The 72089-nt window shown below is 41.4% G+C and overlaps 5 protein-coding genes across 5 annotated transcripts in view; all 5 read right to left on the bottom strand.

The window, feature by feature from the left end:
- The window catches only part of LOC124159677 (neurogenic locus notch homolog protein 1-like), a 12991-nt gene extending 4635 nt beyond the window's left edge, over nucleotides 1-8356 (bottom strand). The window contains exons 1-10 of the mRNA XM_046535585.1: nucleotides 8245-8356; nucleotides 7015-7320; nucleotides 6157-6474; nucleotides 5286-5621; nucleotides 4832-5146; nucleotides 4038-4370; nucleotides 3168-3470; nucleotides 2655-2960; nucleotides 1935-2255; nucleotides 1141-1467 (exon numbers count right to left, since the gene is read on the bottom strand). Of these exons, the coding sequence (XP_046391541.1) occupies nucleotides 1141-1467; nucleotides 1935-2255; nucleotides 2655-2960; nucleotides 3168-3470; nucleotides 4038-4370; nucleotides 4832-5146; nucleotides 5286-5621; nucleotides 6157-6474; nucleotides 7015-7320; nucleotides 8245-8356 (2977 nt within the window). The remainder of the gene's footprint in view (nucleotides 1-1140; nucleotides 1468-1934; nucleotides 2256-2654; nucleotides 2961-3167; nucleotides 3471-4037; nucleotides 4371-4831; nucleotides 5147-5285; nucleotides 5622-6156; nucleotides 6475-7014; nucleotides 7321-8244) is intronic.
- Nucleotides 8357-10924: 2568 nt separating this feature from the next.
- LOC124159676 (neurogenic locus notch homolog protein 4-like) lies at nucleotides 10925-13356 on the bottom strand. Its single transcript, XM_046535584.1, has 3 exons — nucleotides 13245-13356; nucleotides 12015-12320; nucleotides 10925-10992 (listed from the first exon to the last, which is right to left on the bottom strand). Exons 1-3 carry the CDS (start codon nucleotides 13354-13356, stop codon nucleotides 10925-10927), a joined length of 486 nt encoding a protein of 161 aa, XP_046391540.1.
- A 2568-nt stretch (nucleotides 13357-15924) lies between these two features.
- LOC124159675 (neurogenic locus notch homolog protein 1-like) lies at nucleotides 15925-25654 on the bottom strand. The gene is made up of 6 exons (XM_046535583.1): nucleotides 25645-25654; nucleotides 25398-25592; nucleotides 24963-25292; nucleotides 24352-24657; nucleotides 17015-17320; nucleotides 15925-15992 (listed from the first exon to the last, which is right to left on the bottom strand). The coding sequence occupies exons 1-6, from the start codon at nucleotides 25652-25654 to the stop codon at nucleotides 15925-15927; spliced, it is 1215 nt and encodes a 404-aa protein (XP_046391539.1).
- Nucleotides 25655-26390: 736 nt separating this feature from the next.
- Nucleotides 26391-63258, bottom strand: LOC124159674 (adhesive plaque matrix protein 2-like). Its single transcript, XM_046535582.1, has 10 exons — nucleotides 63215-63258; nucleotides 62846-63101; nucleotides 61782-61788; nucleotides 61382-61696; nucleotides 53080-53097; nucleotides 46566-46880; nucleotides 41261-41587; nucleotides 27579-27890; nucleotides 26925-27230; nucleotides 26391-26536 (listed from the first exon to the last, which is right to left on the bottom strand). Exons 1-10 carry the CDS (start codon nucleotides 63256-63258, stop codon nucleotides 26391-26393), a joined length of 2046 nt encoding a protein of 681 aa, XP_046391538.1.
- A 67-nt stretch (nucleotides 63259-63325) lies between these two features.
- Nucleotides 63326-64534, bottom strand: LOC124159673 (MFS-type transporter clz9-like). The gene has a single exon (XM_046535581.1). It carries the CDS (start codon nucleotides 64532-64534, stop codon nucleotides 63326-63328), a length of 1209 nt encoding a protein of 402 aa, XP_046391537.1.
- Nucleotides 64535-72089: the final 7555 nt, after the last annotated feature.

Raw genomic sequence — 72089 nt, 5'->3', positions numbered from 1 at the left:
GGGAAGAATTATTTATTTTGATAGGTTCACGTTGATTAGCGCTTTTTAATTCAACACTCAACGACCGACTGTGGTTAAAACACATTTTGCGTCATTTTCACAATGTGTTGAAACCATGGTCGGCCGTTAAGTGTTGAATTAAAAAGTGTGGACATTACCATTTGTGTTTTTTTCATGGATATTGCGAGCTTCCACAAAATCCAGCCTGAAACGATTTTATACGTTGATTAGCGAGTCAGAAAGAGAGTCACTGATTATAGTGTTTGCATTAGACAAGTGTTTGGAGGATTGTGGCATGAGGATTAATCACAAAAAGACCGAGATTATGCGGTTTCGCAAAGTATCGCGTAGTAGTTCAAGATAAAAGTAGGTGGTCACAAACCTGTGCTAGGGGAGCAGTTCCACTATTTGAGCACCTAGCATAGAGAATTCCAATGCATCATGAACAAAATCAGGAAGTTAATTGTGTCAAAAAATTAGGCTTTTAAGAGAAGAAAAAACCGAGTCTAGAGGTTCTAAGGGGGTATTGGAGCCAGCAGAAGAGGGGAAAATGGTAGCATTTGATGACGGGATATTGTTGAAACCTGCTGAATTTTAGGACTTTCATTATGTTTCTATTATTTTAAAATTTGCACATGTGCAATATGTCACTTGTAACTGCCACCTGCTGAATTTTAGGACTTCTATTATTTTAAAATTGTAAATTTGTATCATGTCACTTGTAACTGCCATATGTAATTACCATTGGTATCAGGGATTGGAATTCTGTATGTAACTTGGGGAAGGGATGAAGTGTATTTAAATGTGTGTGTGTGTGTCTATTGCTTTGTAGATGTCACCACTGGTCGAGAGTGTTTGAGATGTATGCAACTTCTCTAGCGTGAGGGAGTGGGCGCCATGTGGTAACGGTACTGTGTTGGTTGTGAGTGTTACGTACGATACAAGAGCAATAAAGCTTTCATCTAAATGGACTACGTGCTTGTTAATTCGGACCTCCTCTCCTCGGGAACACTTCAGGGGGGAACTATATTCAAACACATTTTTTTAACTTTTCCTGAAACTGAAGCCTAAAAATTAGGGAGGGGGGACTACATTCAGAGGGGGACTATATTCGGAGAAATACGGTAACTACGTCCTTACCTGCCTCAGGTATGACGTTGCAATATCTGAATGGATCTCCAGTATGGCCTGGATGGCAGTAACATAATGGTAAGTGATTGATTACTTGGCAGGCTGCATTCTGGCCACATGTTCCAGGGCATGGATCCTTGCATTTGCCTTGCAAGCAAGCAAGGTGTGAGGGGCAATCGGTGTTTATCACACACTCAGGGCGACAGCCTTCGTATGGATTTCCAATGTGGTCGGGCAGACAAGTGCAGGACCCTGCATTGTTCTGCTCCCTACACACAGCATTGACCCCACACGGAGATGGTGAGCATGGTCTTTCCAAGGGCCGTGCCTCAGGAACTGAAAGACATACGCCATGTTCTCAACTATTGACACAAATTACATATATCTACACAAGATATAAAACTACCACCACCATACACAAATTTTCTCGACAGTAAATATAGATAAAATTTTAAAATTAAAAACATAAATGTTATGATATCCATTATTTTTCATTAAAAAATGGTATTACGACCATTCACGGAGTAAATAAATCAAAATATAATAAAAAGAAAATAAAAACTCCAACAGCTAAAGCAAAGCTTTGCAAACTACATATTTCAGTCAGTCGTAATGTATACTTATGCATGATGGTATAGTATGATGTCCTTACTCCATATCAATGAAGAGAGACATTTTTATCAGAAGTCATGAGAGAATTATAAATAAAATAGTTCCACTTGTACCTACATGAGACTAACATTTTCCAGCATAATACATAGAATAATTTAGGCTATAACAGAGCGATATTCAAAGTTAATTACCTTGAGGAGCAATACACTGAGAGAAGGGATCTCCAGTGTAGCCCGGCAAACAGACACAGTTGGGTGTGTGACTGACCACCGTACATTCTGCATTGGTTCCACACATGCCAGGGCATGGATCTCGGCACTTCTGGTTGATACAAGCCAAATGACTGGCACATTCTCCATTGCTCACACATTCTGGCCTGCAGTTAGGAGGAGAGCCAAAATAATCTGGTAAACATGAACAAGATGGTCCCTCTCCAAAGACTTTGCATTCTGCATAAGGACCACAAGGGGCTGGCTGGCATGGGTTGCTGGGTGTCACAACAGGCTGCTCCACTGGAAGTTCAAAACGTGAAATTGATATTCAAAATTAAGAATAAAAATCAGAGATTAGAAATAAAAAAATCAACTGCAAACTTGTGACTGTAACCAGCAGGTGGTTTTCTCGATACATATATTCGATTCTATTATAAAATCAGTATCATTTTGGTAAAAATGCACATTAATGTCTGGCATTAAAATATCCCCGATACTAAAGTAAAAAATTACAAATTTTTGATTTATATTTAAAATTTTGTTGATGTTCTTTCATTGGATTATAATCGAAAAATTCACAATAATGGATAAAAGAAAGTATTTAGAACTTTCCAAAGTAATCTTAAGAGCCATCAATGAAACAATTTTGACGTAGCATTACATGAATAAATTTGATGGAGGTGAAAAAATGGAAATTACCAATGATGTAGCATCTTGTGAATGGATTTCCAGTGTATCGAGCAGGACAGCTACAGATTGGACTGTGATTGATCACTTGGCATTTCGCTTCAATGCCACAAGTTCCTCGGCATGGGTCAATGCACTTCTGGTTGCTGCAAGCCTCATTCAAAGCACAGTCAGAATTGACAACACACTCTGGTCGGCATGTTGGTGGGCTGCCTATGTATCCAACGACACATGAGCATACAGCCTGGCCATTGATTTCCCTGCACTGGCTGTTTGGACCACAAGGTGATGGATTGCAAGGATTTGTTTTGACTGGAGCTGTGAAATATAAATCAGATAAATTGAAATAAAAACGACTAAAAAGACAGTAATATCACACACATTCAAATGCACACCTGCCAAATATTTTCTACTATCAAGTAAAAATAATTAATTTTTAATAAAAAAATACCAATTTATAAGTAAATTCACATCCAGCCAATGAGTATCTTGGTACTACTAATGAACTGGGAAATAAATATTCACCTGGAACAGGATGGCAGGCCACAAAAGCATTTCCAGATAACCCATTAGGGCACGAGCAGAAAGGAATATGGTTGATGACATCACAGCGAGCCCCTTGTCCACAGGTTCCTGGGCAAGGGTCTGAGCAGTGACTTCGTATACAAGCCTTGTCTCTTGGGCAGTCATCATTGAGGACACATTCTGGTCGACATCCGGCATATGGATCACCCCTGAAATCCTCTATGCAAGTGCAGACTCCATCTAGACACTTGGCATTCGGTCCACATGGTGATGGGTTGCAAGGATCTACGAGCACTGGTTCCTCTGTTTGAAAAGATTTATGAAGTTTTATTGATTACATTCAAAGAGGTGGGCAAAAAAATCATTCCTTAGATTACAAAATCAGAGATTTCTAGAAAAGCGACCACTAAAGCAATATGTCTCCTTAAAATTCAAACACATCCTATACAAAATTAAATTTACTTATATAAAAAACTTCTATAGCTTAGCTACATTCAACAGCCATGCTATCACAGGCTATAAAACAATGACTGTGGATTATGCACACAAGAGCAGAAAAGATATCTGCTTTCTAAGAGCTCGTAATGCATCTTTATTAGAGCAACTTAAAATATTTTTGTAACTGAAGGACTTCATTGAATACTGTACTGCAATGAAAGTGTTACGATGAGGCATGTTTAAAATTTCAAGGGAGACTTAATCACTACTCAAACCCGTTCAAGGGCTATGTATTCAGTAAACACCTTCTTATTTTCACCTTAACAATTCATTAAAATTTTCCCAGGTTCCGAATGACCACATTCAAAAAGAATTGCATGTCCTCATAGAAACTTTCAAAGTAAAACTCCACGAGAAGAAATCTAGACTTACGTTTAGGTCGCTCGGGATAACAGAAGGTGAATGGATCACCAGTATATCCACGTGGGCAGGTACACACTGGAGTATGATTTATCACAGAGCACTCAGCGCCTTGACCACAAGAGCCTGGGCATGGGTCGCGACATTTCTCACGGATGCATGCAAGGTTTGCACTACATTCTGAACTGATAACACACTCAGGTCGACAATTTGGTGGACTGCCAAGGTAACCATAATTGCAGGAGCAAGATGGGAAGTCACCCACAGCTTGGCAGACAGCATTTGGTCCACAGGGTGATGGAACACATGGATTGACAGGTACTGGTACTTTAACTGGCTCTGAAGCTGTATTGGAAGAATAGGGGGTAAATGTAACTAGACCTAAACTGACATAACATGGAATAAATATGAATGCAATTAAAATGAGGGCAAGCCAACAGAGTTTTTCATGATTGAAAACAAACATATGTGATACCACAGTCAGTGGGGTCAAAGGGTGAAATAACCTCGTCAACATTTTTGGGAAATGAAGTGAAGGTAGAAAGTTTAGTAATCACTCCCAAAATGAACTGCCGTAAAATTCACCTCCCCACCAAATGAACCACCCCAAAATTTTGCTGGCTGTGGCCTCGATCACATCCTCTTCAAATATTGAAAAGTTATGAGCCTTTAAAACAAAATATAAATAAAAAAAATGAAATTTGCTCAACCATGATTTATTCCCATTAGCTATCTTAAATCATATTTTGTTCCATTAACTTGCTTGCCTTCTCATTCGATACTTTGATGAAATGTTGTCAACTTACATGGTATAGGGTAACATCTTGAGAAGGGATCACCAGTATGCCCTTTACGACAGCTGCAAATAGGACTGTGGTTTATGACCTTGCAGCGAGTGAATTGGCCACATGCACCTGGACAAGGATCCACGCACTTTCTGTTTACGCAAGCTCTGTTTTGTGGGCATTCTGAGCTCACCACACATTCTGGCCTGCAGCCTGGTGGACTTCCAATGTATTCTGGCAGACATGAGCATACTGCCTGCTCATTAACTTCTTTGCACACAGAATTTGGCCCACATGGTGATGGAGTGCAAGGTGTCAACGGCTGAGAAACTACAGCTGAAGAGGGAGAGAGAGAATAATAGAATGTATACACTAACAATGAATTACATAATTTTATTTACAAAATATGTATCTCCCAAAAGCTGAATATCATTCACTTTTTGATTGTAACAGAGAGTCAATCAGGATTACTTACGTTCTGGAGGAATGATGGAACAGTAGCGGAATGGATCTCCAGTATGCCCAGGCAGGCATGTACATGATGATAAGTGATTAATAACTCGGCATTCTGCCCTCTGTCCACAGGTGCCAGGGCATGGATCTTTGCATTTGTTTCGTATGCAAGCCAAAGATGAAGGACAATCACTGTTGAGCGTACACTCAGGGCGACAGCCTTCATAAGGATTGCCCAGGTAATCTGGCAAGCACGTGCAGGAACCTGCTTTATTCTGTTCCCTACAGATAGCATTGGCTCCACAAGGTGATGGAACGCAAGGGTTCATCTGCTCAAATGGCCTTCCAACAGGTTCGACTGAAATAAATAAAGTCATAAATAGAAATATTTTTATATTCACTGTTGAAATATTCATGCACAATTATGCAAATATGAAATATTCAATCTGCAAAAGTATTTTATGAAATGATACATTCACAAATAAACATTGTTGTATTCCACACAGTATTCATTGAAAACTCTGCCGGTTTTGACCTTATCAGGTCATTATCAAGAGGTAAATGTTACTCCTTGATGATGACCTGAAAAGGTCGAAACTGGCAGAGATTTTAGTAAATACTTACAAAACATAACAACGTTATGTTTTAATCTATTCCACGACTGAACTCGTGAAACATTACTTTGATACTTAATGAAAGACTATTGGCATTAATGAGCAAAGACAATAATGGTAATATCTATTAATTTTACTCAAATGCCATCCTTTTATTGAATTGTTTCAGCTACGTTTCCGAAGTTCTTGAAATATTCTTCAATACTTACAAAAATTGAATATAAATATTACAGCATAGTTGACAAACTTCAACCAAGTGAAAGAGAGGAATGTACAGACCTGGTTGAGGTCTGCAATGCACAAATGGGTCGCCGAAGAAACCAGCAGGGCAGAAGCAATTGGGTGTATGGCTTATCACTCGGCACTCAGCACCAGCCCCACAAGTTCCCGGGCATGGATCCTTACATTTCTGATTGATACATGCCAGGTGACTTGGGCACTCGCTGTTACTAACACATTCAGGGCGGCAATTGGGAGGAGAACCACGGTACTCAGGCAGACATGAGCATGATGGACTGTCCCCAATCACCCTACATTCGGCATACGGACCGCATGGTGATGGCTGGCATGGGTTTATTGGTGGTGCTTCCACTGGAGCTACAATGATAAAAAGACAGATGTCAAAGAATACAGTCAATATGCACAAGTAGGAGCAATAGAAATTACAGAATAAGAAGTCTAAACTGCCATCTCATATTGTACCCACCAAAAATACTTCAAAGACCGAGTGTATGGCAAAGCGATACAGGGGAAAAGAGAGATAAATCAAAAGAAATTAAATAATTATGGCTTTACATAAGCCTCATACTGTCCTGGGTACCTGAGATGAACTCAACAACTTCTATATGACTTTCAAAAATACCATTTTACCCAAGCCAAATACATGGCTAATTACATATATATTTCAGGGATTCTTACTCAAAATATGATTTGTTTTCATTAATTTCAAATACTTCTATATGAATTTTTTTCTATTAGCAATGATGGAAAGAGAAAAGGATGGGAATAATCTCCAAAAAAAATTTTTTCTAAAAGCCACCAAGCTAAAATAGAAACATCAGAAATTTTACCTCACTTCTAACCGTGGAAGAAATTGCAGTCAAAAGTGAAAATTAACACCTGTCTGAGCTCTCTCACCTGGAGGATAACACCTGACAAATGGATCTCCAGTCATATGGGATGGGCAACTGCAAATGGGATTGTGGTTGACCACTTCACAGCGTGCACCAGTTCCACAAGTGCCTGGGCAAGGATCTCGGCACTTCTGATTCGAGCATGCCTGATTCAAATTACATTCTGAGTTGACCACACATTCAGGGCGACAGGATGGTGGAGAACCAACATACTCTGGCAAGCATGAGCACACTGCCACATTGTTCAAAACCCTGCACTGGCTGTTCGGACCACACGGAGATGGATTGCAAGGCTGGGTCACGACAGGTTCTGCGGAAACAAGCAAGCAGTTATTTAGACAAAACACTCACCAACTCCATTTATTATTTGGATTTGGTATTTGGATTTTGGATGGATTATATTGTATTTGACCAAATATAATATAAATGTATGATGTAAAAACTCAATTAATTAAAATAAATTGTTAGATGTCAGGGAAAAATATAAGGTATGACAAAAAAAAATCATACTCGATTAGCTATTCCCTAAAAAGTTAAAATTTGAATAAAATAAAAATGAATAAAGTTTCCTGCTTCACCAGATTCCCTTGATAAAGCCACCAGCATCGGTCAGGTAACGCTGGGCCACACAATAATTAATACTGCGACATTGCTTAAAAAGTTTCAAACGACCATTAGAGTTCTGGTTCACTCACTTAGACATCTGGGTCAGAAAGAATGGCTAATAGAGGCAAGGAATTATTCACAAGAGTGTAAACAACAATTGAACCATTCAAGGTTGATGCTAGGGGTAGGGGAGTAGCTGAGATACATTGACATAAGCGCATGATGTCATCGACTTATCTCCGCAATCTTTCTAGGCCTTTGAATTTTGCCCCAATCAGTTCCAGAAGAAGTGGATAAAAAAATATGGGTCCCTGTATTTATCAAACTCTATCACAATCAATGCATTTGTTAAAATTTTTGTGGCACACATGTTTTATTGATTGACAGGAAAAATCTATAAATTAGTCCAGAAGAGGTCCCCGGCAGAGGTCAAGAAATGTTGACGACTTTTAAGACACAAGACATGGGTAAACCCAAAAGTTTTATTTGTTGGCATCTCTATCATAAATAAGTATTTAAAAAATGGTAAATTAGTCCATTTCAGACAGTAAATTTGGCTAAATTGAAGACATATCAATCACAAAAAAGCAACTTCATTCAAATATAAGGAAAAACGTATTTCACATACCTTGGAATGGTCGGCATATAATGAATGGATCACCAGATATTCCAGGAGGACAAGAGCATATTGGTACATGGTTGGAAACCACACAATTGGCTCCTTTAAATTTATGCCCCATTCAGCGGCATTTAACTCGAATAAAAGGGCCCATTTGTCTGGATCTTCCATTCCTCTCTCAAACACAGACCCGTTTCGCTCCCGTGGTCTTAAACGCCGTTGCCTTCTCCCCTTACCCTTCTCCTACACCTCCATAAGTCTTTCATATTTATCTCTTCACGTCCATATAATAAACTCTATTTTCCTTTCTCTTAGCCCAAAATCTACCCTAGGTTTTTCAAACAACCCTACACAGCAAAAAAGGCATAGGAAATTTTCAAGAAGAATCATGAACTCTATGCGTCGCATAGTATATGAGATTAACGGGATTAATCCGGGGATTAACGGGAATTTTAGTTTTTTGTAAAACATATTCATTTATTTGTGTATGTTTTCGCCTTCAAAATAGTACCCGTTAGATGTTGTGCTTCATCAAAAGACATTTCAAACTCAGTTGGAATATCTGGAGACGCTGTTTCCGAGTTTTAACGTGGTCAGAGTTTCACCATCTTAGTTTGACAATTTTTGGACTTAAGTCTCCAACTGATATTTTGAAATTGCTACGTTTTGTTCTACCAATGCGCTAATTTAAGAGAAAAATGCTGACATAATCACTATCATTTAGCCGGTGATTGTCATCGGAGTTTTTCCATCATTAGCGATACTTCTATTAATGTATCATAAACTCTGTGTCCTGTTAGTCACTCTACTGGTGGGGATATCTTTGCAAATATACATTTCTACTGTAGTTTTATGATTTCCGTTGGCTATTATAAAATTAAATGCAAGTTTAAGTGCTGAAAAATGGCTACTATACACTCGTAAATTTTCATTTTCAGCTGGGCTGGTTAAAGAGGGTGACCGTGAAATTTGATAATAATTTTTCCCTGGGAAAGTTTGTTTCAGAAATAACTTCGCGAAGCCTACCAATGAAGTAAGAGAAAAGGTTTAAGGTGTATGGCATTCCATAGTTTATTTTAATGTATTAACTAGTTATGACCAAATATTTCACCAAATATTGAGCATTGACCCTTATGGGTTTGTCAATGTTTTGGTCAAAGTTGGCGTCCCCTATTCCAGCCACACTTCGCTCCGTGCTTGGAACTAGCGGTGCCCGCTTCAGTATATTCAAACCTCCTTGGGCCTTTTGGATCTCCGCCAGGTCCGAAAAAGACTTAGGGGAGCCCTGGGCCCCTTCCGCACCTTCTATTTTCCTTGCACCCACCCTATAGGTAAATGAACTGCAAAATGATAACACACGCGAGACCCCTTCAGTGGTTACGGCCCGTCTAGCTTTCTTCTTTCTAGTCAACAATCTATCATAGCTTTAAGGCGCAAATTCAAATTATTGACATTTTTGCTCATAAGTCAGAAAAAAACTAATAAAACTGTTACCTTGAGTTGTAGAATTATTTATTCTTTTTACTATTTTTTTGTTTATAAAAATATGAACTCACTAAAATTAGCCCTGTAACTTTTTTGTGGCGTGATATTCCCGTCAAGACTATTGAGTAAGCAGTCCGCTCCCACTAGTGATGCTTGTCGTGAGTGACCGAGCGCGCGATTGAGATCTTTCGTGTGATCGAACGATGAACAGAATCACTCCTACGAACGACACATTCTTTTCGGTTGGTAGCGACGGTAGCGACAGATGTCGTTCGGCGATAATTATTCGCGACCGAAGTCGGTCGCAATTGGTTAGGGTATTTCCGTCATCATTCGTGATTGACTTCAGTAGTGACCGTCGACCGTTCGTTCGCGATTGCCTCACTCAAGAACGGTATTAGGCTATGAATTGAATTGACTACCTTAGCACATCATAACCCTTGACTCCAACCTCCATGAAAAACACATTTCGTTCTATCTTTGTTTCCATCATTCACTCTGTTCTTGGTACGCATTCAGCCACGCTCTTTCTCTCATTATTAATCTCATTTCACCTCCTCATCCACCAAATTCGAAAACTTCCATATTTCTTTCCCACCATCTTGCACATACTATCTCAGAACCAGCATCTGCAAACGCCAAGAGTCCTATCGTATCTCTACTTCTCGAAAATCACGCTGTAACAAGTAAACCTCTACACCTAACAGAAAATTTTCGCTATTATTTCCATTTAGGTCTAAAAGCCTTATGGAAAAAATTAGCCAAAACTTAAATTGAGTGCCCAACGAAAAATTAGCTCAATTGCTCGGATGCGTAAATAAAAAAATGACGCGTACTGGACGCCATCTTTAATTCATCTGAGGTACTTACACAACACTACCGCACACACACTGTAGTGACTTCGAGTCGAGTGCTTTCTTAGTTACCTCACTGTCTTTTCCAATAACTGTTTCTACACTCCATATCGTATCAATGTTATTTTTCATCTCGAAGGTCTTCTTACGTGATTTCCGATTTTCTTACACAAAATATGGGTACAAGCGCATGAAACCATAAATAACGTCACTTTTTGCTTCTAAATTTTACGCTCATTTACCTGATAATTATAAAATCGACCAGGGCCCGTTATCATTTTCACCAAGCTCCGTGATAATAAAATAACGAATACTATGAATGTCGTCGTTAACGCATATGTACAGAGAGCTCACGCTAACCGCTCCTCACGGAATTTCGCTATCTTTTTCTGAACACCAGCATTAACGCAACGATCCTCTGATAAACAATTTCGTATTCACGAACACTGTGATACTGTTATGTAATCACATCATCGTCATCACAGGTAAACAATTCTAAAACTATTTTTACACAGATCTCGACTTGAATATCTCCTCAGCTATTGTCATTGAGACTAATGGAGACGGTGAATGGAACGTAGAGGAGGAGGAGCGACGAGGTGCGGAATATGGTGGATGAGGAGAGGCAGCTCATAGATGAGTTACGAAGGCAGCAGAAGGTATGGTTGGTGCAAGTGCAAAGCGGGGAGGGTTTTTAAAAACAGTATTAGAGGGTAGAATGTGGTATAAAGAAGGGAAAGGAAGGAAGTCAATTGAATTTTTAGATAGAAAGAAAGGGAATAGGACTTGTTGTTAATTTAATAGGGAAACCCAGGAAGGGAGGAGAAATCACCATAATACTTCTTAAATACTCCATACAAACCTACTTTGATCCGAAGAAAACTTTAATACTAATTTACATTGGCATTTACCCATTGTCCTACTTACAATCCCTTTAACTGCGTGTAAGAATGACAGCTGTATTCTAGATGCGTAAATTGCCAGCTCCAATAGCCTCTGAGCATGGGTCATTCTGCGACGGTGTCCTGCAGAGTATAAAAAGGCCTTATCGTGACGAACGGCAAGTGTGAGACTGCAATTCACCCAAAAACATTTATCGACAGAGCATCTTGTCGCCCATTTTCGTCCAAAAGTGGACCCGCGAGTACAATAGAAGAAAATGAGAAGGAAAGACAAAGGGATACAAAAAAAAAGAGGACGAGCGAAAAAAAACGCAACATGCAAGGAAACGCACGGAAATGTTTCGTTCTGTATTCTTTCTCTGTTTTTATTGTTGCCGAGGATTTTTAATCCGAAAAAGGGCACGGCCGCGTTTGCGTTTTAGACCACCAGCGGGCGGGCGGAATGGATGGAGAAGGAAGATAAAGCGGAACGAAAATTCTAACCGCGGAAGAAATTGCAGTCAAAAGTGAAAATTAACACTTGTCTAAGCTCTCTCACCTGGGGGATAACACCTGACAAATGGATCTCCAGTCATATGGGATGGGCAACTGCAAATGGGATTGTGGTTGACCACTTCGCAGCGTGCACCAGTCCCACAAGTGCCTGGGCAAGGATCTCGGCACTTCTGATTCGAGCACGCCTGATTCAGATTACATTCTGAGTTGACGACGCATTCAGGGCGACAGGATGGTGGAGAACCAACATACTCTGGCAAGCATGAGCACACTGCCACATTGTTCAAAACCCTGCACTGGCTGTTCGGACCACACGGAGATGGATTGCAAGGCTGGGTCACGACAGGTTCTGCGGAAACAAGCAAGCAGTTATTTAGACAAAACACTCACCAACTCCATTTATTATTTGGATTTGGTATTTGGATTTTGGATGGATTATATTGTATTTGACCAAATATAATATAAATGTATGATGTAAAAACTCAATTAATTAAAATAAATTGTTAGATGTCAGGGAAAAATATAAGGTATGACAAAAAAAAATCATACTCGATTAGCTATTCCCTAAAAAGTTAAAATTTGAATAAAATAAAAATGAATAAAGTTTCCTGCTTCACCAGATTCCCTTGATAAAGCCACCAGCATCGGTCAGGTAACGCTGGGCCACACAATAATTAATACTGCGACATTGCTTAAAAAGTTTCAAACGACCATTAGAGTTCTGGTTCACTCACTTAGACATCTGGGTCAGAAAGAATGGCTAATAGAGGCAAGGAATTATTCACAAGAGTGTAAACAACAATTGAACCATTCAAGGTTGATGCTAGGGGTAGGGGAGTAGCTGAGATACATTGACATAAGCGCATGATGTCATCGACTTATCTCCGCAATCTTTCTAGGCCTTTGAATTTTGCCCCAATCAGTTCCAGAAGAAGTGGATAAAAAAATATGGGTCCCTGTATTTATCAAACTCTATCACAATCAATGCATTTGTTAAAATTTTTGTGGCACACATGTTTTATTGATTGACAGGAAAAATCTATAAATTAGTCCAGAAGAGGTCCCCGGCAGAGGTCAAGAAATGTTGACGACTTTTAAGACACAAGACATGGGTAAACCCAAAAGTTTTATTTGTTGGCATCTCTATCATAAATAAGTATTTTAAAAATGGTAAATTAGTCCATTTCAGACAGTAAATTTGGCTAAATTGAAGACATATCAATCACAAAAAAGCAACTTCATTCAAATATAAGGAAAAACGTATTTCACATACCTTGGAATGGTCGGCATATAATGAATGGATCACCAGATATTCCAGGAGGACAAGAGCATATTGGTACATGGTTGGAAACCACACAATTGGCTCCTTTAAATTTATGCCCCATTCAGCGGCATTTAACTCGAATAAAAGGGCCCATTTGTCTGGATCTTCCATTCCTCTCTCAAACACAGACCCGTTTCGCTCCCGTGGTCTTAAACGCCGTTGCCTTCTCCCCTTACCCTTCTCCTACACCTCCATAAGTCTTTCATATTTATCTCTTCACGTCCATATAATAAACTCTATTTTCCTTTCTCTTAGCCCAAAATCTACCCTAGGTTTTTCAAACAACCCTACACAGCAAAAAAGGCATAGGAAATTTTCAAGAAGAATCATGAACTCTATGCGTCGCATAGTATATGAGATTAACGGGATTAATCCGGGGATTAACGGGAATTTTAGTTTTTTGTAAAACATATTCATTTATTTGTGTATGTTTTCGCCTTCAAAATAGTACCCGTTAGATGTTGTGCTTCATCAAAAGACATTTCAAACTCAGTTGGAATATCTGGAGACGCTGTTTCCGAGTTTTAACGTGGTCAGAGTTTCACCATCTTAGTTTGACAATTTTTGGACTTAAGTCTCCAACTGATATTTTGAAATTGCTACGTTTTGTTCTACCAATGCGCTAATTTAAGAGAAAAATGCTGACATAATCACTATCATTTAGCCGGTGATTGTCATCGGAGTTTTTCCATCATTAGCGATACTTCTATTAATGTATCATAAACTCTGTGTCCTGTTAGTCACTCTACTGGTGGGGATATCTTTGCAAATATACATTTCTACTGTAGTTTTATGATTTCCGTTGGCTATTATAAAATTAAATGCAAGTTTAAGTGCTGAAAAATGGCTACTATACACTCGTAAATTTTCATTTTCAGCTGGGCTGGTTAAAGAGGGTGACCGTGAAATTTGATAATAATTTTTCCCTGGGAAAGTTTGTTTCAGAAATAACTTCGCGAAGCCTACCAATGAAGTAAGAGAAAAGGTTTAAGGTGTATGGCATTCCATAGTTTATTTTAATGTATTAACTAGTTATGACCAAATATTTCACCAAATATTGAGCATTGACCCTTATGGGTTTGTCAATGTTTTGGTCAAAGTTGGCGTCCCCTATTCCAGCCACACTTCGCTCCGTGCTTGGAACTAGCGGTGCCCGCTTCAGTATATTCAAACCTCCTTGGGCCTTTTGGATCTCCGCCAGGTCCGAAAAAGACTTAGGGGAGCCCTGGGCCCCTTCCGCACCTTCTATTTTCCTTGCACCCACCCTATAGGTAAATGAACTGCAAAATGATAACACACGCGAGACCCCTTCAGTGGTTACGGCCCGTCTAGCTTTCTTCTTTCTAGTCAACAATCTATCATAGCTTTAAGGCGCAAATTCAAATTATTGACATTTTTGCTCATAAGTCAGAAAAAAACTAATAAAACTGTTACCTTGAGTTGTAGAATTATTTATTCTTTTTACTATTTTTTTGTTTATAAAAATATGAACTCACTAAAATTAGCCCTGTAACTTTTTTGTGGCGTGATATTCCCGTCAAGACTATTGAGTAAGCAGTCCGCTCCCACTAGTGATGCTTGTCGTGAGTGACCGAGCGCGCGATTGAGATCTTTCGTGTGATCGAACGATGAACAGAATCACTCCTACGAACGACACATTCTTTTCGGTTGGTAGCGACGGTAGCGACAGATGTCGTTCGGCGATAATTATTCGCGACCGAAGTCGGTCGCAATTGGTTAGGGTATTTCCGTCATCATTCGTGATTGACTTCAGTAGTGACCGTCGACCGTTCGTTCGCGATTGCCTCACTCAAGAACGGTATTAGGCTATGAATTGAATTGACTACCTTAGCACATCATAACCCTTGACTCCAACCTCCATGAAAAACACATTTCGTTCTATCTTTGTTTCCATCATTCACTCTGTTCTTGGTACGCATTCAGCCACGCTCTTTCTCTCATTATTAATCTCATTTCACCTCCTCATCCACCAAATTCGAAAACTTCCATATTTCTTTCCCACCATCTTGCACATACTATCTCAGAACCAGCATCTGCAAACGCCAAGAGTCCTATCGTATCTCTACTTCTCGAAAATCACGCTGTAACAAGTAAACCTCTACACCTAACAGAAAATTTTCGCTATTATTTCCATTTAGGTCTAAAAGCCTTATGGAAAAAATTAGCCAAAACTTAAATTGAGTGCCCAACGAAAAATTAGCTCAATTGCTCGGATGCGTAAATAAAAAAATGACGCGTACTGGACGCCATCTTTAATTCATCTGAGGTACTTACACAACACTACCGCACACACACTGTAGTGACTTCGAGTCGAGTGCTTTCTTAGTTACCTCACTGTCTTTTCCAATAACTGTTTCTACACTCCATATCGTATCAATGTTATTTTTCATCTCGAAGGTCTTCTTACGTGATTTCCGATTTTCTTACACAAAATATGGGTACAAGCGCATGAAACCATAAATAACGTCACTTTTTGCTTCTAAATTTTACGCTCATTTACCTGATAATTATAAAATCGACCAGGGCCCGTTATCATTTTCACCAAGCTCCGTGATAATAAAATAACGAATACTATGAATGTCGTCGTTAACGCATATGTACAGAGAGCTCACGCTAACCGCTCCTCACGGAATTTCGCTATCTTTTTCTGAACACCAGCATTAACGCAACGATCCTCTGATAAACAATTTCGTATTCACGAACACTGTGATACTGTTATGTAATCACATCATCGTCATCACAGGTAAACAATTCTAAAACTATTTTTACACAGATCTCGACTTGAATATCTCCTCAGCTATTGTCATTGAGACTAATGGAGACGGTGAATGGAACGTAGAGGAGGAGGAGCGACGAGGTGCGGAATATGGTGGATGAGGAGAGGCAGCTCATAGATGAGTTACGAAGGCAGCAGAAGGTATGGTTGGTGCAAGTGCAAAGCGGGGAGGGTTTTTAAAAACAGTATTAGAGGGTAGAATGTGGTATAAAGAAGGGAAAGGAAGGAAGTCAATTGAATTTTTAGATAGAAAGAAAGGGAATAGGACTTGTTGTTAATTTAATAGGGAAACCCAGGAAGGGAGGAGAAATCACCATAATACTTCTTAAATACTCCATACAAACCTACTTTGATCCGAAGAAAACTTTAATACTAATTTACATTGGCATTTACCCATTGTCCTACTTACAATCCCTTTAACTGCGTGTAAGAATGACAGCTGTATTCTAGATGCGTAAATTGCCAGCTCCAATAGCCTCTGAGCATGGGTCATTCTGCGACGGTGTCCTGCAGAGTATAAAAAGGCCTTATCGTGACGAACGGCAAGTGTGAGACTGCAATTCACCCAAAAACATTTATCGACAGAGCATCTTGTCGCCCATTTTCGTCCAAAAGTGGACCCGCGAGTACAATAGAAGAAAATGAGAAGGAAAGACAAAGGGATACAAAAAAAAAGAGGACGAGCGAAAAAAAACGCAACATGCAAGGAGACGCACGGAAATGTTTCGTTCTGTATTCTTTCTCTGTTTTTATTGTTGCCGAGGATTTTTAATCCGAAAAAGGGCACGGCCGCGTTTGCGTTTTAGACCACCAGCGGGCGGGCGGAATGGATGGAGAAGGAAGATAAAGCGGAACGAAAATTCTAACCGCGGAAGAAATTGCAGTCAAAAGTGAAAATTAACACTTGTCTAAGCTCTCTCACCTGGGGGATAACACCTGACAAATGGATCTCCAGTCATATGGGATGGGCAACTGCAAATGGGATTGTGGTTGACCACTTCGCAGCGTGCACCAGTCCCACAAGTGCCTGGGCAAGGATCTCGGCACTTCTGATTCGAGCACGCCTGATTCAGATTACATTCTGAGTTGACGACGCATTCAGGGCGACAGGATGGTGGAGAACCAACATACTCTGGCAAGCATGAGCACACTGCCACATTGTTCAAAACCCTGCACTGGCTGTTCGGACCACACGGAGATGGATTGCAAGGCTGGGTCACGACAGGTTCTGCGGAAACAAGCAAGCAGTTATTTAGACAAAACACTCACCAACTCCATTTATTATTTGGATTTGGTATTTGGATTTTGGATGGATTATATTGTATTTGACCAAATATAATATAAATGTATGATGTAAAAACTCAATTAATTAAAATAAATTGTTAGATGTCAGGGAAAAATATAAGGTATGACAAAAAAAAATCATACTCGATTAGCTATTCCCTAAAAAGTTAAAATTTGAATAAAATAAAAATGAATAAAGTTTCCTGCTTCACCAGATTCCCTTGATAAAGCCACCAGCATCGGTCAGGTAACGCTGGGCCACACAATAATTAATACTGCGACATTGCTTAAAAAGTTTCAAACGACCATTAGAGTTCTGGTTCACTCACTTAGACATCTGGGTCAGAAAGAATGGCTAATAGAGGCAAGGAATTATTCACAAGAGTGTAAACAACAATTGAACCATTCAAGGTTGATGCTAGGGGTAGGGGAGTAGCTGAGATACATTGACATAAGCGCATGATGTCATCGACTTATCTCCGCAATCTTTCTAGGCCTTTGAATTTTGCCCCAATCAGTTCCAGAAGAAGTGGATAAAAAAATATGGGTCCCTGTATTTATCAAACTCTATCACAATCAATGCATTTGTTAAAATTTTTGTGGCACACATGTTTTATTGATTGACAGGAAAAATCTATAAATTAGTCCAGAAGAGGTCCCCGGCAGAGGGGATGAAATGTTGACGACTTTTAACCTTTTCCCTACTGTACACGTATATATACGTGTGGACGCTCCCTTACCCGGGAGACGACGGGCGTATATATACGTGTGAGATTTTCCCGGCCAGGAGATCGAAAGCCGTATATATACGTTTTCCAGGTCCCCCCCCTTTTAGGACGGTCATGGGTTTACGACGTCTTTGTCTTGGGACCCAACGCCTCGGGGTTTAGGATTAACCCTCGGAATCCGGGAGCACGTACCTGGACCCTTCGTCTTTTAGAACCCCTCTCAGCGGTACGGGACAGCGGTCATTCAATTGTTTTTACAGTCAATTTTCGAAATAAATATTTGTTCATTTCTCAAGAAATATACACTAAGAATTGAATTATTTGTCTGTAGCAGGCGTCGAAGTAGGCTGCTAACAATGAAGATTCGATGGAATGGTTTGGACGATGTTTATTGATTCGTGTACAATTCCACACTGAACTGCCGGCCGAAAGGCCGCAGTATTTATTCAATTTGCCAACTTCCAGTATGTTCTATCTTACTTTTCTTGAACATTTAAGAAACTTCTAGAATTCCCTTCTAGCAGCCTAGTTCGACGCCTGCTACATTGGTGACCCCGAACTACGAATGCAACCAGCAATGCCCAGCAAGGACGAAGAAATCGCCGAGCTTACTCGTCAACTGAACGACCTTCGAACAGAACTGCAGACGGCGGCTATGCAATACGCGGAAGCACAACAGGCGCTTGTTGGACAACACCAGCAGGCCCTCGCCGATCAGGCCCAACAATTTCAACAGGCATTTGCGGCGGAGCAGCAAAAACCGAAGCCACTTTTGCCGCCACAGCAACCACCGCAGCAGCAGCCTTCGCAACCTCCGCCACCCCAGCACGACGCCGAAGCAAATGCCGCACGACTCCAGGCAACCAATCAACAGGAGGCATGCCGCGTAGCCGTGAAACTACCGTCCTTCTGTCCAAGTAAGCCTTCAGTTTGGTTCGCACAAGCCGAGGCGCAGTTCGAACTTGCCAACATAACACGGGAAGAGACTAAATACAACCACGTCGTCTCCATATTGGACAACCATTTCGCCGAGGAAGTGGAAGACATTCTATCAAATCCACCAGCTCAAAACCGGTATGAACATCTGAAGAATGAGCTTATCCGCCGACTTTCACTCTCCGAGGAAAAGAGGGTTAGGCAACTCCTTCAGGCTGAAGAACTTGGGGATAGGCAGCCGTCGCAACTCCTACGCCATCTGCGCTCACTCAACGGATCATTCCAAATCCAGGCGGATCATACCAAACAAATATGGCTGACGCGCCTTCCAATTACCGTCCAAGCTATTCTGCAAGCACAGACAACACTGCCGCTAGAAGAACTCGCCAAAATCGCCGATCGGATCGTCGAGATCACACCGCTGCCTCCACCACCAGCCCTAGCCGTCAACGCTGTTGCCAGCTCAACGGACACTTCAGCTCCCGCCGTCTGCGCTACAACAAGCTCAAAAGATTTCTCTTCGCTGGCCAGACGACTGGGGAGCCTCGAAAAACAACTAACGGCTCTCCTCTCGCAACTAAACGATCAGCACCGGCGCTCACGCAGCAGTTCCCGCAGCCGAGACTATTTTCCCTCACGGTCCAGAAGCCCCTCCCAGACTTACCACCCAGCCGACGACGCCAGCTTGTGCTACTACCATCGGCGCTTCGGTAATGCAGCCAGGAGGTGCCAAGCGCCCTGCTCCCGAGCTACGGAAAACTCCAGCGGCGAGCAGTGACGGCGGCCACCGCCCGCCCTATAGGGAGCAGCCGCCTTTTCATTACTGATAAATACTCCCGTCATCGATTTCTAATCGATACCGGCTCTGATCTGTCAATCTTTCCGGTAAAGTTCTGCAACGACAGACGAGTCGAAACCAACTACGATCTCTCCACGGCCAACGAATCCCGGATCAGCACATATGGGACGATGCCACTCCGACTCAACTTAGGCCTTCGTCGTGATTTTGTCTGGCGTTTCACCGTCGCCAAAGTCAGCGAGCCACTCATTGGAGCGGATTTCCTCGATCATTTTCACCTGGTTCCGGATTTAAAAACTGCCCAGCTCATCGACCAAGTTACTGGCCTGTGTACTCAGGGACACCGTGCTTTTTCTCGTCAGGCCAGCATTCGGACAATCCCCGGCACAACAGCGTATCACCGCCTGCTCGCCAAGTTTCCTGAAATCACCAAACCTCCTGGCGCTCCAAGAGAAGTGCGCCATCAAACACAGCATCACATCGAGCTTACACCTGGACCTCCCATATATCATCGAGCTCGACGCCTGGCCCCAGACCGCCTCCGCGCTGCTAAAGCTGAGTTCGATGCCATGCTCCGCGAGGGTACGGCACGTCGCTCCAACAGCCCCTTCGCCTCGCCTCTGCACATGGTCCGCAAACGAAACGATGGGTGGCGCCCATGCGGTGACTATAGGAAGCTCAACAGTCGAACTATCCCAGATCGCTATCCAATTCACACTCTGCAAGATTTCTCCGTTGCCCTCCACGGCTGCGACATTTTTAGCGTTGTCGAATGCGCAAAAGTCTTCACACAAATTCCCATGGCTCCAGAGGATATCCCCAAAACAGCCATTATAACTCCATTTGGCCTTTTTGAATTCAACTTCATGCCATTTGGACTTCGGAACGCCGCGCAGACCTGGCAGCGTTTCATCGACGGAGCTCTAGAAGGATTTCCTTTCTGCTACGCCTATCTGGACGACATCCTTTTGTTCTCACACTCGGAAGAGGAGCATCTTCACCATCTCCACACCCTCTTCGAACGCCTTTCTCACTATGGAATCGTCATTAATCCAGCCAAATGTGTCTTCGGAGCTACAAAAGTCACCTTCCTCGGGTACTCCGTAACTTCTGATGGGTGCTCACCCCTACCCGAAAAAGTTGCTGCCATCAACGACTTTCCACAGCCGAAGACCATTCGAGACCTCCGTCGTTTCCTGGGTATGCTCAACTTTTACAGGCCCCACATCCCACACGCAGCTTCAGCCCAGACACCACTCAACGCGCTCCTGCAAGGTCCTTCAGTCAAGAGTTCCACGCCAATCACCTGGACTCAGGAACTTCTTCACAGCTTCCAAGAATGCAAAAACGGTCTCGCCCGGGCTACCATTCTAGCTCACCCGGACCCTGAAGCTTCCCTGGCCCTCTTCGTCGACGCCAGCCAGACCGCGATTGGTGCTGCTTTGCAACAACGCTCAGGTGACAATTGGCAGCCGCTCGCTTTCTTTTCACGGAAACTAAAGCCGTCGCAACGGATGTGGAGCACCTATGACAGAGAACTCTACGCGATGTATCAGGCAGTGAAACACTTCCGTAACATGGTAGAAGCCCGCGACTTCGCCATTTTTACGGACCACAAACCATTGACTTTCGCCTTCAGCCATCGTACCAAGAACGCTGACAGCTGCTCGCCACGTCAGTTCAAACACCTGGAGTTCATCACTCAATTCACAACTGACGTACGCCACGTCTCCGGCCAGAACAATGTCGTCGCCGACTGTCTGTCAAGAGTGGAATCTGTCAGCGCCTCTACACCGTTAGACTTCGTCGCCTTGTCCCGTTCGCAGGACACCGACGAAGAACTTCGTGGACTCCTTGACAGCGGTACTTCACTCAAGCTTTCTCAAATGCCAATTCCTGGAACAACCGTCAAACTCTGGTGTGACACATCTAAGGACACGCCTCGACCCTATATCACACCACCGTTCCGTCGACGTGTCTTTGATCAAGTCCACAGTCTTGACCATCCCGGTTCCAACTCCACTCTTAAAAACATATCCAATCGCTACGTTTGGCCGTACATGTCCAAGGACTGTCGCACTTGGGTTCGCAATTGCCTTCCATGCCAGCGATCCAAAGTGCATCGTCACGTATTGTCTCCTCTGGCTAACTTCACCATACCTACAGCACGTTTCGACCACGTCCACGTCGATATCGTCGGACCTCTGCCTTACGCCTCTGGGTTCCGATATCTTCTCACGATGATCGACCGCTTTTCACGTTGGCCGACAGCAGAACCTCTCGCCGACATCACTGCCGAATCCGTCTGCCGAGGTTTTCTCCTAGGATGGGTTGCCCACTACGGTTGTCCAAAACGCCTCACCTGCGATCGAGGACGACAGTTCGAATCAGGACTCTTCAAAAAGCTCTGCGCCACCCTGGGCATTGCTCTTCACCCTACCACAAGCTACCATCCTCAAGCTGATGGAATGCTAGAACGTTGGCACCGCCCTCTCAAGACAGCCCTAATGACGCACTCCCCGGAGTCCTGGATCGACGCACTGCCAATGGTTCTCCTCGGACTCCGCACCACCTGGCGCGAGGGCCTGAAGGCTTCACCAGCGGAACTCCTCTATGGCGAACGGCTGCGTCTCCCGGGTGATTTCTTCGCCGACTCTCCGGCAAGCATCGGTTCTGAGGATCTGGTCTCTCGGTTGCGTACTCACATGTCAAAAGTGAGACCAACTCCTGCAACTCATCATTCCAACAGCCGGAAAATCTTTGTTCACAAGGCTCTAGCCACGACGTCGCACGTCTTCCTGCGACAAGACGCAGTTCGGACGGCCCTCCAGCCACCATATCTAGGGCCATATCCAGTCATCACCCGCAGCGAGAAAACATTCACCATCAACATCAACGGGAAACCAACAGTCGTCTCCATCGACCGACTTAAGCCTGCGCACATTCTCCAGCCGGACGATTTTCAAGAAAGGACATCGAGACCTCCTGAACCGACCTCCGGAAAACCATCTTCCGCGCCATCGACCGGGACGTCGCCTTCGCCCGCGGACACCTCTGCCGCCCCCCCTCCAACGACGCGCTCTGGTCGGACTCTTCGTTCACCTGTACGCTACAACGCCAGCTGTCTTCCCCCCGGGGGGAGTATTGTGGCGGCCGCACCTCCTGCCTCGTCGCCACACCGCCACACCTCCTGCCTCGCCGCCACACCGCTTGCCCGGAGGCAAGTTAAAGCGCGCTCCGTCATCGATACAGTCCAGATAGCACAGCGGTAGCGCGGTCGCCTCCCAAGCGGGCGGCCCGGGTTCGATTCTCCGTGCCGGAAAGTTTTATTATTTAATTTTTCTGGCCTTCTAGAATTCCCTTCTAGAATTTTCTTTAATGTTCAAGAAAAGTAAGATAGAACATACTGGAAGTTGGCAATTTGAATAAATACTGCGGCCTTTCGGCCGGCAGTTCAGTGTGGAATTGTACACGAATCAATAAACATCGTCCAAACCATTCCATCGAATCTTGGTCGCCGCCCGCTTGGGAGGCGACCGCGCTACCGCTGGGCTATCTGGACTGTAGGAAGGAAACGATGACGGAGCGCGCTTTAACTTGCCTCCGGGCAAGCGGTGTGGCGGCGAGGCAGGAGGTGCGGCCGCCACATGTCTTTTAAGCATCGTTTACCATTTTTAAACGAAATTCTACGACAAATATTTACTTATATATCGAGTTGGTTATAAACATCAACATGGAAATTGTTGCTGCGTTAAATGTGTTAATAATGGCCTTAGAACTTCATTTAAAATTTGACAATGCTCAGATAAAAATGAGGAATTTCATTCAAAGTCTGTAATTTACGTGCAAGAAACAATTATCCATTTACTAAATACATATAAGCAATACATAAGTATTGTGATGTTTGAGGTGACCGCTGAGGGCAAAATACCCCACACCATTCTCTTGTTTTTTGGTATGAACCCGTATGGTGGTGCCCTCTGGTAGTTAGTGTCTGTAGTTGGTTTTTCTTACCCGCACATGTGCTCTTGTTCTTTGTGAATAAATAACTTGTTCTTTGGAAATAAACAACACGTTCTTTGTGAATAAACAACAATAAGTTGACCGCGAACCAATGCCGCAGGTATGGTCGTAAACCCGGGAAGGAGGGAGCACAACTACTCTCGGAGTCCGAGATAATGCGAAGTCCCTGCGTGGAGGGGTCGAAAAAGGTTCAGCGAGACCCTTCTTAACGAATGCTCTCCAAAAATGCTCCGTACCACGAGAAAGAAGAGTTTCTTGGGGCTCAGTACTGCAGTCATGCTAAGACGAAAACTCCACCGTCTCGAGAGGGTTAAGACACAAGACATGGGTAAACCCAAAAGTTTTATTTGTTGACATCTCTATCATAAATAAGTATTTTAAAAATGGTAAATTAGTCCATTTCAGACAGTAAATTTGGCTAAATTGAAGACATATCAATCACAAAAAAGCAACTTCATTCAAATATAAGGAAATACGTATTTCACATACCTTGGAATGGTCGGCATATAATGAATGGATCACCAGATATTCCAGGAGGACAAGAGCATATTGGTACATGGTTGGAAACCACACAATTGGCTCCTTGACCACAAGTTCCCGGGCAGGGGTCAGCACATTTTTGTCTCAAGCAAGCCTTGTTTCGTGGACATTCCGAGTTGATGACGCATTCTGGGCGACAGCCTACATATGGGTCACCCAAGTATTCTGGTATACATATGCAGACACCATCCCTGCAGTTTGCATTTGAACCACATGGAGATGGGAAGCACGGATCTGCGGCAGGTGTCTCAACCGCTGAAGAGGAATAGAGCAACCAATGTTATAAACAGCATCCAATTATGAAAAATACTTTTGAAACAAAAAACCCTCATCAGAGGTAACAGAAAATAGACTGAGGCTTCATCAAAACAACTGAAGAATACAATGCTTGAATGTCACTTAAATGACTATCATCCAAATATTAAAAAAATTGTGAAAATACAGCTAATAATTCTCTAATGCTCATATTACAAATTCCTCCAATACAACACAAAAGAATTAACAGATGCAAGCTTCATCCATAATTGCAGTAGCTATATTGGATAAGGTAAAATTTTTACCTTGAGGTATGACATGACAGCTAATGAATGGATCTCCAGTGTAACCTTTCTGGCAAGTACATATTGGGACATGGTTGATGACACTGCACTGAGCACCAACTCCACACGACTCAGGGCATGGGTCTCGGCATTTCTCCCTAATGCACGCAAGGTTTGACCGACACTCTGGGTTGATGGTACATTCTGGACGGCAGCTTGGGGGAGTTCCATAGTAGCCTTGCAAACAAGAGCATGAAGGAGCCCCGCCAATGTTTCTACACTCAGAATGTGGGCCACACGGCGAGGGATAGCACAGGTTGACTCTTTCCTCTGACACAACCGGAATAGGAGCTGAAAAGATTGTGCAAATGGTTAAAACATTTATTGCCGTACTCCGCGAGGATTGAAATGATTGAAGTTCATTCTTCAAAGCAAGAGATGTCCCACTACACTCACCAGGAATGCGCTGGCATCTGTAGAAAGGATCTCCAGTTTGGCCTTCAGGGCACGTGCAAATGGGTACGTGGTTGACCACTTTGCAGATTGCATTTTGGCCACATGTGCCAGGGCATGGATCAACACACTTCTGATTCACACATGCACGATTCAAGGGACACTCAGAGCCGACAACACATTCAGGTCTGCAGCCAGCTGGGCTTCCGACATAGTTAGGCAGACAAGAGCACACCGCCTGTTCATTAACCTTTCTGCATAGGGCATTGGGACCACATGGAGATGGATTGCATGGGTCAACAATGACTGGAACTTCTGCAACACACAAAATGGTATCACAATAACAACTATCTTTCACCAATATATCTGCATCAATTATTAGGAAACAGTTTAAAAAAACATTTACTATAGAAGATTAAATGCATACTACGAAAAATCATTAACTTGAAAACAATAAATCTTAAAATTACTAGTAAGGATATCCTAAAATATTACAGTCAGAATTATAATACAAAATATATAGATTGAGCCAAAAAAAAGAAAAGCATGTAATTATAAAGATTCATCACATCAGCTCCAATAACTTGAACAATTCCTAAAATGATTACTTCACCAAAATGCAGTGCTAGCTTAAATATACGAGTACAATGGTTCAATCAAACACAGTGAATTAAGCCACAACAAAAGATTTAAAAAAGTAGGCACATGAGATTAAAACGTAAGTAACTGAAAAATATAGAAAGATTTCAATTACCTTCACGTGGTGCAAGGTTGCAATATCTGAATGGATCTCCCACATAACCAGGCCTGCAAGTACATGATGGCAAGTGATTCACAACCTGGCAATCAGCATTCTGTCCACAAGTTCCTGGGCATGGATCCTGACATTTTCCATTAATACAGGCCTTGTTTGATGCACAATCCGAATTAAGAATACACTCTGGTCTACATCCTTCATAAGGATTGCCAATATACTCAGGTAGACAAGTACAAGAACTAGCACCGTTTTGCTCTCTGCACACAGCATTGGCACCGCAGGGTGATGGATTGCAGGGCATTGCCTTCTCCTCCACAATTGGTTCTGCAATTGAAAAAGTAACATAGAGATGAATTGACTCCTGAAGGAACAGCTAAACTGAAAACTGAATACACAAAAAACATGAATGAAAAAGGTAATCTACCTCGCTGAACATAACACTGAGAGAACGGGTCGCCTTGATATAGCTAAATAATTGATAAATACATGCTAATTTAGAATTTAAAATAATTTTAAGGATGATCATTGATATAATTATAAGGACTATTCCGGAAACTTAATCCAAGTTAAAACATGCTTATGGTGACATCATGCATGTCTTCTTGATATTATGTATTTATGTATGCAAGAAAAATACCTTTAAACATATTGACAACAGTAATACTAGAAGATTATACATCTCAAGAGATAGTAGGCATTAGTGATATTCATGTAGTAATGAATAGAAGGCATGTAAAACAACTATAATATACTTGTCTATTCCATACACTTACGTATTGGGCTGCATTTAACAAATGGATCCCCAGTATAGCGAGAAGGACAACTGCAAATAGGGTTGTGGTTAATAACTTCACACCTAGCTCCCACACCACATGTGCCCGGGCAAGGGTTCCTGCACTTCTGGTTGCTGCAAGCTTCACTCTGACTACAATCTGAGTTGACAACACACTCTGGACGGCAAGTAGGAGGGCTTCCCACATAGCCAGCCACACATGAGCAAACTGCCTGATTGTTGACTTCACGGCACTGACTGTTGGGCCCGCAAGGTGATGGTTGGCATGGTTGAGTTACCACTGGTTCTACGCATAAAAGTGAAATAGTTACATGAATAAATTTCATAACTAAGCCTCATATGCACATATAAAAATAATGTTGTTCCACAACAACAGATTTATCATAAATAATAATGCTCGCAGCAAAGAGTTATCCACATTTCAAAAATTAAGGAACAAGAAACCACGAGAGGAATTGCTGTGGGAATTAGGGTACCGATGATTGACATAGGATTGAATGGGATGGTAAAGGAACAAAAGAAAGAAGAGGCCTATTGTGTTTTAAAACAGAAACATTAAAAAGCTGAGTATACAGAAGTGAAGCAAAATATAAAACATACAAAAGCTATGAGTTAAAGTAATGTGGTATTTTACCTTGGTATATTCTGCAGTCAACAAAAGCATTTCCTGAATACCCAGGAGGACAGCTGCATATCGGTATGTGGTTCACAACTTCACACCTTGCATTCTGTCCACAAGTTCCTGGGCAGGGATCTGCGCACTTCTGCCTAATACAAGCTTTGTCTCTTGGACAATCAGTGCTAAGAACACATTCTGGTCTGCAGCCAAGGTATGGATCCCCACCGTATTCAGGCGCACATGTGCAAATTCCATCGCGACACTGTGCATTGGGGCCACATGGTGATGGATTGCATGGGTCTTGTGCAACATAAACTGGTTGCTGAGCTAAAAAATTGAAACCACCAGTCAGTCAAGATTAAAGCATGAAACAACAAGAGATGAAGTATAAGTAAAAAAATACAGAATGGTAAAAATAGAGATAAAGGCATGCATTTGAAGAGAACCAATAACAAATTTTGTCACCATAGAAAAGCCAAACCTTAATTTAGAGTGTTGTGTAAGGGACTATTTTGGAAGTGGCGGTTAACGGTTTGCCGTACTGGTGGAGCCATCTATCGGGAGCGTGTGGTGGCAGAGCTAAGCATCATGGCGGGTTGTGAATGGATTTGTCCCGAGGTGTGCGGGAATTGTACTTGTATCGAGTGTCATCTGAAAGAGCAAATAAACCTCCACTCCAACAGTACAACTGGTGTTGTCCTTTCGTCCCGAGATACTTCCGTGGCGACGAGGAAAATCGCGAAACGTGTGTACGAATAGAAAAATGATAGGTCACGTCGGTGAGTTTGTTGCCGGGAAGGAGGAATTTTCCTCGTGCGTTGAACGTTTGGAGCAGTTTCTGATCATCAATGATGTGAAGGAGGAAAAGAAAGTTCCTTTGTTTATTACGTTAATCGGGCCCGAGACGTATGGCGTGTTGAAGAATTTGTTGGATCCGGAGAAACCAGTGACTAAAACTTTCACGCAACTAGTGGCCACACTATCGGCTCATTTTCAGCCGAAAAAACTGGTGATCACAGAAAGGATGCGGTTCTTTAAGAGGGACCAATTGCCGCATGAGAGCCTCTCGGCATACATCGTCAAGTTGCGTAAACGGGCCTCGACCTGTGATTTCAAAACGTTTTTGGACGAGGCCCTCCGTGACCGCCTTATATGCGGCATATCCTCTGAGTACGCCCAGCGGAGGATGATCCTGGAAACTGAGTTGTCCTTTGATACCGCTTGCATCCTGGTGCAGGAATTGATGGTGGCTGAATCTCAGTCTATTGTGTTGCGCCAACCTAGTCATCCAGAGTCCATAGACGTTATCTCATCGCGCCAGGCTGCGGGTAGGAGTAGTCATCCAGAGTCCATAGGCGTTATCTCATCGCGCCAGGCTGCGGGTAGGAGTGTGGGGAGAAAGGGCTCTTCAGCTTGTTGGCGCTGCGGACGAGCCCACAGTCCTGACTCTTGCCCAGTTAAGATATGGGAGTGCTACCGATGCAGGAAGCGAGGGCATATGGCCAAGATGTGCCGTGGAACCTCGGTGCAACTGGTGAAAGAGGACCAGAGACGCCCGGGACCCGAGATGTACCAGAGCAACCATGAGATTGCCCCGGCAAGAGATCCCGAAGGTTTAAATGGTTTTGATTTCTGTTCCTATTCTGATGTGTGTACTTGTTTGCTTAAAGTAGAGGGAGTTGAAATTGAGTTTGAGGTGGATAGCGGGGCCTCTGTGTCGGTGATGGGACTTGATCAGTTTTCCACCCTTTTGCCTAAAGTTAAGCTAAAGGAGAGCTCTTTATCTCTAAGGTCAGCCTCCGGTTTTGATTTGAAAGTAAGGGGCCAAGCTCGAGTTCATGTAGAATCACCCACTCAAAAGGGCTGGCTCCCTCTCACTATCATTAATTCACAGTTGAAAATGCCACTTTTAGGGAGGCCCTGGTTGGACGTACTCTTGCCAGGATGGAGGGGCAGCCTAAAAATAAATATGGTGGAAGACAGAGTGGCTGAACTTGTGTCCCTGTACCCAACTGTATTCGATGGGAATCGGAGTTCCAAAATTAAGATCTTCAAAGCACACATAAAGATAAAACAAGGGGTTGTGCCTATTTTCAGGAAGGCTTATGATGTCCCCTTAAAGATCAGAGATAAAGTAAAATCTAAGATAGACAAGCTAGTAGATATTGGGATTTTTGAGCCCTTAAGGCATTCGGAGTGGGCGAGCCCTTTAGTCGTGGTGCCCAAGAAAAACGGCGATCTTCGTCTCTGTATTGACTACAAAAATACCGTCACACACCGTTATAGAGAGGGATCAATATCCACTTCCAAGGTTGGACGATATTCTCACAAGTTTATCGGGAGGGAAGGTGTTTGTAACCCTAGATTTGAGCCAAGCATTTATGCAACTAGAACTATCAGAGGAATCGAAGGCTCCTATGGTTGTCAACATAATTTTTGGTCTTTACAAAGTCCACAGGCTCCCATAAGGGGTTGCTAGTGCACCCAGCATTTTCCAGTCCATAATGGACTCCGTCCTGCTGGGATTGGAAGGAGTGTATTGTTACATCGATGACGTGGTCATTGCAGGGAGGACACTGTCTGAGTGCCAAGAGAGAACCTTTGTAGTGCTGGAGCAGTTGAAGCACTATGGTATCCGAGTTAATGTGGGTAAATGTCAGTTTTTTCGGCCAAGCATAGATTATTTGGGCCACGTCATTGATGAGGAAGGTATCCAACCGGCTAAGGGCAAAATGAAGGCAATAATGGATTGCCCACGCCCAGAAAATGTACAGCAACTCAAGGCATATTTGGGGATGTTTAATTTTTATAGTAAATTTGTCCCAATGTCCTCCACGGCCCTCAAACCTTTGCATAAGCTAACCGAAAAGAACGTGCAGTTTAAATGGTCCAGGGAGCAAGAGTTAGCATTTCTTGAGAGCAAGCGCTTGTTGCAGTCAAACTGTCTTCTGACACTCTATCAACCCCATTTGCCATTAATTCTTGGTAACAGATGCTTCCCCATACGGAGTGGGGGCGATACTATGTCATGAAATTGAGGGAATAGAGAAGCCTATAATGTGTGCATCAGCAACCTTAACCCCTGCAGAAAAGAATTACGCCCACGTTGAACGAGAAGCTCTGGCAGTGATCTTCGGGGTTCGGAAGTTTCACAAATTTTTGTACGGGCAAAAGTTCTCCATTGTCACAGATGCACAGGCGCTAAAGAGGATCTTGAGGCCTAAGGTGGGGATCCCTACCCTAGCAGCAGCTAGACTGCAGAGATGGGCACTCATTTTAGCAGGGTACGACTATCAGGTGCTTTATAGGAAAAGTGTGGAAAATGCAGACATGCTCTCACGGTTACCCCTGCCAAATGAAAAAACAGGGGACATGGAATGTGTTTTTCATGTGGGAGGGCCCCTGAGTAGTTTAGACACATGGAATCAGTCCGCTAAGGACCAGGTCCTACAGAAAGTTTTGCAAAACACCCAAGTAGGGTGGACTAACCACTGTGAGGAAGGGTTGCGCCCATATTTCATGCGGAAAAATGACTTATCAGTCACTGAGGGATGTCTGTGCTGGGGAAACAGAGTCATAGTACCGGCCACACTAAGGGGACAGGTCTTAGAAATGTTGCATGATCAGCATGTTGGGACAGTGCGAATGAAGCTGTTAGCCAGATCCCATGTATGGTGGCCTGAAGTCGATAAGGACATAGAGCATTTAGTTTCCAGCTGTGAAACATGTCAAGCTACCCAAGTAAATGTCTCCAAAAAGAATTATCTAATACCCTGGAAAGAATCTACACAGCCCTGGGAGCGGGTACATTTGGATTTTTAATCTTTCCAAGGGCATGGCATTTTAATCCTCGTGGACAGCTTATCAAGGTGGATTGAAGCGTGGGTTATGGAGGGTACCAACGCGCAGAATACTATCGACAAACTAAGGAGCTTCATGGCAATATTTGGGATTCCACAGGAAATAGTGACCGATAATGGGCCCCCATTCCAGTCTGGAGAGTTTGTGGCATTTTGCTCAAAAAATGGAATCAAAGTTTCTAAAAGTCCCCCTTACCATCCTACCTCAAACGGGCTCGCGGAACGGGGTGTGTGTACGGTAAAGGAAAACCTAGGGAAGCAGTACTTCGATACATTGAAGGCTCACCTGAGGGGGGATATCTCAAACCAGTCTCGTTCCACGGTAGAACATCACCTGACAAACTTTTTAATGGCATACCGGAACACACCATGTTCAGTGACAGGTGTCACCCTGGCATCCCTAGTGTTGAAGCGCCCCCCACGTACAATGTTGTCATTTCTCAATCCCACCTCTGTGCCCCAATCCCAGAACTATATGGGAGAGAACAAAGCAGGCTTTCCTAGTTTTAAATTGTCCGAGGAGGTTTTACTGCAAAATCCTAGAGGGGGTGTCACCAAATTCCTAAGAGGGAAAGTCGTAGCTGAGGTAAGCAAAGCTACCTACAGGGTCCGCCTACAAAATGGGGAGCGGCTAGTGCATGTGGACCAAATGCGAAAGTTTAGACCCCAGCAAAACTCCACCAAGCTCGAAGTAGGGACGAGTTGGGGAATTTCAGACAGTTATCAGCTACCAGCCTCATGGGGGAAGAAACGCCAACCATTATTTCCCTATGAATCATCAAATGGATCAAACCTTAATCAAAGTTTTGGCTCATCAGGGAGCGTACCCCTACAAGTCTCCCCTGATATACCCCAGGGACCAGTCATAATGCCTCGGAGAAGCAAAAGAGAAATTGTCCCCCCAAGGAGGCTTAACTTGTAAATAAATCTTACCTATTGCAAGCAATAGGCCATGCCAGTTAGTTTGTTATTATTGTTATAGTTATGAGTGAAATCCATGCTATTTTACTGGTAAATTGTTTGTAACCTTTTATAATTACTGTGCTCTGTGGCTAATTAAGAAAATAAAAATTAAATACTCAATACTATGTGGCAGGTACCAGTGGCTACTTTGAAGACATGTGAGCCACCAAATATCCTGATGCCAGCGACCCTCGAAGATGGCAGATGTGTGTGTTAACGGTGGATCATGAAATGTTCTTTTTATGTGTTGTGTTTGTGTACTGGGTGTAGGGGACTTTTTTTCTTTTTCTTTCTCTCTTTTTTTTATCGGAGTTGGGAAGGAGTGTTGTGTAAGGGACTATTTTGGAAGTGGCGGTTAACAGTTTGCCGCACTGGTGGAGCCACCTATCGGGAGCGTGCGGCGGCAGAGCTAAGCGTCATGGCGGGTTGTGAGGGTTTTGTCCCGAGGTGTGCGGGAATTGTACTTTTATCGAGTGTCATCTGAAAGAGCAAATAAACGTCCACTCCAACAGTACAACTGGTGTTGTCCTTTCATCCCGAGATACTTCATAGAGATCCAACGATATGATTGAAACCTAGAGGTCAGAAACCCGGGTTGTACTATTTAAAATAAAGTGTGGAATAGAACAAAGTACCTATTTTTATTTTATTTTAAGATGAAGCAGTTCCAGTTTCTGCATATCATGCTATCATTATGTTGATAGCATGATATGCAGAAACTAGTGATGGGTCGATTCCAAAATTTTATCGATTCCGATCCCGATTCCGATATTTCGATTCCGATTCTACCGATACCGATTCCATCGATTCTGATGCCATAGGCTCCAAGAAAAAAAGGCTTAATTCCAGGAAACAAGAAAACTACTTTAAAAAATATTACTCTGTAAAAGAGTCAGTTGACAAAAGCATCTTTCATATCATCACAATGTAATAAAAATATAATAGCTAAATTTCAAAACAGAAAATACCTGAAAAGTGGTGTCACATGATAGGTATAACTTTAAAATATTGGCACTCATAATGAAGGGTATTTGGGTAATGATACGCACTTCAATAATTAGCACAGAAGTAATTAGGACCACGTTTATTGTAGCGTGTGACGCGCGCAGATACACGTAGAGTAAGTAACTTCTTCTTCTTCTTAGAGTAAGTAACTTCCGGTCCGGTTTCCCGTTCGCACCTCTGGTGGCCAAGTTTGGAACTCCATCAACTCTACAGGGTCCAGCTGGTGGCGCCCAATGTGGCGAGCTGCAGCACTGATAGCTCCGCTACATCACCGCCGGGGAGTCCGCCGTGAACCGCCATATTGTGCACATGTTAACAAACAATCAACGCTTACTTACTCTACGTGTATCTGCGTCACACGCTACAATAAACGTGGTCCTAATTACTTCTGTGCTAATTATTGAAGTGCGTATCATTACCCAAATACCCTTCATTGGTGACCCCGACGTGATGGACCATTCCGAGTCCTGCAGACAAATGGTAAGACCTTCAAAGTCCAACTACCTAGCAGGGATTCCAACATCTCCAGTGGCGCCGACTCCATGGGGCCTGAGGGGGCCCGAGCCCCCTCAAAAATTCGTTATGGGTGCGAGGAAAAAATGTGCCAGGCTTGTGGATTTTCCCCGGAGTGTCCAGATATCGAGATTCGAGTTATCAGGGTTCTAATGTTGATCATATGACTCTTTTAAATAGCCTGAAAAACTTAAAACTCACTATATATAAAATTTCCCGGGTTAAGATCCCCGGTTTGAGCCCCCCCAATATTTTTTGTAAGTCGGCGTCCCTGAACATCTCCATCGACCGCCTCAAGCCAGCGTACGTCACCATACGTCACAACAGATGTACCTTTGGCCCATAATCCCTCCACTCTGCTGGTGCGACCGCCGCACAGTGGGCTGAAATCGAAAAAAGCTGGCCAAAAATCATATCTTCCATATTTTTATAATTAGCTCGACGAAATTTTTCCCACTATTCATATTTGGGTTATATAACATGAATATAAAGACATTTTGCCGAAAAATTGAACCTGGGAAATTTTTTAAACAAATTCACGGAGACGGAAAAAAACCGAAAAATCGACTATTTGGACCGCTTCAGTTAAGAGGGAACTTTTAATTGAAATTAATTGTTAGGAATGAAAAAGTAAGTAGTTTAACATGAAATTTAATAATTTAAATAAAAATGTTCATATAAAATACATAAATTATTTTTTAAACATTATTATTGATTTAGTCAACTAATTTTGCGTTAGCATTTTGTCTGAAAGGACACACATAAGAAATCACCTAGCAAAAAATGTATACCATAAACCAAATAAATTAAATTATTTGGTTTATGGTATATAAATCATAAAATTATTTATGAACCATAATATATTAACATTAATGTATAAAAAATAAGAAAACATTAGGGATAAATTTACCAGCCCACTACCAGTTTTCATCGGATTCCCAGCCGTCACTGTCCTCATCAGAAGTTGGCTCTTCTAATACAAGTAAGTTCTTATATCCTTTGAAACATTTCTTTTAGCATTTGTACACACATAACTATTGGATATTAGATAATCCGAAGTAAGGAGGAGCCTTCGGAAAAGATCTCCCATTTCTTCTAAGAGCAAAATTTTTCGCGTGTGGTGCGCTCCGAATCTTCTGATATCTTTGTGGAGAGATTCCAAAGCATCCTAAGAAAATTGGCCAATTGGAAGCACTGCTGCCTTGGCAAGTGATGTTCCATGAAACTGCACTTTGTGCACCGTGGGAGGCGTGTAGTATCACGGATACATATCCACAAAAGGGTTACAGTTTCTGAGCAGTACTCGCTGAAATTGGCGTAATCTATCTCAAGTCCAGATATCAGAGCTTTTAAAATAGAGGCAAACCGCGAGATGAGTTCCTCGCTAATGCCTATTTAAAAAGGAAAAAAAAAGTCCTTAACAAATCCTTTTTCCAAAACATTTTAATCGTTCATAACAAATTTTGGAATAAATAAATAAAAATCTATATGATATGAATTTTTGATGGTAAACATACCGGTAATTTATGATGTTAGCTTAGGTTCAGAAAAAAACGTCGGGCAGTGTTTCCATCATTAGTCGTGCCTTGACCATGCTTTAACAAGGAGTCTCAAGAAGAGATTCATGCATCTGTTGGGAGCGGTATATCCTTCTCTAAACAACATTGAAATTTTACTACAAACCTGACACTGGTTCTCCTTCATTCTTTCCATATCTGGATATATCCATTGAAAACGTATTTATCTATGACATTCTTCAACATTTCCTTTGTCTTCTCGTCTTTCCCCAATTTTAACTTATCTTAAAGATATTGAAGGGCCAATTCACGTTTTTACGACAGCGAATTTCCACTTTCACTAACAATAACGTCATGTATTTCTTTGCGGGTTACTTTCGTGCGCTCCATTTTATCTCGTCCGAAATATTAACAATATAAATCACTGCGTAAAGAAAGCGAAATTAGAACATATTTTCCTCAATAATACACACAGTCACAGAGATATTTTACTAGGAACACGTACCTTTTTATCGTTCTGAGATATCCTTCACTAATGGTAGTTCGGCCTCAATGCTGAAATTTCACGATATAGGGAAAGAAATCCTCGTTCTTTGCTTCCATAGCACAAGCACGCACATCCTTTCGCACTCACGAAGACAAACTGACTAATTTTCTCGGTAAAATTGTGGAAGAGAATAGTTTTCAACCAATTGGAGAGAAACATTTGTGGAAAACCCCGTGCGAAGGGATGCGATCCTCAACAGTGCAATAACCCTTTCATAGATCGAGGCAATAAAGCAATAAGCGGCATTTCTACAAAGGGACAGTTATGAAACGAGTACAGAACTTCTTTAGCGCCAGATAAGAATCATAACACTGTGGTTGGGTTTTCGGGTACAATGGGGATTAACGCGGTCCGCAGGGTAGTGCCCGCCGCCACTGCGCGAGCGGCGCTCCGCCACATGTGTGCCCTTTCCAGTGTTTGAGCTGATGGGAGTTATAAAAGGCCTAGAAGAGTACGGATAGCAGAGTATGCGAATGTATAGTGTTAAGTATTGGGCTTTCCAAGAATTAATATATAATTCTTTGTAGCCGCCCGCTTCCCGGGAGAAGAATCTGACTTGCCGGCGCAATCGTTGAGTCCATTATATGACTTATGAAGGAAATCGTAATATGCCCTTGGAAAAATTGGAACAATAAGACTAATATGGCATGCTAAATGTATACAAAGTATATAAGTGTAGACAACTGTAATTTCAAGTCACTTTTGGCGAATTATCGTCGACTACAGCTAAGTCTGAACAAAGGCTAGTATCTAACCACCGCGTCGGGCGGTTGGACATTCATGCACGTAACTTGATGGGAGAGGCGGGGAGGCAAATTGGGGCAGGATTTTTCCATTGATAACTAAAATTGACACTTTATTTTATAATGTGGTGCTAAACACTTCGTGAAGCAAAGTGAAAAACATCAAATTTTTCTCTGCATTATGTTAAAAATACATGAAAAATAGGACATTTTAATTATTTAAATAAAACTTATAAATATTATCGCTAGAATTAAAAATTTCACTACAATGGATTCTAAAAATGTTAATTTCTAATATGTAATGATTTAAATTTAGGCATTTTTAAACATAACGCAACAGTAGAAAAAAAACTTCAGTCAATTTTTTCAAAAAATGGGGAAAAAATTTTGCGATCATTTTTCATTAAATTGACAGATGTCTCCTGCTTTAAAAAAATTAGTTATAAATAAAATTATTTCAGTAATGTGGTCACTGATCATTCTATAATTTGAATATGTAATAGTTTTTTCCTAATTAAAAAGTGAAAAAAATCATTTTTGGCCAGCTTTTTTCGATTTCAGCCCACTGTGCGCCGTCTCCACCACCTCCAGCTACCGAGCCCCTATCTACTGAGCACCCAGCTGTCTTCATAGAGGTGCCACCCTCTACCACGCCCGGCGTAACTATTGATTTTCCCACACCAGTGGCACCAAACAATGAACAGCCGCTTGCCCGACCTAGGAGACACGTTCGTTTCCCTGCATATCTGCAAGATTATCAACTTAACGGCTAATATCTTTGTATTTTTATTTTTTCCCATCTCCACGTTAGGGTAAACTACTGCCAGGGGAGTGATGTGGCGGAGCTATCAGTGCTGCAGCTCGCCACTTTGGGCGCCACCAGCTGGACCCTGTAGAGTTGATGGAGTTCCAAACTTGGCCACCAGAGGTGCGAACGGGAAACCGGGCCGGAAGCACCCGGAGTCCGCCGCGGTCCGCCGTGAACCGCCATATTGTGCACATGTTAACAGACAATCAACGCTTACTTACTCTACGTGTATCTGCGTCACACGCTACAATAAACGTGGTCCTAATTACTTCTGTGCGAATTATTGAAGTGCGTATCATTACCCAAATACCCTTCAGCACTCATAATATGTCGACCATATATATGTATCCAAACTACAAGGGAGAGCCCTGAGTACAGAAATTTTCATAGCTGTAATAATGACTACATACTACACATATGAATCATGTAATATTTGGCCCTTTCAAATTCTCAAGCAGAAAAACCAATTATTCTACATGCTCAACCAGCAGGTTTTGACGTCTCCATGTTACAGTATTACTGCCCGCAGATAATTGCCTTTTGCTACACACTTGTGTGATTGGACAAGAACTTTCCTACCAAAATTGCAAGAATATGGAGACTGGAATTTTTTATTAAAAATTATATAAACGATTTTTTTGGATCTTGAATCTTCTTGGAATTCAAGTGGACGAAGCGAACGAACTATAGAACTAAACTTTAGGTTTGTAGAGCCAAAAAAATTCTTTACTTCTCACGTCATTTAATCAACCTTAAAATCTCTTGCTTTGTTAAGTTCAAGAAACAAACTAAACGCTACAAATGAATATCACATCGGACGGATGCAGTAATAAAAAAGGCTAAAAGAGCCTTGTGGTGTGAAGACTCTCCCTTCCGCGCGACTCACCTCGGCTAAGGTGGAAAGGGAAAAAGGGTATCGGTTGTTGCCTTTCACGGAAACAGTTCATTTTTCTCTCTCTTAAGCATGCTGACTTAATCTCTTCACTTTACTTCAATACCCGAGTCATATTTCTTATGCGTGGGATACTTTCGAAAAATATCCAATCCTTAGTATTTTCACTCGAGTAATGCGCTAAATGTTCTAGTCGATCTATACATAATCCTTTTCAACATCCTCAGTTTAGTGTTTTAAGTCAATGAAGACGATTCTTTTAGGCTTCTAGGCTTTAATATTGACGCTAAATTGACATGGAATTCACATGTTTTCCTAGTCAGCAAAAAACTCTCTAGGGTTTTGTACTTATTGAGGAAACTTAAAACCTGTGTCAATGAAAAGTACATGAGATTAGCCTATTTTGCTTTTTTTCATAGTATTCTTGCCTATGGTGTTCGACTCTGGGGACATGCAAATGAAACCAAAGAAATTCTAAAACTGCAAAAAAAGCAGTGAGGATTCTGAGTGGTGCTGGGCCCCGTGACCACTGCAGCCCAATTTTTAAAAACTTTCATATCCTCACCATCTACAGCCTCTTTGTGTTTCGCAGCATTATGCACATTAAAGATAACTTAGAAACCTACCCCATACGATCCACCATCCACTCTCATGACACTTGGGCTAAAAATAGCCTAAATATTAATTACAGTAGGCTGTTTAAGACCAACAACCAGTCTGACAATTTGGGAGTAAAATTATTTAATAAATTACCCAGCAAAGCCAGATCATTGAGCATCACTAGACTGAAAAATGTGCTGGAAAAGTGGCTGTGCAATTATCCACTGTACTCAATTCATGAATATTTTGAGCTGGACTTTTCTTCTCTTTTATTATAAATGTAATCTTTGTAATGTATGTGTTTCTAATGTTTTGATCCAATGTACATGTTTTGTATGTTTCGTTGTATCGAATGTTTTTATAAATGTGTTGTATACAACATCTGCGAGGGCCAATCCTCGCCGTGGATGAATAAAGATAAAGATAAAGATTATCCATGCTTTAAATGACGATTTTCAAGACTAATGTTTTTAAAAACTTGAAAAATCGGCCTCAGTTACCGAGCCTTATAGTTCCGCGGCGTGTAGCTGAGCCTTGACGCGCCATTGAAAAATCGCTCTTATTTCCTTCGTCGCACACTTTTTTTCCTAAAATTCTAATTAGTACTCTTTAGAAATCTCTACTTTATATTGTGGTTCAAATTTCCCGAGTTATATGTTTCGTAAACGAAAGGTAATGTCTACTTTATGTCAAATTTCACGTGAAAAACGGGTCTGCCATTTTGCGTCGTAAAACCAGACAGATGAGAGCCAAAATCTTCAAAAGTCATTGAAAGTATAGGCAAAGCACCAAATCAAAGGAATATAGCGTTTTTTATTCCATAAAACTCATACCAACGCAAAACCACTTGGATAAATTCAAAGATTTTTTTTAGGAAAAACGATATCTCGCGTGGCATCGAAAAATTGGTCATGTTTGGGCCTCTGTATCTCACTTAAGGTTCGTATGCATGTAAAATGGCATAAAAATCTATATCTGGTAATGATTTAAGATTTTTACGCTAAGTTTTAAGTCTCTATCCCCAAAAAGGTCATTTTGAACTTTATTCCAGCTTTTTCCGATTTCGGACCAGTGTGCGGCGGGTAGGAAGACGATCGGCCGCCGCGGCTGGCGTAAACGCGTAAAGGTATTCAGCGCCCACGTCGACAATTATAGTGTATTCGGCAAGCTGAAACTACCTGGCCAAGGCATTAGAATGACTTATCGGCTTTAAAAACTGCATTATTACCTACATGAGTTTCATGATAGCGCTTCCTGCCGGCAGATTGCTGGACCTACTAGCCTCGAAAGTTCTGTAACCTTAGCTACTCGACTCGGCATTCGTAATGCTACTCGAAACGCTCGAGTCAAGTACCAACTACTCGATCGACTTGAATTTTCGAGTACTTGCACATCCCTAGAAGATGTGTTTTGTCATTACGATTACGTGGCGCGAAAATTCAAATGACTGTTGGAAACGCGGTCGTATATTTCGTTGTTTGAAGTACTACTGGAATAGAAATCGATTTTTCACCTTGGCAAGTACTCGTTTTCGATTCCGGTTCTTGGTCGAGAATCGAGGAATCGAAGAGTCGAGGAATCGAACCGACCCATCACTAGCAGAAACCCGGGTCGTACTATTTAAAATAAAGTGCGGATTAGAACTGAGTATTTTTATTTTATTTTATGATGAAGCAGTTCCACAAAGTAATGCCGGAGACTGTGTCTTATATCAAATACTATGTAATTATCTTTAAACAATAAAAATAAAACTGGATAGAGGCATGAAATAAATTGTATGGTTTAAAAATTATTCATAAGAAACAATTTGTGCAGAAACTTACGCTCAGGTGGTTTGGGGTAACAGTTGGTGAACGGGTCGCCAGTGTACCCAACAGGGCAAGTGCACATGGGAGTGTGATTGAGGATAGTGCACTGAGCGCCCTATCCACAGGAGCCAGGGCACGGATCCCTACACTTCTCCCTCATGCAAGCCCTGTTGCTTGGGCACTCTGAATTGATTATAAACTCTGGCCTGCAGTTAGGTGGACTCCCAAAATTAAATTGAAAGCAAACAACAAACTGAATTTATTTGTATATAAAGCAAAAATTAAAAAACACAATTTTCACATAATAATACTTGGGTAAAATAAAAAACTGAACAGAAAGATCTTTTAAAAAATCTCTCCTCACTTCAAAGGCAACAGTTAATTTACTACCACTCAGTAATTCAATTTAAAAAAACAGAATAGAAAAACGGAAATACTTACGTTCAGCTGGGGTGGGGCTACAGTATCTAAATGGATCTCCAGCATACCCTGGGTGACATGTGCAAGAAGGCAAGTGATTCACAACTTGACAATGCGCATTCTGACCACACGTTCCAGGGCAGGGATCCTGGCATTTCTTTTGCACACAAGCCCTTACAGATGGACAGTCAGAGTTGATAAGACACTCGGGGCGGCATCCTTCGTATGGGTTCCCAAAATGATCTTCAATGCATGTGCATGAGCCAGCACCATTCTGTTCCCTGCATATTGCATTAGCACCACAAGGTGATGGATGACAAGGCATAGAAATTTCTTGGACAACCGGAGCTGTGAATATGAGCAATCAAAATCCATGAAATGGGGGAAATGGAATTGGGAAAAAAAGAAATTGGAACCACCAATTATATAAAAGAACAGAGATTACCAAGAAAAACTGATATTAGCATTAAAGCACACCTATAGAGCATTATATAAAAATGGCCATGTTACACCAAAAGCATCATTCCATACCAATGGCTTCACGCTTAAAAAGTAACAGCAATAAACTATCATTGTACTGTCACTAAAAAAACATCACAATTAAAGCAAATTGATGCAATTATAAATTTGGCACACAAAAGAATAAAATTCACAGATAAATAAACAAAAAAGGTCTAGCAGTAAAAAATATGGAATAAATAAATTAAAATGGCTATGATATCTCTATATACCACAAAAAATAAAATAGCCATTAAACCCAGACGGCACAGGAAGTTTTCGTACCTGAATACGAGGGTGGACCATCAAGATACAAAAATCGCGCTTAGGAAGTTACTAAAAAGGTTTTGTTTCTTTATTTCCTTTAATGACGAAAAAAGATGCAAGAGGACTGGCAAATTCATATGCATCGATAAAATTGTATCTCATCGATAAAACTGTATTCGGTCTGGGACTATTTTCTTTCGCGGGTGGTGCCATCGTGCCATATCCTCCTAGAAAGATCACATGCCTTCACAAGCCGTTGGAGATCGCATCGTTTACGTCACGTCTCACCACATTTCAGGGATTTTTGTGGTTAAGTTTGTGAAAAATAGAGTGTCTGGTAATGGTGAAGTTTCCCTTATTCTTTAATTTCATTCACTGGGCTTCAGAAACGTGTTTGTGAGATATTTTTGTTAAAAGTGACTTTCGTGTGTGTATTGTCGGGATGTAATGGAAACTCCGGGACATGGTTCAAGTTTTTAGCTTTCCAAAAGATCCTGAGTTGAAGAAGAAGTGCATTTGGGCGATAAGAAGAAAACATTTCACCCCTATGAAAAACTGTGAGGTATGTACTCTTTCTCGCTGTAATTATTTGGATGTAATTTTAAGTTAGAAGTGGCTTCGGGATGTTGATGCATCAACAACCCGAACTATTCAGTACTGAAGTACTATAGTACTATTCAGTACAAAAAATGGTGATTCAAAATATTGTAGCAGCAATTCTTTTGAAAATTCTTGCATTTTAGTTGTCTTTTTTGTATTAATTCATTCGGTAAACGTGTGGTTAAAGGAGAAACTAGGAATAAGCTGCCAGGTTTATAGGATCGAATATTGTTTCTTAGCTTGGCCTATGGTGTATTACACGTCGGCTTTCATCATTTCAAATTATCTTATGCTATAGTTTAAAACAATAAAAATATCAGGCATACAAATATTTACTATATTTACGAGCCTAGTAATTTGATTTCTCATGCAGAAATACCAAAAATTGGAAATGATTTGACCTAATAAGTTGCATGGTATTTTATTATTTATTAATTTTAGGTGTGTGAGCTTCACATCGCACCTTGTGATATCAGAAAATAATCTGTGGCCTTGGACGAGGAGAAAATTCTTGCTGAATTGAAGGTGCCCAGATTGGAGGAAGGTACCATTGCTTCACTGTTACCTGTCGCCAAGAAGACAGACATTGTGGCAGAAGTGATATATTTGTGGATTTGATTTGTGCAAGTTGATGCTGTGATAGTGGACGTTCATCGGAGAAAGTATTGAAGATAGTTTTTATATATCGACCAGTCCTCTTTTAAATAATTTTCTATTCGAAAGAGAATAAGAGTAATTGTTTCGCTAAATTAGATGTGGGATAGAAGAGAAAATTGGAAATATTATTGTGGTTGACAATAGAAAATACATAATATATGTATTGTATTTCTGTGGGTTTTTTCTTTCCTGCCTCTTTAAAATTTCTTGTGGTGGTGACTTCATGCAAAGGAAGTATAAAATCGGAGGTGTGATCTAAGAGATACCATGTTTTATTTTACAAGTGTTTATGCTGGTGATTTGGCAGGACTTTCATATTTTTAATAGGTTGATACATTTGCTGCAGTGACCTAGAGACTTTTACTCATCCCAAATAATTTTTCAAACACTTTAGCGCCTGATATGGGTAAGTTTTAGTAGCTGAGACTGAACTATACGTTAATTTTTGCTTGCATTTTGATGAATTCGATCATACTAATAGCAGATGTGTCAGCAATCCTGTTTCATCGGCAATTTTTATTTAAAAATTTTATTTCGTCAGGCTTTAGGGTAAGCTTTTTAATGCTCGTGGGCTATGTGATGTCTTATTTAGTGTCAAAATTAATAAGAATTTACTCTTATTAACAAGGTTCTCAAGGTTTCCAAGTAAGTACGAGCCACTTAAGAATGCTGGATGCTGGGGATGCGTGAATCAGCCTTGAGAATCTCATTTTTCGCAGTTATTTAAGTGGCCGAATAAGTTTTGTAAGTTCTCGATAGGTAAATAATACTGTATCATGAATTCTAAATACCATGATATAGTATTATTTCCCTGTTGAGAACTTACAATTCATAATGATTCGTATTAATGTCCTCGCTACGGTCGGTAGCTTTCGATACATTTTTCGATCGTGCGAGTTACGATATATCTAATTTTCGACCTAATCGATTGAGATTAGCCTCAGTGCTGTGTTCCTGCGCGCTTCGTATCCTATCGTACGTGCTTCATAGCGGACATTCACATGCTTCGTACGCGCTTCGTCGACAGGCCGCGAATGGAAATTATCCATTGACGAAAAGCGACGGAGCGGCATAGTATCCCCGTAGTCAATGGGTACTATGTACATACGAATTAGATACGGAGGGTTCTGTGCCGTCTGGGAAATATATACATAAGGAACTTAAAACTTATAACACCTGAGGAAAGAAATAATTAAAGGATAACAGCAACACAATTTTTTCGAAGAAAATGGTATCACAATAACTTAATAATTGAAGAGTTATTTCGATGAAAAAGACTGAATAACTACCATAAGCATTGAAAAATGAGGCATACAGAGTCAAAGATCTGATACAGATCTCTGTCACAGACAACACTAAACTCAATACCATAAATCTGTTCAATATCACAAGCTAATAAGAGCCTCGTTGAATTAAAGTCGAATAATTCAACAAGCTTCTTATTCTTAACATAATATTAATATGTCTTAAAGATAAGCATCTTAAACTACCCATTGTACACACTTTAATGCCTGGAAAAAAATTCTGGGAGCAGAATCCAATGAATCACAACATTAAATCATGGTTAGGTTGATACCTGAGCCAGAGCAGAAAATACAGAATGACGTTGATACAAAAAATTGACACATAAATGATATTCATTCTTTGTTGATAAAAAATAAGGAAAATTGACATGTATGAGATATCAGCCCCTAACGTGCATACAAAAGAAAGGAATCCAAAAGAATGCATACGGAAAATATACAATGAACATGGAAAACATGCAAGGAGCATGCAAACAGCAAAATCTGAGATACTAAAACATACAGAGAATTAGGCATTCCAAAAATTTAAGCTTTAACAGCACAGGAAAAAGTAATGCTCACCACCATTTCATCCAAACAAGGAAAAAAAGTAAAAAAATTTAAAACAAAAATTCATGGATAAAAAATAATACTGTTAAGGCTGAAAAATAACCAAAAATGGTGAGAAAAATAAACGGTTATGACATAAAAAAATCTACATTAGCAATATTGAAAAAAATTGTAGAAGAATATTGCTCGAAAATTATGCAAATGAATCATTTAACACACTAATCATTAATAGAAAATTTGGATATATCCCCCTCCATTCAGCACTCGCCTCAACCACTCTGACGCTTTCCTCTTCTCCGAAATCAGACAAAAAGGTCCTCGCTCGCGCAAGGATCGTATTACGAAGACCTTAGCTTCGAAAAAAATATCGAGTTTCGAGAACAATGAAAACGTGTTTCACGCCCTCCCCCCCTTTTCTCACCCACTGACCCCCCTCTGAGGCTTTCCTCTTCTTCGAAATAAAAAAAAGGTCACAGCTCGCGCAGGGATCATATTACGAAGACCTTAGCTTCGCAAAAAATACCAAGTTACACGAGAACAATAGAAACTTGTTTCGGGCTCTCCCTATTCTCCCCCACTGACCTTTTTTTCCTACCAGCTTCGAATTTCCCCATTTCCTTGGAGATCAACCGCTGCATGAGTCATCTATTAGCACAAAAGGTGTCCAACAATGACTTTCGTCAGTTGATACTACACCTTTATTGAATTGAAATATTAGTAATGTTCGCGTAATTTCAAAAAGAATAAGACCAAACACGACGTATTTCTGAGTTTATTTAAGCATTTTACGCAAAGAAATAAATGCCAAAATACGACGGAGACTTAGCATTCTGGCGAAACTCGATATCCTCGCAACTGAGCTTCTCGGAAGTTGATGCGGTATTTTTTTCCGAAAACATATATCAAGTTACAATTTATGAGTGGTGCTATAAATATTTATTGTTACAGTCCCAGACGAAGGGAAATTTTCTCAGGATATTTGGTTTCTCCCTGATAGCAATTCCAATTCATCTTCTTATCTCGTGAGAACTCCCAAAGATGGACTGAAAATAATTGAAGAAAATCCGGTGGAGAAGAGCTTGCATTTTGCAAAATGTCTCAGATTGTCAGCTAGCACTTGGCAGCAGTAGTGGGGGTAAAGCGATGTTGGTTGAATTAATTATATGCCCAATTGTTTCCATAAAATTAAAATATTCCATTAATCAGCTAAATTCCTCTTCGTATCCTTTAAAGGAAATCAAAATTACTCCCAAAAATCTTGTGTTGCCTTCTGCATATGCAACCGAGTCAAACATTCCAGCATTCATCGTTTAGTATTCGAGGTATTCGAATATTCGAGCAATGATTTAATATTCGAATTCGAGAAATCCGCCATTCGACCCATCTCTAGTAATTGACGCTATATATTGGGACTATAGGAACAGCAAAATCCAGAAATCAGAGATACTCACGAGGTATGTTGTAACAGCTCTTGAATGGGTCACCAGTTTGTCCAGGTCTACAGCTGCATATTGGGCTGTGGTTTATCACATCACACCTGGCACCAATGCCGCATGCTCCTTGGCATGGGTCGATGCATTCCCGATTGACACATGCCTTGGAAATGGGACACTCAGAGCTCACAATACATTCAGGCCTGCATGATGGAGGAGAGCCAAAATAGCCAGTGATGCACGAGCAGACAGCATGACCGTTGACTTCACGACACTGGCTGTTTGGACCACAAGGTGATGGACTGCAGGGATTTTGACGTTCCGTTGGGATATCTAAAATAGAAAGTGGCAATGATATTATGACTTTTGGCAAAACTGAATTAACACCTAAAATAAAATTTACCACAAAAACTGTTACCTCAACTCTAACAAAAGCCATAAAAACTTATACAAACTTAACTCTAATAATAAATTGATGGATATGCTAATAATTCTAAAGAATGGAGTATCTTTAGCAAGGGTACAACAGCAGTTTTACCATTTGCCCACAAAGAAACAGCGTAAAAAGATCGATAACAAGCCATAGGTTCGCTCAATTTAGAGTATAATGAAATATTCTAATGGTTATATGCATAAGCATATATAAAATTGAACACGAATTCCAAATTTCATTTTTCTCTGTAAACATTTGCAACATTTTATTCCAGCCAAGTCTGCCAGAAGTTAGTCATTGCTCATTTCTTCCTGGGATGCACGATGAATACAAATGTCTATTGTACCAGAAACATTTTTTGGAAAACGAGGCATGGTAAGATCATTTTCATTCATAAACGTAAGAATACAAAGGCGGATCTAGGGGGGGGGGGGCACGGGGGCACGTGCCCCCCCCAGACCCTTAAAAATATGATGAAACTACATAGCTTCAGCTGCACTTAAGCCAAAATATGTCCTTAAAAATGACACAAACTACATTAAAAGAAGTGCTCCCTAAAAGTTATATCATACCAAGGGAATGAGCAAATTCTTTGGTGCGAGCACCAGACAGGGGTTTGGTCAAGAGATCTGCAACATTATCAGTTGACTTCACATACTCAAATGCAATCTCACCTTGTTTAATCAAATTTATAACATAATGATACCTCACCCTTATGTGTTTCGTTTGGTATGAAATTGCTTCAGACTTGGCAATACACATGGCACCTATATTGTCAGCATATATCTTGCATGGCTCTAGGACAATGCTCTCCTGATTTCTTCCTTTCAAGAATTCCTTGAGCCACACAAAGTCCGTCGAACACTCGTACATTGCGACATACTCGGCAAAGGTTGAGGATGAAGCTACATCCACTCTTTGCTTCTTACTACGCCAAAATACTGCTGCATTTGACAGGATAAACACATACTATGAGATCGACACTGAATCATCCTTATTGTTTGCAAAATCTGCATCAACATACGCTTTTAATTTTTGTCCTGACTTAGAGAAACACAAACAATAATCTTTGGTTGCCTTTAAATACTGAAGGACATGAATAACATTTCTCCAATCTGTGACAGGGATTATGACAATATTGACTTATAAAACACACAGCATTTGCAATATCAACTGTAGTCAGGCCTGCAACATAGAGGAGCATGCCAACACACCTCCTATATTTGGCTTCGCAAAACTCCTCAGCACATTCATCTCTTTTTAGGCTAGTAGAGCCCATCTCTAGTGGGGTACTCAGTCCACGACAATCCACCTTGGAAAACTCCTGCAAGATCTCTTCGATGTAAGATTTTTGACTTAAGATTAGGGTGTCACGGGTAGGCCTTTGGATTTGGATGGACAAAAAATTTGTAACAGGACCCAGATCCTTCACTTCTAACCTATTGCACAAGAATTCCTTTATCTGGTCTACAACCTTTCTTACCCCAATTAGGAGAAAATCATCTACATAGATTGCAATAATTAAGCCCACCTTTGAGTAAACACAAGGATCTTGAACACACTTTGACATACCATACTCAGATAATAGGTTGTCTATGTGATGATTCCAATTTCTCCCAGCTTGCTTCAGTCCATACACACTTTTCTTCAATTTATATACAAATCGCAAGGGGTCCCCACTTGAAAAACCAGGTGCTTGTTCCATAAAGATAGGAACATCTAAATCACTATTTAAATAGGCACCAATAACATCACAGTGGTCGTAATTTCCCAGTTATTTTCTATAGCTAAGGACATCAACAACTTAAGAGTTTTTCTCTGTACCACAGGGCTAAAAGTTTCAAAGTAATCAACCCCCTCTATCTGACTAAAGCCTCTGCCTACCAGGCGAGCCTTGTACCTAAGCACCCTTCCATTCACTCGTTTTACAGTGAATACCCACTTACTCCCAACAACATTTGAACACACAGGGCGAGATACCACTTCCCAAGTGCCCTGCTTCACCATATTATTCAGTTCAGTCAACATGGCATCTTTCCAGTGATGTGAATCAAAACGGCTGAGTGCCTCCTCCGCGTTCATTGGCACTCCTGGGGATGGGTTGTCCCTTGACATATTTGCCATCAGGCAGCAAGGCAAAGAACAAGCTGCCTTTGGGACCGGTTGTCTTTGAGAATACCTGTGTGGCATCTCCCCTTGGTCCCCTAGTGGAATTTCCTCAACACCTGAAACCTCCCCATGGGCCAGCACTTCTCCTTGGGCTATCCCCTGGAATGACTCCTCACCCTGGACCGGTTCCTGGAATGGCACCTCTCCCTGGACTGGCACCCCTTCTTGAATTGGTGCCTGGAATGGCACCTCTCCCTGGACTGGCACTCCTTCCTGAATTAGCGCCTGGAATGGCACCTCTCCTTGGACTGGCACCCCTTCCTGAATTAGTGCCTGGAATGGCACCTCTCCTTGGACCGGAACCTGAAACTCCTCTCCCTGAGCTGGTGCTCAAAGGCACTCCTCTCCCCAAACTGGCACCTCGGCTAACACTTGGAGTGCCACACTGAATGATACTCCGCGCTGGAATGATGCCCCTCCCCAGAATTGTTCCTCTTCTTGGATTGGGAGAGTGTGTGTCACCCCCTGTTTTTCATGACCTTTGGATTTGAAAGGGAATATATGCTCATGGAAAACCACATCGCTACTTACGATCACCTTCCTCCCTTTTATATCCTAGAGACGGTACCCTTTAATGCCTTCTTGGAGTCCAAGTAACACACACTCCCTAGCCCTCGGCCCCAACTTGCCATCCCTGTCTTCTTGTGGAATCCATCCCCAGGATTGACAACCAAATACCCTAAGATGTTCTAAACCACTCTTCAATAGCTTTATCCCCAGCCAACGCTCCATATGAGCCTCAAAGTTGATAGATCTGGATGATCTCAGATTCCTTAGGTAAACACTAGTCTGCAGAGCTTCTCCCCAAAAGTAAGCTGGCATACCTGCTGCCATTAATAGGTATCGGATGATATCACACAGAGTTAGGTTTACACGCTCCGCAGTCCCATTTTGCTGGGGTGTGTGTACAACTGACATGCGATGCAGAATCCCATTTTCATTGAGCAGTGACTGGAATGCAGCACTCACATATTCTCCTCCTTGATCCGACTGAAACTCCTTAATTTTTCTCCCATGGAAGGTCTCACACTTCTCCTTGTATTTCTTGAACTCTCCTAAGCAGTCACTTTTCCTAGCTATGGCCACAGCTGTCACATGTTTTGTCCCTTCATCCACAAAAGTCACAATGTAACGCTTACCTCCCAAAGATGGTGGTTTCATTGTACCCATCACGTCCGAGTGGACTCTCTCCGGTGCACCAACCACTATGACTGTCTTTCCGGTAGGGAAGCTTGCACGCTTCATCTTGCCTTGAATGCATGGGATACACGGGGTCCCTCGTACTTTTCTTTCTTCTTTACGTAGATCAAGCAAGTGATCCATCTTGGCTAGGATTTGATCACACGGATGCCCTAATCTGCTGTGCCATGTCTCACGACTGACCTTTCTAACCTCTTTCTTGTTTTAGGCTTTAGGCTAAGAGTAAGGCATACAACCAACATAAGTTTTAAAGCAGAGAAAAACACACAAAAAAAATGAGTGCAGACCACAAAAAAGAGATACTGTAAACTGGTGTCAAGATTAGGGTAAGGTGAATAAAATTAAGAACTTAAGAAGTATGTGCCATGAAGTAAAAATCATAATTTTGACAGCCACAAATACATAGTATAGTAAGATTTAATAGCAAATGAGTGATAATAAAAAGAATGGAAGCAAAAATTCTTTTTCAATTATCCCTCCATGAATAGAGTGGAAAGCAAGATGTAAGATAAGAAATATTGAAAAAAATCTACAACATGCATAAAAATACAACTTATAGAAGAAGTCAACATTTAAAAAGTGTGAGGTAAAAGTATATGAAATAGAGAAGTGACAAGAAATCTTACCGATAGGTCTTAGATGACAAGAACTGAAAGGGTTCCCCTCGTAACCAGGCAGACAGCTACAAGAAGGTGCATGATTGAGGACCTGACAGATGGCATCTATGCCGCATACTCCTGGGCAGGGATCCCGGCATTTGTTATTTAGACAGGCTCTAGTCCTATCGCAGTCTGTGTTCAAGACACACTCTGGCCTACATTCTGAATAGGCATCTCCATGGTACCCAAGAGGGCAATAGCAATCGGCAGCCGTAGGCCTTGGTTTGCAACGTGCATTCGCTCCACAAGGAAATGGATTGCAAGGGTTGACCGGTTTCCTTCTTCCATAAAATATCTGTTTTTTGACCAAACCTTTTTATGACCAATGAAATATAATAATTACTAATTATTATATTTCATTGGTCATTAGAAATACGGTCACTGGATAGCGCTACATCCTAATTTAGAGTAGCATTACCTATTTCAGACCAGCAATCATTCACAAAAACGGGGCTTATGAGCATTGTTTTTCAAGGTAACACTTTGACCTAGGCTTGAGCAATAGGTTAATTGATCCATATATTAAGATGATCTCAGTCATCACAGTGTACTGAACCTTATCAATGACATTGAATATCAGTGATCTACGGCAAAAATGAGTTGATAAAATGTCATTGTTGCCAATGAGTCCACAGGAATCGTGGATATCACAGGGATGTGACAGAGTTTGATGAGCCATATCTACTCACCAATGAATACACTGAAAAGAGCACTATCTCATGCTACACGGAAGAGCCAGTGTTCAGAGTGTAGCTTAGGGATTGACTCGCTCTCATCAATGAATAGGCCTAATCCTTAGATGTTTGACCCAATCCAATTTCCTCTAATTAGCCACAACAAATATTCAGCACCAATCACTGAGACCTATCAATCAACAACTACTTATTGATTGCCAACATACACGAATCACCGTACCCTATCTATCATCACCATGATCATTAGTCAACAATCCTAAGATTGGTTTGATGCAGCTCTATATCGGTTAGACCCTATCTATATACGGTGCAACCTCGATAAAACGACACCCCACGGTGCACCAATAAACACTCGCAATAGCGAACTGTCGCTTTACCGGAGGTGGAGCAAATAATAGCCAAATTACCTGTTGCGAACAGTTATACAGGAACAGGAGTGGTGCGGCGACTGACAAATTTATATCCGATAAACGTAAGCATAAATCCAGACGAAAGGCGATTTTTTTTTCCATCACTAAATTTCCTTACTCAAACAACAACTAACTATTCAAACAATTAATAAGCGCCGCACTGAATAAAAACCATGAAAAGCATTGTTTTGTGAATCATTATGCCAATGCACAACCGACGAAGCCATTTTTCTATGCACTTAATTAGTGCATTTACGTAATCATTCTATTATTTTGGTATTTTCCACTGAAAATTCAAAAATTAACTGATACAACTGTATCGCGGTTATTTAATGCCTCAAATGTTTCTGTTGGTGTATGTTTATTGTTCCTGTACGTTAAGCGGCAGTGAAGTGAAATAACGTATTGCATTTGTTTCTGCAGTCGAAAATGGTGTAAGGTTGTAAAACGTTCCTGCCTTGGAAGACTTTTTCAATCAGATAATGTAATGTTTTCATTATCTACGGTAAAAATTTTGCTAAGCTTGAAAAATGATGTGATAAAAATTGCCGTTGTTAAAAAAAAGTCCCTTCTTGAGTGTTACGCTCGCGACGTATTTGAAATAATACACCGAGTTTACCACGGCACTGCAAACGAGAGTCAGTTGTTCTGTGAGTTCTTCCAGCGGCCACCAGGGGATGCTTGGCTACCCATGTGACGGGAGAGAGCGCCAGTAAGACTCCGACCACTGACGCGAATAGTGCACCCCTGTGAATCCACAACGGAGAATAAATACGTCCATCCGGACAATTCACGCTGAGTGTCATTGCATCGTACATCCTACATCATCGCTAAGGCGCACTACCTACCTTTAGAGGCATCATTGCAAGAAATACCTCGTACTGCAAGGGTTTTGTCGGGGAGTAGGATGTAAAAAAGTTCCGTTTCGTCAATGTTATATCACGCGGGGAATACTTCTTAAGATACTTAGGATCGGAGTCCTTTCTTCCACGACTTCGGGTTTACACCACAGGGATCACCAGCAATTATGATGGGAGATAACGCTTTGGTGCTTTGCATTAGTATAATCAACGTTCCGCACTCTTGAAATTCTCGATTCGCAATCTGTCAAAGATACTGGCAAGGATCATCTATAGAAGAATGGAACGAAAAGCAGAAGAGTACTTGGATGAGGACCAATTTGGATCCAGAAAAAACAAAGGCACAATGGAAGAAATATTGGCTCTAAGACTGCTCATAGAGAAGAGAATGGAAAAGAACAAGCCAACATTCGTTGCGTTTGTGGACTTGGAGAAAGCATTTGACAACGTGGATTGGAGCACAATGCTTGGAATCCTAAAGGAAATTGGGGTTCTTTATAATGACAGAAGAATCATCCACAGTTTATAAAAAAACCAAGTAGCCGTGATAAAATTAGGGCCCAGCTGTGAAGAAGCAAGAATTAAGAAAGGAGTGTGACAAGGCTGTAAATTGTCACCCGTAATTTTCAACGTTTACATTGAAAAAGCCATTAATGAAATCAAAGAAAAGGAATTGGGAGTGAATATCCATGGAGAAAAAATTAGCATGCTAAGATTTGCCGATGACATAGCCGTTAAAGCAGAAACAGAGAAGGATTTGAAAAATATTCTGGTTAATATGGGTAGGGTAATGAGTAGATATCAACTGAAAATAAGCACGAAGAAAACCAAGATCTTAGTATGCAGCAGAAGAGAAGAAGTGAAGACCAACATTAAAATAGGGACGCAAAAACTGATAGAGGTGGATGAATTCTGTTATTTGGGAAGCAAGATAACTAGTGACGGGAGAAGCAAGAAAGAAATTATCAGCAGAATAGCACAGGCGAAGAGAGCATTCCACCAAAAGAGAGACCTGCTTACAGCGGGACACTTAAATATGGAAGTAAAGAAACAATTCATAAGAACCTACATCTGGAGTATGCTCCTATACGGAAGTGAGGCATGGACAATGACCGCAGCGGAGAAAGCTAGGATAGAGGCCTTTGAAATGTGGTGCTACAGAAGAATGATGAAAATCAAATGGATCGACCGAGTTAGTAACGAGGAAGTCCTATAAGAAGGGTAGGAGAGAAGAGAAGCCTCATGAAAACCTTAATAAGAAGACGGAACAACCTTATAGGCCACATCTTCAGGCATGATGGCCTGATGAAGACATTCGTCGTATGACAAGTGGAAGGCAAGAATGGAAAAGGAAGACCTCGAACAAAATATATGGAACAAGTAAAGAGAGATGTGAAAGAGAAGAAATACGTAGGTGTGAAAAGATTAGCTGATAGGAGAACTGAGTGGAGAGCTGCGTCAAACCAATCCTAGGATTGTTCACCAGTGATGATGATGATGATGATGATCCCTGAAATACTCCGATTTAGGCTTAGGCATAGCCCCTTTCTCAGAAGTTCCCGCAGATTGGAGTGGGCAAAACCACCCGAACAAAGCTCCTTATAACTCAACAAAGTCTGCATTCCTTGGGAGCTTTTGTTTTTTTTAATTGTGAAGAGCAAATAGGAAGATAAATTAATTTCGACACTCTCATATTACTCCTTCATTTTTATTTCCTCGCTTAGACGTGTTTGGTGTTTTTTTGGCCATGTTGTCTGCCATCAAATGCTTTCTATTTACGCAACTCACGGACGTGCGGGTATGCTGCCGACTGCTTTCTGCCGCCCGAGGAACAAAAGAAGATCAAGCATTCGCGAATGCTAATGCAACAGTATTTTCACCAAAATGAACTACTTATTTATCGAACGACAATTTACTACATGAATTTGAGACTGAGCACTCCATGTTAACTTCATTTCTAACAGATCACCAGAATTTTACAGAGATTAGGGACCCTTGGTGAAGGTATTCCGGCGATGGAAACCCTCGCTATGGAGAGAGCCAACACCAAAGGGCCTCGTTCAAACGAATATTTTAACATGCTTATCGTAGGGTCAATTGACGGGGCATCGCCTATCTCTCGTAATAGCGGGGTCTCGCTATTGCCCGTATTCAAATTTCCTAACAAATTACCCTCTTAAACCTCTCCTTTGGCTCAGATACATTGACGACATTTTTATTCTCTGGTCGCATGACATCAATTCCCTTAACACCTTTGCCTCTTCACTTACTCTTCCGCCTCAGTTTCTTTCACTTCTTCCATCTCTAACACCAACATCACTTTCCTAGATGTGGACATTCATCATTCCGAAAATAACAAATTCAAGACATCGGTCCACATCAAAGCCACCAACAGACAGCAATACCTCCACTATGACAGTTGCCACCCACCACATACCAAACGTTCAATCCCTTTTTCTCTCTCCGTCCGTGGTCACAAAATTTGCAACAACCCCGAAGACCTTGAGAAGTTCCTTTCCAATCTACACACTTCTCTTCTCCGCGCGGGTACCCCGATAAACTGTTAATCAACAAAATTAGAAAAAAACCTTACAGATCCAATAAACCCCGTGTCGAAAAGAATTGCTCTCCATCTCTTCTCACTACTTACTTCCCCGGTGCTCATGCTTTACAGGACATACTGAAGGACTTGTACCCCATTCTCTCCAACCACAAATCCACCTCACAGATTTTCCCCTCTCTTCCACGGATCACGTATAAGAGACCACCTAACCTCAGCACCATATTTAAAGCCACCCGTCCCCTTCAAAAATTGAATTCAGTCCCCACTACCCCACCCTCGCCGTGCAACCGTCCTAGATGTAAAATCTGTAAAATCTTCTCTCCACCCCCAGCCTCTTTCCTCTCCAAACTTAAATTCCTCCCGAAATCTCCTTCTACCACCTGTACCTCTACCAACATCATATACCTCCTTCAATGCAACTTCTGCCCCGCTTTTTATATAGGCCAATGCACCACCCCCCTCAACCTTACAATAAATATTCACCGCACTTCCCGTTGTCCGTCATCCCCACACGCATCTCTCCCGGTCCCCACATATTGTTTATCGCATGATTCCATCTTTAATCAATGTTTCAAAGTTTCAATCATTGCCTCCCTGTTACCCACTGACTCGCCCCTCAATCTCCACACCCTCGAACTGGCGTGCATCTGGCATTTGCAAGCCAACAAGCACCCGGGTTTGAATGTATATTGTTGAGTCCGCCCCGCCCCAATACACCTCTCCCCTCTTCCCCCCCTTTTCCCTTTTCCAACACACTCCTTCCCTAATCATTTTCTCCTTGGCTGAAACCACCTTTTCCCTTTTTCCAACACACTCCTTCCCTACTCATTCCCTCCTTGGCTGATGAAGTAGCTACAACTACGAAAGTCTTCCAGTTAATTTTTCGTGTGAGTGTTTCCTTTTTTTGTGTCTATGTTTAGTGACCGTGATTTGAACCTTCATATTATGTGCTACGTTGCATCCCATTTCTACAAAATATTGAATATTTGTGCCTGGATCGGCCAGTCTTCTTCTTCTTCTTCGTCCGTCCACCGGCTGCCTCTTCGGTTCCTGTTCTGTGAGTTGTAGCTGACCTTTCTCAGTTTGGAAATTTGAATACGGGCAATAGCGAGACCCCGCTATTACGAGAGATAGGCGATGCCCCGTCAATTGACCCTACGATAAGCATGTTAAAATATTCGTTTGAACGAGGCCCTTTGGTGTTGGCTCTCTCCATAGCGAGGGTTTCCATCGCCGGAATACCTTCACCAAGGGTCCCTAATCTCTGTAAAATTCTGGTGATCTGTTAGAAATGAAGTTAACATGGAGTGCTCAGTCTCAAATTCATGTAGTAAATTGTCGTTCGATAAATAAGTAGTTCATTTTGGTGAAAATACTGTTGCATTAGCATTCGCGAATGCTTGATCTTCTTTTGTTCCTCGGGCGGCAGAAAGCAGTCGGCAGCATACCCGCACGTCCGTGAGTTGCGTAAATAGAAAGCATTTGATGGCAGACAACATGGCCAAAAAAACACCAAACACGTCTAAGCGAGGAAATAAAAATGAAGGAGTAATATGAGAGTGTCGAAATTAATTTATCTTCCTATTTGCTCTTCACAATTAAAAAAAACAAAAGCTCCCAAGGAATGCAGACTTTGTTGAGTTATAAGGAGCTTTGTTCGGGTGGTTTTGCCCACTCCAATCTGCGGGAACTTCTGAGAAAGGGGCTATGCCTAAGCCTAAATCGGAGTATTTCAGGGATCATCATCATCATCATCATCACTGGTGAACAATCCTAGGATTGGTTTGACGCAGCTCTCCACTCAGTTCTCCTATCAGCTAATCTTTTCACACCTACGTATTTCTTCTCTTTCACATCTCTCTTTACTTGTTCCATATATTTTGTTCGAGGTCTTCCTTTTCCATTCTTGCCTTCCACTTGTCATACGACGAATGTCTTCATCAGGCCATCATGCCTGAAGATGTGGCCTATAAGGTTGTTCCGTCTTCTTATTAAGGTTTTCATGAGGCTTCTCTTCTCTCCTACCCTTCTTATAGGACTTCCTCGTTACTAACTCGGTCGATCCATTTGATTTTCATCATTCTTCTGTAGCACCACACCCTCCACACCCTCGATATTGCTTGCATTTGGCACTTTCAAGCCAATAGCTTTCCGGGTCTGAACGTCGCATCCTAACGTCTATTCCTAACCCCCCCCTCCCCATACACCTCTCCCCTTACCCCTCTTTTCCCTTTTCCATCACTCTCCTTTCCTCACCATTCATACTTCAGCTGAGAAAGAAGCCTCAAGTGCTTCGAAAGCTCCGAGTTTATTTATCCAATGTGAGTGTTTCTTTTCTGTGTCTCTGTGTTTATCGATATTGACTTGAACTATTTATAGACAAAGAGAAATATGTGGCGGAAGGTTTAAGGCAACTGAACGACCCGACTTCCTATTCTCCCTTCCCTTATGATCCCAATCCGCAATTTCAAAAAGAAATCTTCTCCTTTCTTAAAAATTTTGGCCCCGCAGAAGGACTAAGCCCCTCCGATATTAATCTTATATCACCTGCCGATTTCAACACTCCACAATTCTATCTTCTCCCCAACATACACAAACTCAATAACCCTGGCCGTCCCATTGTGTCTAGCCGCAATTCTCCAACCGAAAGAATATCAGCCCTTCTAGATCACTACTTGCAACCTCTTGTCACCAACCTCCCATCTTTCATAAAAGACTCCTATCATTTCCTAAGCATACTTAACTCAACCCCTATCCCTACCGGTACCAATCTCCTAATGGCGACAATTGACGTCGTTTCACTTTATACTTCCATTCCCCACCACGAAGGCCTCAATGCCCTCAACTACGTTCTTGCCCAACGCCCTCAGCCTCACTCTCCCTCCACCAACTTCATCACCCAATTAGCTGAACTGATTCTAAACAAAAACGCCTTCAGCTTCAACGACACCATCTACCTACAGAAGCGAGGAGTCCCGATGGGAACCAGAATGGCCCCAGCCTACGCAAACCTCTACATGGGTCACCTGGAAAACTCTTTTTTAAATTCCCAAACCCTTAAGCCTCTCCTGTGGGTCCGCTTCATCGACGATATTTTTTTACTATGGGCCCATGGGCGTGATTCGCTAGACACATTCATTGCATCCCTCAACTCCACCTCATCCGTTTCTTTCACTTCATCAATTTCTGCTTCCTCCCTTACCTTCCTTGACATAAACATCCGCCTTGAAAACAATACCTTCAGCACATCCATCCACAAAAAACCCACCAACCATGAACAATACCTGCACTACACCAGTTGCCATCCACCTCACACCAAACACGCAATCCCCTACTCCCTATCAGTCCGTGCCCATCGCATCTGCAACAATTCACCATCTCTTCAAAGAGCCACACAGAACCTCCATCATGCTCTCCTCAAACGAGAGTATCCAGAACCCCTACTTAAAAAGAAAATACTCTCTCCCTCCGAACAGTACACCCCACGCACCAAAAAAGAACAAACCAGGAAACTTAATCTCACCACCACATTCTTCCCGGGCACTCAAAAAATAAAAAAATATTAAAAGATCTGTACCCCATCATCAGCAAAAACAAAATCACGGCTGCTCTTCTTCCATCCTGCCCCTCCATTGCCTACAGAAGAGCACCTAACTTAGGTAATATTTTAAAATCCACCCGCCCCCTCCTACGGCACGCACTGCCCCCACCTTCCTCCCTGACTCCATGCAACCGCCCCCGTTGCAAGTGCTGCCCCCTGCTACGCCCCACCACTTCACCTGTCATCAATAGATCCTCCTCCACACCGTCTTGCACTTCCTTCAACGTTGTATACAGGCTATTTTGTAATTTTTGCCCCTCGTACTACATAGGAGAATGTACCACACCCATATCCATCCGAATGAATAACCACAGGCACTCCTGCAAAACTCCCCCCTTTCATGAACCCATCCCCATTCACACTTCCTCACACAACAATACCTTCGACCAATGCTTTTCCCTAACCTTCATTGAAGTTTTGCCAGAGAGGGCAACCATCATCGAGGTGAGGACGAGGGAGATGGCCCACATCTGGGTTGAAAGGGCGTTTGAAACGCCCGGGCTAAACATCGCCCATTAAAAGCCAAAACAAACCCTACCCTCCCTTTCCCCACCTCTCCCCTCTCCCCTTCCCCTTCTTCCACCCCCACTACCTCACCAAGGAGGGCGACTGGAGGAACTTGTTTGTCTGTCCACTTTGCATTTACATGCGGCTGCACGGATTGTGACCAAAGTTAGTACATAGGTGCATCTTATGTTCCCAAACCCTGTAGTGCTACTTTTGGTTGTGTCTGACACATCCTCTCCTGCGTCATTTTCTCATTACAGTTTGCTGCGTCATGTTGTGAAACTTCTGTAGTTGGACATTCTGCCGGGTAGGCACCCCTCTTGATACAATCAAAGAGAAAACAAAAAAATACTGCTATGAGACCATGTATTCCAAGTTCCAAGTTTCCCAATTCTCTCATTACAATCCTTTCCGAGCAACGCCGGATGGCCTGTTAGTTAAATGATAACTGTTTGTACTGAAGCATTCTAATAAATTTCAGATAAAGGTTTTTGCCATGCTGAGGTGGACCCCTAGATTGGTTTTTTGGTGTGGTCCACATTGTCGTCATGGTGCTAATAATGTTTCTCCAACTCTGCTGTAGGTACCCTAGAGCGGGGATGAAGACTACCAATGGCACTGCAGATATAACTCGAAAACCAATATAATGGTTCAATCCAATGAATTTTTTCAGTGATATCCAAAGAGAAAATCTACCATTGCCCAAGCCTACTCCGACTACTATCGTCACCATGGTTCTTACCAGGGGCGCAGCTAGGAATTAAGGCTGGGGTGGGGTTTAGGTGCAACTAATATTGGGGGGTCTGGGGGTAGGGAAAACCTGCCAGGGTTAGTGGTAGATGCGACATTAATAAAATATGATTGCTGGTCTGAAATTGGTAATGCTACTCTAAATTAGGATGTAGAGCTATCCAGTGACCGTATTTCTAATTATTGGAGGCAAGAATTTGTGGTGAATAAAAATCTCAAATTTCGTCATTAAAAATGACCCATTTCGGGATAAAAAATGGGAAATGCCTCTAAATTTCGGTGTTTAAAAAATATTCATTCATCCAAGATTTCTCAGCTGCCATTTGGTTTTATTTCTGACATCACCATGCAGACATCTGTGAAAAATCTTAAAATATCCATAAGAATTTTCAATATGTTGGTTTGAACCCTTGAAGTGATGCCTACTGTTTCCTTTCAAAATAATATTTGCTAATATTATGTGATACTTTCATTTATGGGGTCCACATTTAATGAACATTTATTGAAAAGCAGGGGAAAACATTAGTTTCTCCTCTATATTTCCTTAACGTCACTGGAAAAAATGAACAATATCTCATAATGACTGCAAGAATTTATCCATTCAATAGAATATGCTGAAAAAAATGAACCATGGCCAAGGAAAAATATGAAATGGGAAATCGTGATGTTTCCAGCAATGCTTTCTGCAAAGGTAGTGAACCCAATCAAGGATGAAAATTACTTTTGCCAACAATAAGAAATAACTTGCTACAGAATAGAGTACCGTACTTATCTGAAATAGTCTCCCCTTTTTTTCAAAAATGTCTGTGGTAATTATAAAGGGGGGGACTATATTCAAATGCATTTTTTAAATTTATACCTGAAACTGAAGCCTCAAAATAGGGGGGGACTATATTCATAGGGGGACTATATTCGGAGAAATAAGGTAATTGACGCTATATATTGGGACTGTTGGAACAGCACAGTCCAGAAATCAGAGATACCCACGAGGTACGTTGTAACAGCTCTTGAACGGGTCTCCAGTTTGTCCAGGTCTACAGTTGCATATTGGGCTGTGGTTTATCTCTTCACACCTGGCACCGATGCCGCATGCTCCTTGGCATGGGTCGATGCATTTCTGATTGACACATGCCTTGGAAATGGGACACTCAGAGCTCACAATACATTCAGGCCTGCATGATGGAGGAGAGCCAAAATAGCCAGTGATGCACGAGCAGACAGCATGACCGTTCACTTCACGACACTGGCTGTTTGGACCACAAGGTGATGGACTGCAGGGATTTTGACGTTCCGTTGGGATATCTAAAATAGAAAGTGGCAATGATATTATGACTTTTGGAAAAACTGAATTAACACCTAACACAAAATTTACCACAAAAACTTTTACCTCCACTCTAACAAAAGCCATTAAAACTTATACAAACTTAACTCTAACAATAAATTGATGGACATACTAATAATTCTAAAGAATTTAATATCTTTAGCAGTTTTACCAATTGCCAACAAAGAAACAGCATAAAAACATTGATAACACGCCATGGGTTTGCTCACTTTGGAGGATAATAAAATATTCTAATTATTATGTAACTAAAATTGAACACAAATTCCAAATTTCATTTTCCACAGTAAAAATAAGATTTGCTACATTTAATTCCGGCCAAGTCTGCCAGAAGTTAGTCATTGACATCATCAACATCCCGCTTGACCCGTTTTTCAACAAGAAAAATCGCATCGAAAATGCTGGAATTCGATTTTTCCCTTATAATTTTTTTTATTTAATTAGGTAAGGGACTTAAACTCTTACCGGTAGATAAAGAAAGGTACAAAACAAGATAAAAGTTTCAATAAACTAATGCAGTTGTTATAGTTGAAGTTATGTTCGATAAAATTGCGTAGGGGAGAACGGGGGAATGGCGGTCACTTAAGAAACTTTGGTTATAACTTCCATCAATTTTAACACATTTGAATGCTTTTTCAATTAAATTAAAGCATATTTATTAGCCTTTGACTACCGAGATTCTTACCACTTTAAGTCAGTTCATTCCCAACAAATAAAAGGATATTTATAAATGCAGAAATGACCACCATTACCCCACATGCTGGGTAATGACGGTCAATGGTTCGGGTAATGACGGTCAATGGTTCGGGTAATGACGGCCAATGGTTCGGGTAATGACGGTCATGAGACTTAAATAAACAGAAGACATTTTTTGCTATTAGGTATATGTTTATTTACTCTTGTTTTTAACTCAATATTGATCAATTATGAAATAACTAATTGAATTTAATTTTCCCATATCTTAGGTACTCGATACTGGTCAATTTACCAACTATTTCCTCTTCTTTAACCACCCCAATATCCTGCACATCTGGGAACACAAATATGTCCTTATGGCCCCGATAGCATCGCATAAATTTTATTTCTATCCCCTTTTTTCTTAAATTCATTACCTGTGCCACGAATTCCTTCTTTGATTTCTCATTTGATACCGTAACAAGAATAAAGTCATTCTTTTGTAGAACTGGTTTCTTATCAATGGTAAAACGCTTTTCACTGCTGTAGACTTCTTCAACATCACAAAATTCCACCCAGTCACCATCAGAGGAGTCATTGCAGAGGTCACTCAGCTCCACATTGGACTCAGAAGAAGAATCTTTAACCCTCTTTTGTCTTTTATTGGCAGTCACAAATAAAGGTGAGACTTTTCTTTTTGCAGTTGCGGTAGACTTAGACTGACATAAGAAACACCTGTCTCTCTTTTCCTCAAGTACCACTTTTTGAGGTGACTCAGTCAGTATAACGGATTGTTGCTTTCTTACCGTTGGTTTGTAAGTCCCACTTGTTCCTGGAATTGGTGAAACATCTTCAAATGAAATGTCTGTAGCTGTTGGTTTGTTGGACCGAATGGGAATCTGATGATTTACCTGCGGTTAAATTCGATTGTTAGCATCAAATGGGAAGTCTTCATCAGAGAATATGTTAGGGTTCATTGGATAGATGCCGGTACAAGCAAATCCAGACACTCCTTTTGCAATTGTGGCTACATTGGAGTATGCTCTATTAAATAACTCAGCAATTTTATACATAGTGATGGGTTCACCAGGTCTACTCTTCATTTGGAAGTCACACTCTTTGTAGAATGCACGTTTAAGTGGTCCATAAAACACAACATCTAATGGTTGTAGACGGTGTGAAGTGTGCGGAGGCAGAGAGAGCATCACAATGTTGTTCTCGCGGCAGAATGTGTATCCCTCTAAACTGATGTGGCTCCCATGATTATCGAGGATAAGAAGAGATGGTTCATCTTTACTTGCTTTCGCATGTTTTTGATAATGCTTAAGCCACATAAAAAAAACCTCTTCATTGGTCCAGCCATTCACAGAACAAGCATACAATGCTCCAGTGGGTCCATTGGCTTCAAGGTTTGGGGTCACCCGATGCCGAGCATAAATGATCATAGGTGGGATATATCCCCCAGCTGCATTCATACAACAAATGACAGTGGTTGTTTTTCCTCTTTCCCCTGATGTCACTGCACCAATTCTCTTTTGTCCTTTTGGCCCTATTACTTTCATAGTTTCATGAACAACTGTAAGCCCTGTTTCATCCATGTTATAAATCTTGCATGGAGGGAACCTATATCTCACCATTACTTTCTCCAAATTCTCAAAAAATAATGAAATTTCCTCTCTGTTGAATCCTCTTATTCTATTGAGACTTGTTGCTTCAGGTTTTCTCACTGACACTGAAGGGTTTCTCTTCAGGAACCCTTCCAGCCAGTCTTTACCAGCTAGACGATTGTCTTTGTTGAATCTATGTTTTAGATTTACCTTTTCAGCATACTCAAAAACTAATTTTCGTAATTGCAAGGGGGTCAGTCCATAACACATGTTGGCTAGCGTCTTGACATTCCCTACAATTTCTGCCTCTTGCTCTTTTGTAAAGACTGCTTTTCTACCCATACGTGGGTCTCCCATTCCTTGAGTCATAAATCTCTGCTGCAATGTACTGAATGGGATCCCATACTTTTTAGCAGCTTGTCTCAGGCTAGTACCCATTTCAACATCGGCACGTGCATTGCTTACGTCTTTGGCAGTCCAGTGTGCCTTCTTAGTTGACCTTTTCCAGTTCCTTGGCATCTATAACAAATGCAAATGATCAGGAAAAATATTCGTCGTGACTACATCACAATAACGAGGTTCGAACCGTTTGCGCACAAAATAAAATGAATAGCGAATATGGCCATGGCGCATGCCTGAATTTCCACGTAAGTAACCAAGTTATAACTCTATTTGAGAGTGTAAAGTCTTAAGTTTATGTGAAGAAAATACTTCACATGTTTAAATTGTAAATTTTATCCATTTATGCCTTATATCCAACCTATTATCATTAAGTTATCGGAAAAAGTTAACTCCAGTGTAGTCGTTCATCTCAAATGTTGGCAAAATAGGATAGAGATCCATATCACTACCACTATCCCTGACGAAAAAGTAAAATGGCTATTTTTAAGTTATCATTTGAATTTCTATTCGTTGGAAATGATGTGGGGTATTGGCGGTCAACTGTTGTATGTTGATATAACATTAAAAAAATTCAATATGGAAACCGAAATTAAATGTAAGCCAAATTGATTACACATTTAGGAGAATATTTGTACGTACCTTGCACAAAAAAATTATTGAACCAAAAGCGATACACACTGGCGTTCATGAAGTTAAAAACCGAGCGACAAAAATAAGATCAAAACCTTGCAAAAACCAACGACTGCTCTCACACCTGTAGCTCATGGAGGAAAGTTTCCTAATGGATTCCAATGAAGTATGAGGGCTATCCACAAGATGGCAGACCATTAATGGCGCTTATATTTAAAATACAGAACTGGATATATCACTGACCGCCATTACCCGCTGACCGTGATTACCCCGTTCTCCCCTACTGTATAGTCCCTTTTGCAGACCTTTTACTATAGTTGCTGGGATAAGACTTTTAACGCTATGCTAGAATGTAACTTACTATTCATACACGGAAAAAAAGTTTAGTTAGAACTATCGAATTCTGATGAAATTTATCAAACTTTTGGGTTCATATGGCACATTGAAAAATTCAGTAATTATTACCAAACCAGTTTGATAAATTCTATCAAACTGATTTGGTAATTGTTACCAAAATGGCCACAGCAGTTCGATAAAAACAATCAAAATCGAAAGGGTAATAAAACCGACGTAGCGTGCACATGGGAAAGATTTTCAACCAAGAAAACACTATTCTAATTGAAAATCATAAAATTAGGAGTTTGACGTAAGTTTCTGCAAAAGAAATACAAAAAAGTGGAAAAATAACAAGCCTGCATGAAGCATTGAACGTGGGCCCCCCGCGTGGTTGCAACGATCGATAAGACATGGAAGAGGGTCCTGGCCAATCAGCGCCCAGGGGCCTGCCTATATAACTCGGCGGAAAATTAAGCTTCTCCACTTCGACCTGAAGACGGGAGCAGGATGGTTCTCGAAACCGTCGTCACCCAAAACCGACGAACGCGGCTGGAGCGCCCGGAAACCCATACGCACCATGATCATCGCCGCGGAAACCTACGCATGATTGATTACTTTGTTTCTCGTAAAACTTCTCCGCTGGAAATGAAATCCAGATTGCAAGCCGGTAATCAGTACCTATAGGAAATAAGTCACTTTGGTGACCATTGGTAAATAAACTATGCCCTACGCTACGTCTCCCAAAACTTTGTACTAAGTATTCCAGTTCGAATTTCCGCAGGATATATCTGACACAAGGAGGAGTCGGCGATTTAATAACTTATCAACTGCCTTTTTTGCGAATGATTTTTTGTTGCTTTGGTTGCACACCCCTTGATATATAAGTCAAGGAAATAGCATTGGGGCTCCCATTTACCATTGAGAAGAGATGACGTACCTTGGTGACGGAGCAGAGGTGAAATCGTCGTTGAAATAGCTCAGCCATCAACGCTGTCAGCACAAAAATTCAAGGAAAGTTTTCTGAACAATTGTTAAAAATGTTAGTACATTCTTAGTGCTACAAATCGAAGAGATTTATTAATTTTTTGGAATATTGCTACTCCCAGGTTATCACCATTTATCTAGTGGATGGCTTTATTGGAGGTCATCTCCTGACTGCACCATCAAAATATTTTCTCAGTCAATGCGAAGGAACAGGTTTGAAGAAATTCTAAGGTTTCTGCATCTGGCAGATAATGGGAAGAATGATGGAAAGGATAGGCTATGTAAAGTTCAACCTTTTTTTGAGATTTTGAACAATACTTTCAAAATTGTGAGCACTGGAAAATACTGTTTGGTGTATGAATCAATCACCCCCTACTTTGGTAGATATGGATACTGCAAGCAAATGTATAAGGGAAACTAGTAAGATTTGGGTTTAAATCATGGAGTATTTCCGAATCAAGTGGTCACCTTTATCATGCTGGAGCCAACCTTGAGAGAACAGATCTTGGTCAATGAGGAGATGTAGTTTTAGTACTGGTGGATGAGAGTAATTACCACCAGGTGCAAACATATTTGTTGACAACTTATTTGCATCAGAAAAGTGCTTAGAAAGTTGACTGGAAGGAGCTTATGTGGCACTGGAACACTGTGAAAATAGCATCAAACCTTCCAGAAAAAGCTGCATTTCAAAAATCAAAACGGGGGACTGCTGAAGTTAAATCGAATAGTTTCTAACAATGATAATAACGTAGTTACCATGATTACCAATAGCATATATAATGAAATGAAAACGGCTGTTTTTTATTCTGTTTCCGGAAAGAAAAAAATAATGTTACAATGCCAGTGGCGATCGCAGAATTCAATTCTCACATGGGTGAAATGGACCTGTGCGATCAATTCCTGGCAAATTACTGGACAACAATAAGAATAACAAATGGTGATTCACCTATTTTAAATGAGGCTTGGATGAAATAGTTGTACAGGGATGGCTACGGTATAGAAAACTGAGATAAAGGCTCACACTGCTGTATAATTTCAAAATTCAAATGTAAATTGTTCATGTTATAATACCATAATAATATTTGATGCATTGATGCATAAAAATACAAATTCAAGTATTAAAAACTACTTATGAAGACATGAGTAATGAATTATACAGCAAAAACGTGCATCTACACAATTAGATGATAATGTACATATTTGACCCCTCAAGTGCCCAGACGTATCTTAACATACGTATAGGATTAAGTACTACGCATATGTAAGAGATTTTTTAAACATTTTTTCCCGCATCAGATATGATGTCTAATCATAATTTGAGCGAAAAAAATAAAATATTTTGAAAAAAATCTTCTGGGCATTAATGGGTTAAAACTCTTCAATAATATACAACTTCGCATATGGTTTTAGAAAAGGCAAACGTTTCAGAAATATTTCAATCGATATATCCGCGAAAAAACGGTGTACACTACTCATTTGTTTCCCGGGAAAGTCTTACTTTTTACTGTATTACTCTCAAAATATGGATGTTATAGGGGTAACCTTAGATATGATAGTAAATAAATGTGACCATATAATATCGTCATCTTCGAACCCCCTGACACACGCTCAAAAAAATTAAATTAGGCATATGTCTTTTATTCGGGTACTTTTCGTTACAATTCGGCACTTTTCGAACCCCTACCACTCATCGCATCGGAAATGATGTGGACGATTGGTGACCCCTGCCAGTTCAAATCTATTAACTCCCCATTTCCCCAATACACCCCCAAAAAAATTCAATTACGCATTTTGAAGTCTGCTTTTTGGATACTTTTCGTCACAATTCCACCGCTGATCCCTACCCCAACGACTTATCCCTACGGAATTCATGTGAGCGACTGGTGACCGCTAGCAGTACACCCATATAAACCCCAGGTATCCCCCTGAAACTCTCAAAAATGTCAAATGTGACATTAACTGTCCTTTTTGGGACTTTCTGGCCGACATTACGCCGCACTGACCGTCCCCACATAGGTCTTGAATCTGGAATATTTGGTTAGGGCGGGCCACATTAAACCATACGGGAAAAACCTGAAAATCCCCGATCACCTCCTGGAACCTCCCCTAAAAATTACATTTACCTTGGTTACTCAGAAAAAATTAAAATAATCCAAAAATCACAGAAAATTACGATTTACGAAAGATAAACACAAGATTTCGTCAACTTTTTCCTAGCCGATGTAGATAAAACTCTTCAATAATATACTACTATGCATATCGTTTTAGAAAAAGTAACCGTTTCAGAAATATTTCAATAGATATAACCGAAAAAATTAAAATGGCGGACACTATTCATTTACTTCCCGGAAGTCTTATTTTTTACTGTATTACTCTCGAAATATGGATGTCATAGGGGTAACCTCTCTTAGATATGATAGTAAATGGATGTGACAATATAATACCGTCATCTTTGTACCCCCTGAAAGTCTCTCACAAAAATTAAATGATGCATATATGTCGCTTTTCGGGTACTTTTCGTCACAATTCCGCCGCTTTTCGAACCCCTACCACTCATCGCATCGGAAATGATGTGGACGATTGGTGATCCCTGACAATGCAAATCTATTAACCCCCATTTTCCCCAATACACCTCCAAAAAAATTCAATTGTGCATTTTGAAGTCTACTTTTTGGTACTTTTCGTCACAATTCCACCGCTGATCCCTACCCCAACGACTCATCCCTACGGAATTCATGTGTGCGACTGGTGACCGCTAGCAGTACACCCATATAAACCCCAGGTATCCCCCTGAAACTCTCAAAAATGTCAAATGTGACATAACTCTCCTTTTTGGGACTTTCTGGCCGACATTAAGCCGCACTGCCCGTCCCCTCACAGGTATAGATCTGGAATATTTGGTAAGGGCGGGTCACATTTAACCATATGGGAAAAAACCTGATATTCTCTAATCACCTCTTGGAACCTCCCCGAAAATTACATTTACCTTGTTTACTCAGGAAAAAATTAAAATATTCCGAAAATCACAGAAAATACGATTTACGAAAGATTAACACAAGATTTCGTCAACTTATTCGTGGCCGATGTAGTTAAAACTCTTTAATAATATACAACTATGCATATGGTTTTAGAAAAGGTAAACGTTTCAGAAATATTCCAATCGATATATCAGCGAAAAATTAAAAATGGCGGACACTATTCATTTACTTCCCGGAAGTCTTATTTTTTACTGTATTACTCTCGAAATATGGATGTCATAGGGGTAACCTCTCTTAGATATGATAGTAAATGGATGTGACAATATAATATCGTCATCTTCGAACTCCCTGAAACACCCTCGAAAAAATTAAATCATGCATATAAGTCTCCTTTTCGGGTACTTTTCGTTACAATTCCGCCGCATTTCCAACCCCTGCCACTCATCACCACGGAATTTATGTGGACGATTGGTGATCCCTGGCAGTGCAAATATGTTAACTTATGTATATTATTGAATTTTGATTTTTGAAGTCTACCTTTTGGGTACTTTTCGTCACAATTCCACCGCTGCTCCCTACCCCAACGACTCATCCCTACGGAATTCATGTGAGCGACTGGTGACCGCTAGCAGTACACCCATATAAACCCCAGGCATCCGCCTGAAACCCCTCAAAAATGTAAAATGTGACAGTAACTCTCCTTTTTGGGACTTTCTGGCCGACATTACGCCGCATTGCCCGTCCCCTCACAGGTATAGATATGGAATATTTGGTAAGGGTGGGTCACATTTCACCATATGGGAAAAAACCTGATATTCCCTGATCACCTCTTGGAACCTCCCCGAAAAATTACATTTACCTTGTTTACTCAGGAAAAAATTAGCGGGCCACCGTAAACCATACGGGAAAAAACCTGAAAACCCTCGATCACCTTCTGGAACCTCCAAGAAAAATTAAATTTTTTAAGGTCGCCTTTCCGGGTAGCTTTTGCCACCATTCAGCCCGTGTTCCCTAAACCAACGAGTTATTAAAACCCCCGATAACCCCGTGAAACTTCCCAAAAAATTATTTTCTGAAAGGTTGGGTAGTTATCGTCAGAATTCCGCCACTGTTCCAGATCCTTACGACTATCGGCACAGAATTTATGAGATCGATTTGTGACCACTGGTTGAACACAAATATGAAACCCCCGGTATTTGGTTGAAACCCCCTCTAAAAATTAAAATTTCCCATTAGGTTCTTCTTTTATGGGTACTTGTCGCCGCCACTACGCCACATTGCCCTACCCTTTCCAATCATCGCTACAGAATCAATGTGGATTATTGGTAACCGCATGTATAACACACATTAAAACCCCTGCATCCCTCTGGAGCCCCACTCGGAGGAGGAGACCCGTAATGGGGGCTAAGTGGAGCAGCAGCGGGGGTCCTCCTCACCACCGAGGAGGCGAAGCCGCCCTTCAACTATTACTTCTAGATTTGACTTGACGAGGTCGGTCGGAGGGGAGAGTCGCTACCCGCGGTTGCGCCGCGGCTTCGCCGATCCTCGTTTCAAAATATGCAAAAGCAAAAACGTCTGCAGGCATTAAAAACTAACTTTATATGCATTTCTTATGGAAATTACTCAGGGCCCTTTCCAGGGTCTCATGGGCCCAAGAAGGTTAATGAGAAACCAATGAACTCTTCTTTACTGGGTTCCATTTTGGCGAATCTCGACAAAGGAAAGATAAGATCGAAAGCTTTACTGTACAAGGAAAGATATGAATGCAAATATGTACTGTTATGAATGCCAGTGGCGCAGCGAGGGGGGGGGGGGGGTTATGTGGGATAGGTTCAAGGCTCACATAAATTTTTAAGTTAAATATATTTTACTTAATTGGGTTAATACGAGCTCGTATTACTTACGGAATAGTGCTAGAATTAATAAAATACCCCTCAGAAGGCCGTAAAAATCACCAATATAAACCTTTTACCTTAATTTTTTTCCAGCGGAAGACCTCCGCACCTCCCGCTTACCCTGGCGGGTATGCAATACCTCCAAACCCCCCAGTATTCGTTGTGCCTGAAACCCCCCCTAGCCTTAATTCCTAGCTGCGCCCCTGCCACCAATCATGCGGTTGATGAATATGGCAAATGACAGATTAGATCGAATCTATACTGTAATGGTTCAAGCCCCATTACAATACATTTTACTCGGCGCATTTTCTTCCCTACCTGTTTACCCGCTTGTTCCACGACCTTTCCAAAACCCCACCCCCAAACCATGGCCCGTGGAGGAAGGCGTGGGTTGAGTCAGAGGGGATGAATGTGTTTTCCGTCGATTTTGTATGGTTGTGTGTGAGTGTGTGTTATTATTATTATTATTTATTTTTTCGGTAAAACAAAAATTTAATTACAAAAAGTAGGTGGAGTTTTACATATTTTTGTCAAAAAGTTTAAATGGCGGTTGTGCGAGGGATTGTTTGCGCCCAGGGGGTTGGGACCCCTGCTTGCAATCTTCGCTCCCTCGCATTTCCAATATCAATCATGTCCAATGTCCAACCAATGTCCGCCATTAAGAAGCGCCGCTCCTCGACGAAGCAGCGGCAGATTCTCGAGCCCTTCACCTCTGAACGCGATCACATTCCATTTTCTGTTTCGTCTGCAATCCCCGCCCTTAGAATAAGGTACAGTAGAGTGGTTGCACACTCAGTCCTAAGGGAGACATAAAGGCACAGCAATGAGTCCGGATTCAAGGTATGATGA

This window comes from Ischnura elegans, chromosome 5 (genome assembly GCF_921293095.1).
Source record: "Ischnura elegans chromosome 5, ioIscEleg1.1, whole genome shotgun sequence".
NCBI lineage: Eukaryota > Metazoa > Arthropoda > Insecta > Odonata > Coenagrionidae > Ischnura > Ischnura elegans.
Note: the sequence above shows the minus strand (reverse complement) of the source record. Positions and strands in the feature narration are given on the sequence as shown.

Excerpts from the sequence above, each read along its gene's own strand:
- LOC124159674 (XM_046535582.1), bottom strand. The coding sequence starts at position 63,258 with ATGTTTCACCAATTCCAGGAACAAGTGGGACTTACAAACCAACG. Across the intron at positions 63,102-63,214 it reads GTGGGACTTACAAACCAACG|AAAAGTCTCACCTTTATTTG; the intron begins GTAAGAAAGCAA and ends AACTGCAAAAAG. Across the intron at positions 27,231-27,578 it reads TGACTGCAGAATATACCAAG|AACCAGTGGTAACTCAACCA; the intron begins GTAAAATACCAC and ends TTTTATGCGTAG.
- LOC124159676 (XM_046535584.1), bottom strand. The coding sequence starts at position 13,356 with ATGGGGCATAAATTTAAAGGAGCCAATTGTGTGGTTTCCAACCATGTA. Across the intron at positions 12,321-13,244 it reads TATATGCCGACCATTCCAAG|AACCTGTCGTGACCCAGCCT; the intron begins GTATGTGAAATA and ends TTGTTTCCGCAG. Across the intron at positions 10,993-12,014 it reads TGTCAGGTGTTATCCCCCAG|AGGATCGTTGCGTTAATGCT; the intron begins GTGAGAGAGCTT and ends ATTGTTTATCAG.
- LOC124159673 (XM_046535581.1), bottom strand. The coding sequence starts at position 64,534 with ATGCCAAGGAACTGGAAAAGGTCAACTAAGAAGGCACACTGGACTGCC.
- LOC124159675 (XM_046535583.1), bottom strand. Across the intron at positions 25,293-25,397 it reads CAGATGCCAGCGCATTCCTG|CTCCTATTCCGGTTGTGTCA; the intron begins GTGAGTGTAGTG and ends CAATCTTTTCAG. Across the intron at positions 17,321-24,351 it reads TATATGCCGACCATTCCAAG|AACCTGTCGTGACCCAGCCT; the intron begins GTATGTGAAATA and ends TTGTTTCCGCAG.